At 38.6% G+C, this 72089-nt stretch overlaps 1 protein-coding gene across 2 annotated transcripts; it reads right to left on the bottom strand.

The window, feature by feature from the left end:
* Positions 1-40658: 40658 nt before the first annotated feature.
* HS3ST1 (heparan sulfate-glucosamine 3-sulfotransferase 1) lies at positions 40659-51937 on the bottom strand. 2 transcript variants are annotated; one of them, XM_059845157.1, is made up of 2 exons: positions 51818-51937; positions 40659-43353 (listed from the first exon to the last, which is right to left on the bottom strand). In XM_059845157.1, exon 2 carries the CDS (start codon positions 43223-43225, stop codon positions 42263-42265), a length of 963 nt encoding a protein of 320 aa, XP_059701140.1. In that variant the 5' UTR covers positions 43226-43353; positions 51818-51937; the 3' UTR covers positions 40659-42262. The 2 variants fall into 2 exon arrangements, with proteins under 2 accessions (XP_059701140.1, XP_059701141.1); XM_059845158.1 differs by lacking the exon at positions 51818-51937 and adding an exon at positions 51066-51086.
* Between the last annotated feature and the right edge of the window lie 20152 nt (positions 51938-72089).

The raw sequence follows: 72089 nt of genomic DNA, 5'->3' as shown, positions 1-72089 counted from the left end.
ACAGCCCTTCATTCAGTAGTGTCACAGTCCACTTCCCTTCTTCAGGTTAATTATTCCTGGCACTCTTCTTTCTCTTCCTACTTTTGTACCTAGCACAATTTCTGCAGGTGGAGTGAACTGTATCAGATGATGATCAGTTATAACCTTTTTCCTCAGTTATTCCTAACCTGGCCAATTCTCTGACTCACTGCTCAGCTGCACAGATACTGGTATGACTGAGTGGGCAGTGCTGAGATAAGGTATGAGCATGTCATCAGCAGGGGAAAAGGTGAAGCTATTGAAGCAGAGATACTGTTACAGAAAAAAATCTGGTTAAATTACAGCCTGAAAATGTGGTTCAATGGCAGTTTAAAGCAATCTGAAGCAGAGCTTGCTTGGTTCTAATGTTTTTTTAAACAGAGAAGTGTAGCTCAGCTTGTGGCATGAGTTTATTCTGGTGGCTCATGGTGCAGTCATGCAAGGGGGGAGGAGGAATGCTCTGCTGTGGAACAGATATTATCAGGATAAACTCCTGCGGAACCCTGCCTTTTGTCATAAAAATCATCAGGAGGATTTACCAGCTGGTGAAGTACTGGATATATCACTATTCCCATCCAAAGGGTTGATACAGTCCTTACTTAAAAGGGGGACATTAAAAATTATCTACTGTTTAAGTCTGAGGAAGGTGTAGCCTCTGATTAGATAGATTCAGATCAATAAAAGGTATTTCAACTGCTGAACAAACTTCTCATCTCTTCAGCACATTGGTCCAGTTTGTCCTCAGGAGAAATGGAGGTGCATAAGAAATTGTATGTGCAGTTTTAAAAGCTGATATCACTGATGCTAGAAGAGAAGGAAGTATCTTTCAGTGATCATCCATAACCAGTGCAAGAGAGATAGAAAATCTGATTATGCACGTAAATAAAACAAGGTACACATCCCAAAAAACTTCTGGCACTTATTTAGGTCCAGCTGGAAACTAATAGCCTGAAAAAATGAAAAGTCTCATTTCCTTTGAGGAAATAAGACTGAGCTATCTCATTTGTTATCAGTGAGCAGGAAGTTTTGACTGAATTTGAGGCTACAGTTCATTTCACCTCTAAAAAAATAAGAATGCTTGAAGTGGTGGTATTAGGAGCCCATAGGTTCTGATTCTGCAGCAGCCAGCAAACAACCTCACAGGGAAAATCAGATTTTTTTGAAAGATTTGACAGACCAGATGCATTAATACAGTTGCTTGGTTTCAGCAAATTAGCATTCTCCGAAGGAAAACCATTGATTCAGAACATTGCTAGCCACCACTAATTAATGTCTTCAAAGTTAATATTTGCACCTTTAAAGGGAGGTTATCATACCTGAAACAGTTCAGGAAAAAGCTACACAAATTAGTCAAAGTCTGAAGTATTCTGCTTATCACAACAGATTTAAACTCAGTTTGATTTGGGAACCAGGGGTTCAAGAGAAGTTTTGCTATAAAATACATGCATAAAGAAGAAGTCTGAAGCAGATACTTTTTTAAATTTATCAGACAAAGCAAGTTATTGGACTCTGAAGTGAGATAAATTCAAACTATGAACACAATGTGACTTTTTTCTTTAACGGGCTCAGTAATAAATCACTGAGCAGCTTAATTTTCTCCATCATTTATGTCCTATTAAGACTGGATCTGTTCTTGACAGATGTTCTTGCACATCCATGAATGCACTAGAAATACCTCAAAATGAAGGAAGAGGCCCCCTTTACCCCACTCCCTGTCCCCAAATCCAGCACTGTTCCTAGAATGGGCTGTTTGCTGTGACAGGATATTTTTTGTTGGGCCTGCTCATATCACAGCTGAGAGCTCTGGGTTGAGAACTGAGCACAAATGCTGCTGCTTTGCTGGCACAAGAGGCTGGGCTTGCTCCTCTGCAGTGCTGGGCTGGCTGTGGTAATGTGCTGTGTAGCCTGTGCTGAGTACCAGAACAGAACTCTTTGTGTGTTCATTCACTTTCTAGGATAAAAATCAAAGGAAGAGCATGACTTCTTATCCCAAATGGTATCATTGTGTGCTACAGCTCAGCCTTGAAAGCTGGTAGAGAGGGAGAGTATTAAGACAGAGGTGAAATACAGAATAGAGTCTGTCTTGACTTCTTGCATCACAAATGATATTTTGGTGTATACAAAATTACTAGATGTTGGAAATCTGTAACCTAAGTAAATTTTGCTGACTTACCATAGATGAGGAATTGTCCTTTTTATTTGTGTGTGTTTGCTTCTGTGATGTGCAGTCTCACTAGAAAAAAATTTGGAAAAGCAACATGCATGAAAAGTACATTTACAGCTGTGTATCAAATTAGGTGAAAAGATTGAATGGCTGAGATATGAGAGACCAATGGAAGGAAACTAGTCTTATTTAAACCTCTATTAATATTTTCAGAACTTGCAGCCTCTTAATGAAACATCCAGGGAATAAATTAAAATCAATAAGAGAAAGACCACAAAGTAGCAGTACTCTTTCTAGAATAATGTTCATCCAGGACACTGTTGCCTGAAACTTGCAGGAACACATGGGAATATATTTAGTCAGTGAAAGTGTATTGAAAAACAATAAAGATCCTCAACTGACTTGAAAATGGAATGGCTTGCCAATTAGATTCTACTTTTCAAGTGGCTTGTAGAATCATGGTGTTATTTAAGTCAAAAGGGACCTTTAAGACGATTGAGTCTACTGATTAACCCAGCCCTGTCCAGCCCACCACTTAACTATGTTCCAAAGCATCACATCTACACACTTTTTGAACACTTAAAGGGATGGTGATTTCACCTCTTCTATGCAGCCTGTTCCAATGCCTGACAACCCTTTATGTGAAGACATTTTTCCTAATATTCAATCTAAACCTCCCCTGCTACCTTCTCTCATCCAGTTACTTGCTACCTGGGAGAAGATACCCACCCCCACCTCACTGCAAGTTTCAGGTAGGGACAGGGTCTCCCCTGAGCCTACTTTTTTCCTGGCTGACTACCCCCCGCTCCCTCAGCTGCTCCTCACAGGACTTGTGCTCCAGACCCTCCACCAGCTCTGTTCCCTTCTCTGGGGAGGGAATGCTCCAGCACCCTCGAGCACCTCAGTGTCCTTCCTGAATTGAGTGGCCCAGAACTGGACACAGGATTCAAGGTGTGGCCTCACCATTGCCAAGTACAGGGGGACAATCACTGCCCTGGTCCTGCTGGGCACACTATTCCTGATATAAACCAGGTTGCCATTGGCCTTCTTGGTCACCTAGACACACTCTGGCTCAGGTTCAGTCACTGTCAAACAGCACCCCCAGGTCCTTTTCCACTGGGCAGCTTTCCAGCCACTCTGCCCCAGTCTGTAGCACTGCCTGGGGTTGTTGTGAGCCAAGGGCAGGGCTCAGCATTTGGACTGTTTGAACCTCATTAACTGGGCCTTGGCCCATCAATCCAGCCTGCCCAGATCACTTTGCAGAGTCTTTCCACTCTTCAGCAGATCATCACTTCTTCCCAACTTGGTGTCATCCGCAAATTGACAGATGGTGCACTCAATCTGCTTGTCCAGGCTGTCAATATTAAACAGGCCTGGCCTCAACACTTGGGGTGCCCTGGGGAGCACCACTGGTGACCAGCCACCAGCAGGATGCAACTCCATCCACCACCATTCTCTGGGCTTGGCCATCCAGCCAATTTAGTTTAGTGTGGCTGTCCAAGTCCTAACTAGCCTGTTACTCCATGAGAATGTTGAGGAAGACTAAGTCAAAGACTTTCCAGGTAGACACATTCACACCCTTTCCCTCATCCACTAAGTGGGTCACCTGGTCAAAAAAGGAGATCAAGTTGGTCAGGAAGGACATGCCTTTCATAAACCAATGATGGCTGGGCCTGATCTCCTCTTTTGCCCTGTTATGGAACTCAAGCTGATCTCTTCCTGGCCCTTGCCTGGCACTGAGGTCAGGATGACAGGGCTGTAATTCCTCAGATCCTCCTTCTGCTCTTGTCACTTTTACAGACCTCCAGTCACCTTGGACCATCACAGTTAACCAGGAGTGCTGGTAAATGGTGCAAAGTGTCTTGGTGAGCACTTCAGCCACTGCATGAGGAACTCGTGGGTGTTTGCTTTCCAGCCCCATGGAAGGCCCTAAATGGCAAAGCAGGTCACTGACCATTTCCCCTTGGATTATGGGGATTTCATTCTGCTCCCTGTCCCTGTCTTCCAGCTCAGAGGTCTGGATACAGTAGAACAAATGGCCTTGCTATTAAGGACCAAGGCAAAGAAAGAATTGGGTACCTCACCATTTTTCTCATTCTTTGTCATTATATTTCCACTTGCATCCAGTAAAGGATGGAGATTGTCCTTAGCCCTCCTTTTGTTGCCAATATTTTTATAAGAACCTTTGTATTATCTTTTACAGCAGCTGCTGGATTTAGTTTTGTTTGGGCTTTGGTCCTGGTAATATTTTCCCTGTATTACCTCACAACATCCCTGTAGTTCTCCTGAATTTTCTGTCCCTTTTTCCAAAGTTCATACACTATTTTTTTCTCTGAGTTCCAGCCAAAGCTCTATTCAACCAGAGCTTCTTCAGATTCAGAAGATTAACCAGATCTTCTTCCAGCCAATCTTGTTTCCCAAAGCACATCTTTTGGCACAAGGGGATGGGCTGATCCTGCAACTTTAATATTTCCTTCTTGAAGACTGTCCAGAATTCCTGGACCCCTTCAACTCACAGGACTCCCTCCTGATAGAGCCTCTCTACCAGTCAACAGGCCAAAATCTGCTCTCTGGAAGTCCAAGGTGGCAGTTCTGCTGACCCCCCTCCTTAGCTCTCCAATGATCAAAAAATTCTAATTTCAAGATTGCCATAGGGTTTAGTTTTTTTTTTTTTTTTCTCTCAGATTGTCAGATTGAATTTTTTTTTTTTTATAATTCTGATAATGATTTTTTTCTAGCTTCTCTCTCCATTCTTTTTTTGACACAGATGAGACACTTTTCAGAACCTTAAATTTCAGGCAGATTTTTCATTGGCCATTATGTCTTTCATTTTGTTCTTTCTATATTTTCAGGAAGGTATATCTATGTTTGCAATGTCACATGTGTTATTTTGTTTGCTGAGGGCAATCATTCTCATGATGAATTTGTATGTGTGAGATGAAAATATGCACATCAGCTTCATCAAGTATTCCATTAAAATGGGATACAGAGCTCAGTGACACACAGCTAGATGCAGTGGTGAATTTATGTTGAATTGCACAAATATTTGGATTTAGATGCTTGTTGGCAAGCAATCAATTGATTTTATAACTGAAAACCTCTCTGTACTGAAGAAATAAGAAAGGGTCTACCCTCTCAATATAATGGGGGAAAACTTATACAGTGAACTTGCTAAAGTGAAAATGGTTTTTCAACTAGTCCAATGAATTTGAGAAGTGGTTGGGGAATAGCAATGTTGTTTTATAGAAGTTTCTTGGATTTCAAAATTTATTTTTATTCCATGTTAGAATTAAAAAGATTTTTTATTTTTTTGAGAAGGAAATGGTTCTTAAAATGGCATAAATGGCATTATAGCATTTAATGCTTTTTATAGAGTAATACAGGCCAGGTTTTGTTCCCTCAGAACTTGAATCACAGAAACTTACAGCTCACAACTTTGTTGAAACAGATTTGTCAGCTTTCCATATTCCTAAAATATTCTAGCAGCTCTACTATGTAGGTGTTTAGTTAAATGTACCTTTTCTACATGGATATTCCAAAGAGACTTAAAGAATTCACTTTAAAGGAGGGGCCTCTCTTCTGTTGTGTGTTTTTCAGAGATCATCAGATTGAAAAAAAGCAACAACTAGATTTACACAGAGAAATAGAATGGAAATAAGATGCAGTGATCACCTAAGGCATCAAAATGAAAATTGATTATTCATTCATAAAGATAAATATCTTTTCCATTTTGTGTTTGGAAGTTATTTGTTCATCTAGAGTTGACAGAAAAGGTAACTGGACTGTAATATGCAGAACTGTGCTTATTTACAGTGACTGAAGTTCACTACACTTCTATGTCCTCTCTGGTTTTGCCTCTCCTTTTTTTCTCTGGACTCCAATTTTCTTCTTGCTTCGTTTCTTCCTCTGCATAACCCAGCTTTTAAGTTGCCTTTGGCCATCTGTATTTTCTTGCATTCCCAAATGTGGCATTCTCCCTGGAAATACTGTATGTTCTGCTTTGACTGCTGGCAGCAAAGAAGACTTTACTCAAATTCTGCTCGCTGTAGCACCAGCTCCACATGGCCATCGGGATGTGAGTAAATTTCACTTTGCTGCCAGCACTCAGAGCAAAAAGCTGCATCGAGAGAAAACAACAGAACCTGCAAGTTCTAAAAGGATTTACTGAAAAGAATTAGTTCATTTATGTGATGTACCTTACATAATATCAAAAGAAACAGTATAGCTTCTGGGCTATTTGGTTCATGATTCTTCTTATTCTTCACCAGCATTGTAGATGTTCCTGCCCTCACTAACTCATGCCATTTTAGTGGCATGAAACAATTCAGTTTATAAGACTAGAGCTTTAAAACCTTTTTCTATTAAGGTCTGTCTGTGATACTACATAAGTTAATTAGTGACTTTTCTTTATTTTTCCCCATGTAAATGAACATACATAATTTTAAACATTGAAACTATTCAAAATATGTTTAAAGGTTTTGCTGTGCTTGGGAACATGACAGCAGCTTGTATGGATGTGTCAGAAGTGGAACAACCAGCTCTGTTGGCAGCAAAGATCTGTGGTGACAGCATAGGTGGCATATTTGGAGCCCTGGGAAATATTTGGTGGTGGAAATCAACCTAACATAGCTACAGGGCTGTCAGTCTAGGACTGAGTTATGAAGCTGACCTACCTGAGTTACAAACAAAATGTGGAGCTTACATATCCCTTATACTTCAATGACAAGTGTAATGTCCAATTCTGCCTTATAAATCAGGGGCCTTTATTTGGATTAGTCATGTCATGCAGATGATATTTTTTTTGTCCTGTAACTGAAAAATTCCAGCTATTTCTAGTACAAATATGGCACCTTTTTGGCTTGGCAGGAAATTTGCTGCCCTCACACACCCAAGAGCTTTCTTCAACTTAGTCTCCATACAGAATTTGCATAAATTGCAACTGGAAAGTGAATCATAGCCAAAAGAAATTATTTTCCCAAACGGGATGAAAATTAATGTAAATATTTTTATGATGTTTGCTAGTCCCTGTCATGCTAGTGACTCCCTAATGGAGGATACAGTCTGCAATAGGACACTTTGGGAACTTAAGTCCCACAGACAGGATAAAAAAGTAATGGCAGAAGGATTCTCAGCAGACTTAGGCACAACTTTGGCAGAAGCTGCTTCAATTTTCAGCTCCCTTTCTCATTTATTGTTTCAAAGCAACAAAAGAAATAAACTCTACTCTTGTGTACTTTCAGTGATATAATTCTGCCATGGTGATGGAAGAGAAGAAAAATCAGAGTAGTCTAACCTAGAAAATGCAATTCCTGAATTACTTAATAACTGAGTTTGTGGGATCTACAGTGTCTTTAAATGCATTTTTTTTTAACATTGTAATCCACAAAACCAAATTTCTAGAGTTTTGAAACTGAGTCTTTTCAGAATCAGTAGCAAACAAATGCATTCCTGTATGTGAAGATGATGAGCCTTAAGAACTAGGTGATTATGTAAATTATTGTTACTATTCCTAGTACAATGGCTCTTAGAAGACCCTTGCTCTGTTCTCCAGTAGGATATCACTCAATAAGTCACTCCAGTGAAGGAAAAAACCTTCTAGAAAAATCTAAAATAAATAAGTTTTGAACGAAGAAAAATGACTGTCCTTATTTATTTGCAGGGATAAGAGGCACACGTTCTGTTGAACAGTTTAAGAAAAATTGCCTAAAACCTCTTCCTTCCCTGTACATAACCCACTGCAGGCATTCAAACATCTGATGATGTTTCACTACTGTTTCACAGTGTCTTGGCTGAGTGAAGTATCAGAGTGCCCATGCAACATCTAAAAAGCTTTGGATTTATAAGGAGGATGGATCCTAACCTGTGTTCATCAGTTACTAAGAACATTAGGAGTTCAAAAGGAACAAAATGAGTCTTTTGAATAATCATGTTTTGTGAATTTGCCTCAAAATCAGGGAACCTGAACTGGCACTCCAAACAATCCTCCAAGCGGCAAGCTTTGTTGAGGTTAGAGAGGAAGGTCAGGAGAAGCTCAGCTCAGCTCTGAGGTGCTGAGGAAGTGAAGTACACTTAAGAAAGGTACACTTAATACCATACTGTGTGACTGACATACAGTATTGTTCTTGGCATGTTTGGGCTCATAAATCTGTCTTTGGCCCTAGCCAAGAAAATAATCTTTTGCACAAAGGATGTTGAAATACATTCACTTGCACAAGGATTTGTTTGAAGAATCTGTAGCATTAACTGAAATGGTGAAAGAAAACAAAAAACCCCAAACAAAACAAAAGAGGACTGAGAGGTAATAAAACTTCCCATCCATTCCCAGGCTGTCTTGAATGAGACAAGGAAATAGAGCTGTTCCTAGACATGCATCCTCTTCTGGGTCTTTCCCAGTGCAGCAGGGGCCCCCCACAGTGCTTTCCCCATAGTGATGGTGCAGCTGTCATTAAACACGTAGACTCCCTTTCAGCAGTGCCTGCTCCAACAAGGGTGCCTGCTGCACCCTGCTTAACAGCCCAGGGCTGTGCAGGCGCTGGAATGTGAACCAAAAGCTATAACAAAATGGTAGGAAAAGTGTGAGGGAGAAGAGGAGGATCTCAGCCATTGATCCAGGCCCAGGGAATCTAAGGTTTCAGAGCTGGTGTCCAGCTTGCTGGCTGCACTGACCCCAGACGCCTGCCGGGCTCTGTAGTACAAAATTTGTCTCAAAGAGTCACTGGAACATAGACAAAGCTGCCATTTAGGAGAATCTAAAGGAATCAGGGTCTTTTGGCCTTGTTAAATTAACTAACTCCATGCATGCCACGCAAGGCCTCTTTTCAGAAATAGTGCTGAAACCTTTCCACATGAGCCTAAATAAGCAGTGGGTGAACAAGGTACATGCAAACATTTAGCCTCATGAATGCAAAGAAAGGCACCCATAAATGTACACAAAATAGTGATAAATTAGGCAGGAACTATTTATTTTCTTTATAAATTAATTGTGAAAGTAATGCTTTCAATAGTCCTGATGACATTAACCTTCTACTTAAATTTCTCTTGAGACAGATCCCTTCTCTTCTCAGAACCAAATTTGATTAGAACGTTTTGGTCCCTGATGTTTTAAGCTTTAAATTTGTTCAACTAGTGGGGAATAAAATCCTCACTACCGTAAAAGCCTCAAAAAATGTGGATAGGGAATCAGAGAAAAATATAATATTGAATTATTAAACAGGGCAAGTAGTTTATATCACCTATTAGAGGAAGTGGAAAACACTGAAAACCAAAGAATTTTATTCCATACAAAATGGTATCTGTGTTTTTAGTCTAAGCATTCAAAGGTACTGTTTTTAGAATGTTAAATGGAGTGTGAAAACTTCATTTTTAAAGGGATATAATTTTTGGAAAGAGTTATTAAACCATGTCTAATATATCTTGTCAAATGTCTAATCCTTAGCATCTCATCTTTTACTCAATATCATAAATTGGAACACTTTCACCTATGTAGTTGATTAGTGAATCTTAAAGGGAGACAGTTTTTTTTTTCTTGAGACTCGAGCTAAACTTTCTTTTTACTGTTTCCTCTCTTTTCATGTCCCAAAGCCCATTACTTTACATATTTCCTGTGTTATTATGCTAAATAATTCCTGTTCATCCTCATTACATACTTTTCATATTGAAATGCTTTCCTAAACTACACTGAAAATGGTGATTGTGTCATTAAAAATTATAATAATGCTATTCTGCCTCCCCCAAAGTCTACTTAACACAACACCAAGAGGGATCAAAAGCACTAACCAATGGGTAAAGGAGGAGAGCCCTTCCAAAAGGCCAGCCCAATGTCTGATATGAACAATTGACAGGAAAGAGGTGTTTTGGAGCCTGCTCTTTCCTCTCAGAGACACTTATCAGCCCCATGCCAGCTGCTGCTTTATTCTGTGAGCTTCTCCCAACCCTTACCTTGACCCTAATCCTTACCCTAGTGCCACGAGGACCCTGAGACTAAGATTTTCAGCCACACAGAGGAAGAAATTCTCAGTTAAGAATTGTTTTTATAGTACAGTGCTTCTTTCAGTTTTTCTCTGCTCCAGCTGCAGTTGTGCTCCTTTTCCCTTTCCCAGCTTTAGCCCTACACATCAACACTATACCTAGGACACTGTTTTATTTTGAGCCCATGTCACAAAACCCTATATCATTCCAGCTGCACCCCTAGGTTCTGTCTCTATTGCACCTCCTGAGATGAAGTTAAGGTAACTTGTGTATTTATTGCTGAGTGAAGGAAAAAGCCTAGACCTGTGACTTGAATGGGGCTGGGAAGTCTTGCCATACATTGTGTCTTGAGCTAAGGCCAAGCCTCAGCCCCTGCACTAGCTTTAGGTTTAGGATTCATGCTAAAGTTAGGGTTTGGATTAGGAATGGCATTTGGAGGGAAGGAAAGCTCAGAGCAACATCAAATGACAGGATGAAGGAACTTCCAGAGAATAAGCACATGGAGGGAGTCAGAAACGGTATAAAAACACGGAGATGAAAGCTTTATTGAAATCTTTATAGTTATTTGTACCCCAGGCATTTGAGCTTGCTTTTGGGTTTAGCAAGACCTTTTGTGTAAGTGAACATGCATAATATTTTTTGACTGAAAAATGCATCTTAAATTAAGAGGCATTCCTGCTTAAGTTGTTTTTAACTGGTAGATACTCCTGTCTGACTAGGAGTCTCATAATGAAAGAAACAGGGTATATATCAATACATATGCTCCTGAAAGGAAGTAGTTTATATCCCAGAAGAGGTCTTTCTGTCTGGGAAATTCTAGAGCACGGCAGTAGACATTTTTTATCTTTGCAGAAGCTTTGAAATATTTCTTGTTGCAGTTGTCTTTTTTTACCCCTGCATGTTTTTCCTTTATAATCATCTCTCCTATTGAATGTACATCTAACCAGGAAGAGGTTTTGCAATAGAATGAGCTGCAGCGCCACCAATAATTAATGCCATTCAACTTCACAGCCATGATTTTCTATTTTCTTTCATCTTTGGTAGCTATTTACCTCTGTGCAAAGTGAGTACAACACTAACAAATCAGATTGCTTCCCAATTTACATATATACAATGTCATTGCTTAGGAAAACAGTACTTACATGAGTAAATGAACAGTTAAACAGCTGACTTACCATTTGCATCTGCAATCATAATAATGGCTTGCATAGACTAACTGTGCAATTGTGCATCTCTTTGTGTGCATGCACCTGCCTTATAGTTCTCTTCACCTCTGGTGCACATATATTTATGAAAATTTAGCAACCAATGTGTTTTAGTCCCCATTTCTGTTTTTTATTTAAAAGCTGGCACCTCAATCAACATCAATTTTGCAATTATCTTGGGTCATTTATTCAATCAATATATAGTCTGAAGTAAAGATACCAGATAACAGTTTATCACATCTTTTCTCACTATATTTAAAAAATAATAAAAGGAAAAAGAAAATGAAAGAATTTGTTTAAATTTCTCTCAGCCAGTTACTGAAAAAGATCAATGTATGACCACAGAGTAAAACATAACTAACTGGCAAAATTATGCAGTATTAATGGCAAAAGCTTACTCATGAATGATTTTAAACAGCCAAGATCTTAAACATGCACATTGTTTACCATTCAAAGTACTTACATAGCTGGTGAAATGTTGTTTCTTTATTTGGACTTAACCAACAGTGTCAGTGGAAGAAGTCGACCCTTTAAGGGGTCTTTGATGCCTCATCTGGGTGTGTTATGCATTGCAAAGCCATCGTCAGGGTGAGTGCTCTCTGCTTACCCTGACTCTAAGCGTGCATGATAAATCAATTCAAAGAGAAAAATTATTTTTTCCAAAAGCAGTATCCTTGCTTTTGCCTTCCTGTCTGAAAAGCAACTGAAATAACACAGCTTTCTGGACTTATGTGGGGATTTTACTGTACATTAACTTTGTTCTTATCCTCTGCAGCAGGGTGAATTTAATCCTTTTGGGGTGCATACAGGGGATGCTATTTGATCTACTGGATGTTGATTCATTATTGCTGCTAATAATAATGCTATCTACAGTAGGTAGGTACTAGTTTTACGTCTTCTGCATCTTGTCTCTCTTTTCCCGTAGAAAAGAAAGTTGAAGATGAGTCTCAGATATTTTGATTCCCACAAAAATCTACCAAATTCATCATATTCTGGTATTATAGTGATTCCAGCCATGCAAGGCACTTTATTAATTAAGTTTACTTTTTAATAGATCTGGATTTGAAGCACAATTCTACAAACAGAAGTAAAATGTAACACCTGCCAGTCTCCTCTGTTTTGCACTTTATTCTTCTGGTAACTTCAGTCAGTGTTGTTGTCATCAGTCAATAGCAAGACATAAAAGACCACTGAGCTGAATCACAAAACTTCTTTCATACAATAGTGTCCCTTTAAAATACATCTAATTATTTTAACTGTGGTAACAAGATATTATATTTTCAAAAAGACAGATTTCAAAACTGAGTGCTAATACAATGCATTTCCTTTTTGCAGATGATACTGAATCTGAATCCTACTTCAATGGCATCATGTACTGCATTCACATTCTGAATAGAGAAACTAATTCCATATGGAGTACACTTACTGCAGATGCCTTCCCATTGAAACTGAAATACTCTGCATTTACAGTTTTGTGAAATGTTCTAGTTTCAAATTAATTATAAAGGGGAACAAAGAAGTACAACTACAGGAAAAGTAGCCCATTGTTGTGAAGACTCTCTCCAATATAGCAGCAGCTCCATTTGAACAAGTAATCACTGATTCCTTTAGGGATACAGCAGCTCTTGCCAAGATATGTAGCAGGACTGAAGGAAGCTGACAGGACAAACTGAAATGCAGTGGCTGCTTATATAAATAGAAAAGGATTATATAAACTCTAGTGGACATCAAATAGAGTCATGATCAGCCAATTTGCCTGCACCTTAGAACAGAAACGGACCACACTTGTTGGGGTTTTTTGCCCCAAGTGAAAAAACCCATAAGGCTCATTAGTTTACATACAAAATCTATGAAGATTGGAACTGGCATGCTTGGAGCATACTGCCAGGCATCAATGCTAATTAGTGGCTTGGTCAGTGGACTGCTTTTCAGAGAATCCAGGTCAAAGTCCAAGATAAATTGGTGTCTTGAAGAGTATTTTAGCATCATTGTCTCAGTTTCTTTTGTTACAAAGAGGAAAATAATACTGTTTATCTTGTACAGTACTTAAAGTACTCTGGACCCATGTGAGAAAGCAGGCTGTGCATGAGGCTTGGTATTTTTATTGAATCTTTGCATGCATTTTAAAGTATTTTTAAATTTTTTTTTAATCAAGCCCAACATGGTAAAATACTCACTCAGTAATAAGGATTGGGGGATTTCATTCTCCCCAAGATCCCAGCAATACAAATTGGTTATTAACATTAGACCAAGGCTGCTCTTATTTGGCATCTGATTTTCCAAATCTCAATTTGAGTAGCTTTCAGAAGGGAAATTCTTCCCTCCTAGGACAAGCATATTGCTTCAAAGTGGGGCTTTGCAACTTCTCCACTTTTGAATCTTATGTCTTTATTGGTCCAGTTGATAATTGAAAATTGATGCACTTCAGCAATCATTAATCACTTGTAGCTTAAAACCTCTCATCTCCACATAAATATTTTTTCATGATAAAGCATAATGTGCATCTCTCAGCATGAAAATGAGAATTCTAGAAGAATATAGTAACAATGCTAGTAAAAATACTTTTTGTATTCAAAAGCAATTCAGAATTTTAGAGACTTTTTTTTGGCCCTGCTACAACAGTCTGAGAATACAAGATTCTCACTGAGGTAGAAAGTGTTTCTTGACTCTTTGCACACCTTTGCAAAGGGATTGTTTCTCCACCTTCTCTAAATCCTTGCATTAGGCAGTAGCTGTGCACAGCAAGGAGATGTCCCCTAAGCTTTCTCTCTCTAATGCTGAACAAACACAGCTCTTTCAGCTTCTCATAAATCACAAGTTCCAACTCCCTGTCTATTTTAGTGTCTTACCTCCTCTACTAGTTGCAGCATAACAACATCTTTCCTATCTCAAGTAACCCAAAACTCGATTGCAGTACTACAGATGCAGTCTCACAAGTGTCAGCTCAACGAGAATTGTTGATTCCCAGGACCTGTTGTCTGCACTCTTGATAACACAATCTGGTAATTGAGCGTCTTCTCTGCAAGGGCAAATTTTTGTTCCATTTTTGTGTTCACGTTGTATGTTACAGAACTGAAGTTTAATGAGCCATGCTCACATGAATTGCAGATTTATTTCAGCATTAAAAAAACCAACAAAGCCAACTCCATGACAAAAAAAAAAAAAAAAACAACAACCCTACACAATAATCTTTGATAAGCTCTAGACGGCAGGGTGACTACTGTATAGGGATTATGTGTTATCTTGCTATTTGCAGACCTTTTGAGATGAATGGGAAGTAGATGCTGTGTTTTAAAAACAACAGATGAAATTTGAAGTAACTGAAAGGTTGTGTTTCACGATTCATGTATTGGTAATCTCAAGATAAAATGTCATCTGTTTGTTCATGTCAGCTACTCAAGAATAACTGAATCAGAGTCTCTGGGTTAGTCAGTCCAACATGTTATTCTATTCCTGACCACAGCACTAACAAGTTCAATCCTGAGATGCAAACTGAAACAGAAAACCTGAGATGCAACAACACCACACAAATATTTTTAGCCCTGGATTTTACAGAACTGCTCAAGCATTTATGGCATGAAAATGTCAATTTTTAAGTCAAGCCTGAAGCTGAGAGTTGGTCTTGACATAACTCAAAAAATTTGGCAACCAGCAATAAATTCAGCAATAAATACCAAACTGTGCTTAATATATTTAAATTCAGTATTTTAACAACCTTAGAATTTATTGCTCAACTTCTAGTTCAAGTAACATTTAGCATAACTCACAAGCTTTTTTATCACAGAGGCCTGATTCACATGGCAACTCTAGTTTACTCTTTAATATCTCTCTGACTATATTCTTGCCCTCTTTTTGCTTATTATTTAAAATTTGTGCAAGAGACAGAACAACTCTTTAATTTCCCCTGTTCTTGTTTGGCAACTTCCCATTCATTTTCCCCATAACAATGTGTTAGGTTTTTCTTGGCTGGGCTCCAGTTGTTCACCAAAGCACCCCTCTGTCACTGCCTTCATCAGCAGGACAGAGGAGAGAAAATGCAACAAAAAACCTCTCAGGTCAAGAAAAAGACAGAGAGATTTACCTGTCATGGGCAAAATAGGCTTGACTTAGGGAGAAAAATGATTTAATTTTTTTCTAATCAAATCAGAATGGAATAGTTCTAATTCCTTCCTTCTTTCCTGGGCTCAGCTGTGCTCCTGAATTCTCTGCCTCATCTCCTCAGTGGTGCGTGTGGATGGGAAATAGGGGCTGTGGTCATTTCATCATGTGGTGTCTTCTCCTTCCTCCACAGGGACATGACTTCTCACACTCTTCCCCTTCTCCACCGTGGGGTCCTTTCCACAGGAGACAGTCCACCATGGACTTTTCCAACACCAGTCCTTTCCATGGGCTACAGTTCTTGAGGAACTGCTGCAGCATGGGTCAGTTCCATGGGGTGCAGTCCTTGGAACAGGCTGCTCCGGGGGTTCCCCAACGTGGTCACAATTCCAGCCACAAAACCTGCACCAGCACGGGCTCCTCTTTCCATGTGGCCACAGGTCATGTCAGGAGCTTCCTCCAGCACAGGCTTCCCATGGGGTCACAGCTTCCTTCAGGCACCCCCTGCTCCAGTGTGGGCTCCAGGGGCTGCAGGGCCTCACCGTGGTCTTCATCATGGGCTGCAGGAACACCTCTGCCCCAGCCAGAGCTCAGAGCATCTCCTGCCCCTCCCTCTTCACTGACCAGGATGTCAGCGGGCTGTTCCTGTCACATATTTTCACTCCTCTAGAGGTTCAGCTGTGCAGCTTTTCTCCCTTCTTAACTATGCTACTCCAGGGCTGCTGCCAACATCTCCAACGGGCTCAGCCTTGGCCACTGCTGGGTCCATCCCAGAGCCAGCTGGCTCTGACAGACACAGGGGAAACTTCTGTCAGCTCCTCACAGAAGTCCCTCCTGCTACCAAAACCTAACCATACAAACACAACAAACTCCAAAATGTTATGAAATTTATTTGAGTAAGAAACTTCAAACTTTCCCAAAATATTTCTATATTTTTTATATTAGCAGTGTATCCACTGGAACGTATTCATAAAACCAGACCAGAAGTCCATTTCATAAAGTATATTTTCTCTGCTTAACTACATATTGCACTGAGAGGCATAAAAATAAATTATATAGAATATTGTTCTTGTCAAATATTAATCCTAAATCAGGGAATGTAGCTAAGAGAAAGTTTTTACAGTATCATAGATTATATAAATGCCATCAAATTTTGAGGTAATTTGTCTCTACATCCTAATTGCCTTTTTGTGCATCGAAATTTTCTTCAGTTATAACTTGTCTAAATCCAATTAATGCAAATTTTTGTCTTCTGCAAATTTTGTTATTTATTCCTTTTTAACATTATTTTGAAATAAACTGTATCATTGAATCTTTCCCAAACTGTTAACACTTACTGTGCTAAAAACTAAACATTTCTGCATATAATTTGTCATTAAAATCCCATGGGAAAAATGATTCCATCATTTAATTTTCTGAGTATCTTCTCCTAAGGTTTTAAAATATTCACATAGATTTTTTTTCCATTCCTTTTTGTACTTTCAACTGATAATTCTTCAAAACTTCTAAATAATTAAGAGAGACATGAGTTTCCACTAGCAAAGCCATCTGACTTCAGGAGAAGTTATCTTATTCTACCTTATCTATCTATATTTAATGTGGCATCTTATAACTTGTCTGGGCTTGTCTTAGCCTGATCTGATTTTAGCTTGTTTTTGAAGTGTGTAGATGTATTTGGTAACAAACACCACCCTTTTCTATTAATTGGTAAAAAGAAATAAAATTTATTTCAAGCTCCATTGAATAAGGCTCTCATATTGCCCCTCTTCTTAGAGAAGAGGAGAGGACTCTAGTCCTCTCAGTTTGGCCTTAGGACCTAGAGGAGCATGATAAAAGTGCAAGTAACATTAGAGAAAAAGGGTAGGTACTAGGAAGACAGTTTCTAATTTCCACTAGTGTTATCCTGTAATATGTATAACTGAATGCAGTATTTTAATTAAGCACTAAAATATAATTGGATGAATAATAAATTCATACCTGTGTATAAAACCTGATTTCTGATATCACTATTTTAGTATAAAACTTGAACAAGCTTGTCAAAATCTCACTATGTATGTGCTAAACTTTGAAGCTTTAAACATTTTCATTGATGTTAAAAGGGACAATCCATGTTCAGTTACACAGGTGCTGAAGTTTGGGTTTTATTTACTGACCCTTAAAGGATGCATCTTCATTCTTGATGCTAACTCCTAATGAGAAATACACTTTAATTTGTTGCCAATGCAAATGTTATTTTTCAGAATGCTGGACTAGCCCTAATGAATATTATCTGAGCTTAATCACTTGACAAAATGCAAGTGCTATTTTTCTATTAATGTCCTAATAATTCTGTCAGTGTTGTTGCCTCTTTATTCTTTTGTCTTTTTTTCATGTATTTAGTCAATTATTTGCACTCCCTGCCCTGATATTCTTTGATGTATGATCATTAAAAATCGTGGGCAGTTTTGTAAAGTTCTGAAGTTCTTTTTCCATTATACTACAGTTAATATCTCATTACAAATATTATGTCAGATCCCTTGTATTGGCAAAGGATGGTTTCATTCAAAGCTGTGGAAATGGTAGGAACAGAAGGGACTTTTCATCATCAGCCAGAAGGAGTGAGCTGAGATTGCATCATGGTACTGAATAAGTAAGCAGAACCTGCCTTGCTGTTGTTATTACTGTTATATTTATTTTGTTATGGTTACTGAATCCTAGTTGAGGATTAGCTAGGATCAATAGTTACCTGAAGCACCACACCAGATTACAGCAGATGTTTAGAAAGATTATATGATGCTCAGCAAAGTATGTGGAATTTTCCTCTGAATTTGTGGGGAAGGAGAAGTTGCAAACACCACTTCTCCATTTTTTCTTCTTTAAGGGACATCTTTTGCTACAGAGAGGAATTCCATCAGTGAGTATTTTTTGTCCTAAGGATGTTAAATGTTTTATATATGCCCAGTTTCTTCCTTGCTCATGGATTTTTTTGCAGCGAGGTTATTTGCCAGGCTGATGTAAACATTCAAAAGAGACAAGCAGGAAATATAGTGATGAAATTGAGGTTAAGTTACAAAGGCACTGAGTACGTGCACATTGAATTTAGAATTATTGCAGAGTGAGAATGCTGTGGTTGTTTTGGAGCCTTCTAATTCAAATGTTGCTGTTGTAAGGGAATCCAGTGATGCTGCTGAATATAATGCCCTCTTTTATCAGGATTATGTGCATGTTATATTTACACCATGCACAGAGATCATATTGAATTTAAACACAGGAAATATGGCAGCATGCAGAGCATTGGATCCAGAAGACTTCTGAATGCTTTTATCTAATTAACCAGGAACAGCCACTTGTTTTACTGAACTTTTTTTCTTCATCTGTTTTAGAAAACTTCTATCAGACTGAAGACTGTCTTCCTTTCGTGGCCAAGGCTGTCTCATGACTTCATAGTTCCTGAGCAAAATATTCATAAATTCTTCATAATTTGAATGAAACAGTTATTGTTTTAGTACTTTGCATTGTCAAAATGTAACGAGAAATGGGTTTTTACCTTCAAACTTCCAACCAAATCCAAACCCTCCATGCAACATCATTATCAGAGGCAATCCATGCATGCTGTTCCACATGGATGTTAAATCTCATTTCATCTTCTTACTGTGGTGAAGATTTCTCATCTTGTTTGGTGTTTTTGGGTTGTCTCAGCTTGCCTAGTTGTTGGTACTTTTGCTATGCTCAGAGTCTTTTACTGTCATGTAGTTTATTTGGTACCTTCTCCTTTGACAGAGTTTCTGGATTCTAAAAGCCTGTGGTCTGCAGCATGCCTTTTTTTCTTTTAATTTTTGACAGAAGACAACAAATGAGGTAAAATTTCTTTTAAATTGTCACTGATGCATTCACCAAACACACTCTAGGAACTGTAATTTTAGATTTGCACCAACTAGGCCCCCAGGGGAATTCTATAACAGAAAGTAAGCTGTGAGGCGTAAGCACCTCCTAAATATTTAATTTTATATATTGGAAATCATTAGTGAATCAATTTTTTGGCCAATTTAGGTAATGGCTGAGCTTGAGTATGTGCTTGTTGGGCTGGCTAGTTGTATCTGTTTCAGAGTTGAAAATAAAGTCTAAAAGAAAATCAGTGAGGGAGATTGTATGTCTGCTCCCCAGGACCTTTCTCTTTTTTAATGTTCTTCCTAACTTGAGCAGAAAATAAGAAATATGAGATTTCCTGTATAGTGGAAGTATTTGAAATGCTGTACCTTAGGAAACTCCCACATGGAGCTCTTAAAACATTTATGAGCACTCCCTGTCAGCCTCATTGTGGGTTTCTCTGTAGCACGGCCGGCGTGTGCGGGCAGCTCCCACTGGAAGCACGGGAAGCATTGCAGGGAAGCCTGGCAGCACAGTTAAGGGTAAAACAATAGTTAAGGAGAGCTCTGGTTTTTTGGTGGGTTGCCAAAGGAATAGGGAAGTAACATTACAACAGTGCAAATTCCTGAGCTGTCTGCTAGCTGGAGTGATATGAGATGGAGTTCTTAGTAGTGGGATGACTTGAACATCTGCAGCAAGCTTCTTCTCTAAGAAACTGACAATTTACTTGAAAGAACTCCACTTCTTGAAGGAAGTGTACAGTCTTCAGCAACTTCCTTCCTTCCCCCTCTCCATTCCCCAGAAATATTTTTATTCTCCAAGATAAAATTATGTATTAAAAAGTCATGTATGTTCTCTTCTATACTCTCAGGTGTGCAACCTACATGCTGATTTATTTAGTCCAATGTACAATAAATATTCAATTATTTTTATAAAGTGGAAGACCTTCATGTGGAGGTAAAAAGAAATAGCACCTCTTGAAATTCCAGTTCCCAGAGAGCTGGAAGGAGACAGAAGTTCCATGTATGACAGGAGGAAGATCCTGTCATAAGCAGATCATAGATTTGGAACAAAATATTTTCTGCTCTTGGCTTTAATGGTGCAATTCTAAAAAACTCTTGTTCAATTTCATAAGTTTATTATATTCTGAAGTTTGGGATTTGTCTCCTTTTTTTCTAGATTTTTTTTTCCAGGGCTTGCTGTTCCTAGCTAACTACAGACTGCAAGACACACAGATGTTAAAAAGAAAAGTTGACGTGCCTCATGTGCAGTCCCAACACCTTGATCCAGTCCTAGAATTTTGTATTTGTTGTACAAAATTTCCTGTTGAAAAAGCAAAGTTGAAAATATGTATTAAATTCTATAGGTTAATAATTTTCCTGCTTGAACTTTCCATTTTCTACAGACCTTTCTCCAATAAAAGGTTAATTTTCTGAAGCCACTTCCAGACCCAAACTAGCAAAGACATTGAAGCTTCACAGATTCTCAGGATATTTAATGTTATGGTTGGGTGCCCACGTACTGAGGCCCATTGCAATATGTAATTACCTTCGGTAGGAGACACAAGATTTTTAAAATCTTTCTCATTTGAATAAATGAAACTCATTTCTCCTAGAAAGAAATGTATTGAACTCTTGTTTTTTAATGAAACAAAACCACAAAGAATATAGATTTCTCAAAAGCAAAATATTGTTGAACATCCTTAAGCTCTCTGGACACCACAGTAGTGGTAGTTTACAAATTCCTGGGCACATCCAGCCAGCACAGCCATCTTGGCTTCACTCAATTTCCATGGCCAAAACATTTCCAACTCCATTGCAGGGAGCTGTAAAGAGCTGCTGCTTGTGGCTTCTTCAGTTGTTACTCTGCAGTTGCCAGAATTGTGCCTATGTTTAGCTTTTCTGACACACTGCTGAGAAACTGGGTGACCTGCCAGCAAATGTGCTCTCTGTAGGAAACCTACCTGCTTCTGTCCACACCCTGTCCTTTTAGAATGCTTGTGCACTGATGTAACAGTCCAGTGACAAGCTTCCTAACTCTACCAGCAATAGGAAGATCCCTAAAAGCTGTTTTGTCAATTTGGGCTTCAGCACAGCTCACTCTTCCAGCAATTTGCAGGGAAAGACGTTAAGTCAGGGTTCCTCACTTTTTGCCAAACCTGAAGCAAAGAAGTAAATCTTCTGGACAGGAGGGTCATCCATCCCCTTTCAGGTTTAAACAGAGTTTAAACCTCTCACATCTGGAGTTTCAAGGTACCAGTACACACAACATCAGTCACCATGAGTTCAGCCAGTAGGAGTTAGAGACTGGAGAAATTTATGTAATTGTTGTGTTAAGTCTTAAAGAAAATTTTGTCCTTCCTGAATATGTTTGTGTTCCTCAGATTTGCAGACAGGACTGGTCCTTTCAGTGTATTTATACTCACTGAACACATGTGAAAATTCTAGTGAGATTATTAGCACTGCTGTTGCTTTTATAAGGAGAATGAAGAGCTGTTTCTAATAAAAAGGAACTTTCTTCAACTGCTCTTGTTTCACTTACACTTTTTGAGCTGCAGCAGTCAGAGCTATTTTAAGCTTGCCACAAATCAGCAGAGAATTTTGTAACCCCTTGTTAGTAGGGGAACTAATGGGTCAGGCCAGGTTCAGCACTGATGTTAATTGCCCCATCTCTATTTGAAGTCAATGGCACTGAATTATTTCCTGATAACAGAGGATTTGACCTTTCATTTTTCTTTTGACACACAAGCATTGGTTTTGCTGAGTGAAAATCTCATTTGTGAAGTTTTACAGACCTGGGCTGAGACACTTTGTATGTTAACACTAGACATCTTGTCTCGTATTTTTTTCTGTGGCTTTCAATGCAAAGCATAACCTCCTATTTCTATTATAGCCACACACAGTTTTTTGAAGAAAAATCAACAAGTATTGTAGAAAGGAGAGGGCGTCTCTTTCCCTCATCTTTTGTCCCCATCCTTCAGATGTAGTTTTCCTCATCACACCTCTATTTCTAGTGTGCAATCTTTTGTACTCCTATTAGAATTTTCCATCTTCTTTATTTTCCTCTTTGATTCTGTTTCTAGACTCTTAACAGCAACCACATTCTCTGCTTTGCTGCTCAATGATTAGAGTTTTATTTCTAGTTATTATCTTGCTATGTGAATTTTCTGAAAATATCTGTCATCTGGAATTGCATCTAGTAATTTAAAATATTTCCATTTATGTGCTTTCCCTTCTACCCTCTCTCTGTCCATCTTTGTCATAAAGATTAAGAAATATTTGTTGACAAGAACTGAATTTTTCTTGTACTTTTACACACTCAGTTATTTGCTTTATATACAACAAGAATTTCACTGATAACTGATTATTGAAGTTATACTTTTCACTTATTATGTGGCAATAAATTAATGAAGAATGTATTATTCTGTTTGGCATTTACATGTGGAATTTTTCTGCCTTTATAACTGAGGTTAAGTTGAAATTCAATTTTTTTTCTGCTAAATTCTTGTAAGTTCTTTGAATCTTCTTTGAAGATTAATAATTGTCTAATTATAATAATGGCCTTAATACAAGCAGCTTTCTGAAGCAGGATTTCTGTAAGAGTTTGGTTAGGACAGTCTTATCAATCTATTGATGAAAATATTCTGGGTTTAAAACACCCAGATATTCAATAGAAATAGAAAAAATTATAGGAAAAATGTTTCTAAGGGGACATTAAAAATTAGATTATTTTAATGATCCAATTCATAGAAATGGCCTGCAACATACGTATTGGCATAACATACTATGTTAGGATAAAGGAGAAGGTCCCTGAAGGGACAGTAGACTTCAGTGCAGAGGTAGGGACAAGAGGCTTAAGTGGCACAGGGCAGCATAGGCATGGAAATTCCTTAAGTTCACTTTATTTTCAACACAAAAAAATAAACACATCTTGAATGTGTAAATCTACTCCCAGCATGTCTGTACCCTCTAGAGCATGTGGTGCTTGGTGTGCTTAAGCACTCTGGGTAGCCTGGGATACCATCATGCATATCCAGACTGCATGGCAGCAGTGAGGGCCAGCAGTCACACACACAGCTTTTCAGTTCTGTTTGGTGCTTAAGCCTCAGCTGTTGTGTGATATCCACCTTTGATGACGTGTTCACCATTGAATGAGGAAAAAGACAACCAAGTGCTTATGGTCTTCCAATACCTTCCTGTAAAGGACACTCAGAGACACAGCTCACTGCAAGAGTTATGGAGGAGTTCAAGCTATAAAACTGCAAGAAAATTTAAATTATGGGCTTGTATATGCTGATGCTTCCATGATTATGATCACATAAACTTGAGCAACATCAGTGAAATAAATTTCATTTATAGTGGCTTCTTGCATTTTAACAATGTCTAAATAACAGCTGACCCAGATGAACTAAACATTAAGAAATTATCACTACCTAGAAATGAAACCCTAAAAATTATCTGTTCCTAATAACTAGCATTTTTTCAAAGGAAGTAATAGTCCATAATCTTATTTATTTGTATGTCTCTTAAATTGTACAAAGGATTTGGAAAGCATGTAGGCGAATGCAAACATACTTTGGAAGCAAATGTGAGGGAATTGTCTGTGGTACTTGACAGCCATAGTTACATGAAGAGGTCAAAATGTGACAGCTCCTAGTGAAGAAATAGCACAGTTTATGGAGGAGAGGTAGCCCAGTCCCAGTAATGACAGCCTCATCCTCAGATAAGCATGACCTCTTGTTTATTTCCAAGTAATTTTCACCCAGATTCCTGCTTCAAGCATTACCTTGTCACTTATATTCTAATTTTAGAGGGAAACTGATATTTTACCAGTGAATGGAGATTAATTATTTTTCCAGCTTTTATTTTTTCATAGGTTTTGATTCAGGAAAGCTGCACATCAATAGAATTGGTCCTCGTTCCCCAGCTGGAGGAGAGGTGAACACCTCCCATTTTATAATCCTAGAAAGGAGATGGACTAGCAAGTAGAGCAGTGAGTTTCTAGAAAGTGAGTTCTATCTGCTGTACAATGTTGAGAAGGGCACAGTCTTTCAGTAGTAGAAAAAATAATTTATTTTTTAAAAAGTAATACTTCTCCTTCATTTAAATCCCCTCTTTTTTTTTTTCTTGATTTCATGTGTCTTTTTGTATCTAATTGGTGGCTAGACTTCTTTTCTCCTTTCTTTACTATTTTTATTGTTCACTCTTTGATTTCCTTTTATTTCCCTCTATGAATTTCAGTAAAATTAGAGTCGTAGTAAGGGAAATAGATTCTAATGAAGTGAATTTGGTCAATGACTGTGGTATGTCATACACTGTTTAATACAGAAGTAATAGAAGGTGACCAATGTGATATTAAACTTTCTGAAGAAACAAAAAGGATCTGAAGAAACCAAGGGTCAATTAATCTATTTTTTTTTTTCTAGACAGAAGTGTAGATTCATGCAGACTTTTTGTTGAATTAGCTTAATAGCCATCTAAATGAAAATATCCTTTTGCATATTAAATATATGTTAAGGATTCTCTCAGAGAAAATGTAGAAATATGAAATCATCACTTAACCAGGCAAACACACTTGATGGTGAGTGATGAGTATCCTGTGTGCTGGAGTTAATGGAGAAGTGGTGAGAGGTTATCTGAGGGAAGAGTTGCTCCATAGGGGAACTCCTAATCCACACATCTGCTAGGGGTCTTCTGAAGTCAACAGCATATCAGTAGGGATGATAAAACTAATATTGCTGGAGAAATGAATCTGTCACAGGAAATAAAGAAAAGTCCCCTTATAGGTCAGCAACTGTTAAAAAGGTATGAAATAGAAGATAGAGTATATTGTCACTTGGTTGTGACAATAGAAAACAGAACTGAGATCCAAGTGCTATGTAGTATAATTTAAAAAATCTGGAACAATTATTAATAGAGAAATAAGAGAGTTTGTATATGAATTTTATGATATCATATTTAAACCAGAAATATTTAGGGTGGCTGTCAAAAGTTACAGAAAATTCTCATGCTAACTAAATGCTACAGTGGCAAAAATGCAGTGACATTAACTGTCAGAGATGCAAAGCAATGTAAATGAATAATAATAGTCACTGGTAGTATCCAAGTAACTATGGCTAAAGCTATTATGAATGAAAAGAAAGAGGAAAGTTCTTCATATTTTTAAAAAAGCTAAGAAGAGGGATGAAGTGAAGCACAGATGTCTCATTAAAACTTTCAATGCTTACGAGTATCTCAAGTGAAACTTAAATTTTGACTGCATTTTTTTGGCTAATCCAGTTACTCTTCACTTGTATGGTCATAAAGCTGTAGAGAAGTTTTCTCTTTAACAAGAGTTCAACTCCAAGGACAGACAAGAAGCTTTTCAAAGCTGCATAAGCAGAAGCTGGACTCCAAATTCACTGACTTCCAGCAGAGATGAAGTGCCATATAAACACATGTGTCTTTATTTATCTCCTCCCTGTAACCACCTACACACAAACTAGCCTAGTTTCTTATCCACACCCTGTGGGCAGAGGATGGGAAAATAGCTCCTGGGAGATGCTCCTGCTCTGTCCTTGCAAGAAAGAGGGAAGTCTAGGTTGTTCCTAAGGTGCTCTGACTGCAGCTGCTCAGTAACAAACCAAGACTCTGCCCTGGCAGCAGAATTACACATCCCACTCCTGCCTCAAGTGAAAACCTGGGTCAAATGTCTGGGTGCCACCACAGCCACAAATATCAGCCTCTCCTGACAAGACCTGTTATCCTTACTTAGCTAATGCATATAGCTGAGGTTTAGCACTTTCTCTTCCCTCTTTACCCCACACCCAGACTGTCAGACTTTAGGTGGCTGAATTAGCATCCCCAAGTTAAGAAACTCACAATTTTGAGTTAAGAATTATCAAAATCGTCCTCAAAGATATTCCCTTGCTTTCCATAACAGGAAAACATGGTTTTCTTCATCAAATATATTTATATCTATCCAAAGATGTATCACAATTTCCTTTGGTTATCTAGAGTCCATGGAAAATAAACATTTCATTTAGCATAAAACAATTGTATTGAACAGCAAATTCTTTATCCTTATTTCAAGTGTTTTTTAAATGAGGAAACAGTAGCAACAGGATCAAAGGATGTTACGATACAAAAACATGAAAATCAGTGGTTTCATTTTGAAATTATTTTGCAGTTTTTTTCCAGATATTTTTGGAGCGTAAAATTTGAATGACTACTCAATGTTATCAAATATTTTGCTCAGGAAAAGAAAGCAGTGGTTGTAAAAAACTCACTATATTTCAAACAGCCTCTCATCCTTAGAATCTACCATTAATAATAATTTTAAGAAGATGAGATTTTAGTCCAAGTTTCCACCTTGGGGGAGTTTTCTTTTTATCTTGGCATTGCAAACCTTTGAAAAGAAGCATTTCGAATGGAAGGCATGACAGATCTTTTAAATGGAATATGCAGCTACTGAGCTCCACACTATAATTACTGTCATACTGAAGAAGGTTAAATATTTATGAAGAATGTGCTTTTTATCAGTCAGTCTAATTTTTAAACCTGAATTCTGTAATTGCATTGAAATGCCAAAAATCAAAGGGGGGTTCTTTCTTGGCAGGCACAAGATTTTCACCAGCCTCATTTATTTGTGAAGTGTGGCCAATATAAACAAATTCTGTGTAGTTTTTTTCATTTTGGATCAAAATTAAATTGAAACCAATTATGCCAGATAACATCTTAGGCAATTCCTGACTGCTTTTTGGTTTGTTTCTTTTTCTTTTTTCCTCCAGCGATCAAAAATTGGACTTAATGTATATTGAGGCTTTTTTTGGTCACCAAATTTGGTTAGGCTAAATAGCAAATTAATCTTAGAGTCTTAGTAGCATATTTTGCTGTATTGAAATCATGCAGTAAATTTCTGAATATTTTCCTGCCAAAACCTACTTCATGACCCGAATTTCCCTGACGCTTGCACTTTGATAAGTTTGTTGAAAATGTGTTCCAAATTCTAGTTTTACCAAGGTTATTACAGGTAACTTTTACCTCATATTGAAAGCCTATAATAAAAATACTAATGAAACAAAGAGGTGAAAATATTTCTTTAATCATTTGATTGATTCACATCAAGCCCCACTATTTTCATGTGACTGTTTTGTGTGACTTAATGTAGAACACTGGTCAGAAGAGACATACTAGAAAAAATTCCCTAAAGGATGTACAGACCGTGATTTTATAGTTAATCTGGCTCTTAAAACTTTTGATGGGTTCTTTCTCCATCTGGAGAAGGAATGCCTGGTGCTGAACCCACTCAGTCTAGAGAGGGTCCTCATGAAGTGCCCAGGTTACTGGGAGGAGGTGAGGGGTGCCTGCTTTTGAGGTGGAAACTACCTCAACTACCTAAGCAGCACCTTCAGGATGAGATCAATAGAATAACAATAAATGTCCACAGAATGTCAGCCAACCCTCCAATGTTTTCCCCTCTTCTGAAGAAAACTCCATGTTTTCTTCTTTCTATGAACTGGAAAGGAACAGACCCAGCCATTTGAAGTTGTACGAAAAGAATGCCACCCCCATGTATTCACAGGAATCCTGACACAGCACAGCTGTTTTCTGAAAGAAAACAAGTCCTCCTCAGCTGTGTGAAAGGCATGCTCTTGTCCTTGGGAGGAGGAGCTGGACCCTGCTTCCAGGAGAGCTGCAAGGACCATCCCCAGAGTAATAGAAATGGGCACTCTGTAGTGCAATGTTTTCTGATGGGTACTCAGAGCAACTTTCTATTAGCAGTGCAGGGGGCCCTTCTGTGGGACAAATCTCATTGGGCACCAGGACAGGGAAGGTAAGGGACAAAATTCTGGTGCGAGTTCCAGCTAGTAAAGCATTTTTCATCCTAAGAAGGCTTGGTTTTTCACAACTTCTGGAAAATATTGTAAGGGCTAAAAGTGTCAGTAAAGCTGAGTCATGAAGCATCTTGTACTTAAAATAAATTTGCTCTCTTTAATTGGCATCTACAGAATTCATTTTCTTCTATTCAAGCTACAAAGCTTGGAGTATATACTTTAAAAATTTGTTATGAATTTAGTATTGGCTCTTTCTGGCTCTTTCAGAGTTCAGTTTTGTTTGGTTGCCAATCTGAATGAAGAGTTAAATCCTGGGAAATGGCAACAATGTTGTTAAAGGAGTGCCTTAGAAGGTAGAACAATGACAGAGATAAGGCAGCCTAAGGTATATAACTTCAAAGAATTTTAGATATGAGTGGTTTCTGGGCTGTTGGGATACAAACTGGCTCTGTGTAGGCTACAATGGGGTACTCTTCCTAGGGCTATGCCTGGGTTCTGCAGAGATCTGAAACTTCAAAGACTTTAAGGAAGGGGGAGGGGGCATTAATAGATTAGGAAAGGCTATGAGGGATGAATCAATGGAAAGCTGACAGTCAGATTGCAAGAGACATGGGAAAATATCAAGTGTGGTGAGCTAAATGGGATGTTGGGGTATTTTGCTTTGCTTAATTTTGTTTTACTTCTGGAAATGAGGTTAGTTCAGCTCATGAGAAAATAAAAGTTTCACACAGTTCTGTGTATGTTTCAGAATTGGTGTTTCAGTTCTTGTTTCCCAGGTGCAATCATATAGCTGTGACTCTGTACATATGTTTAAGAGTAGTTATGTCCAATGTTTTATTGTTACTTAGAAAAATCCTGGGAGATGTTAAACTGCAAATCCCACTGAAAAGAGACGGAATAAAGATCTGGAATCTCTGATTTACGTTCTTGAAGATCCAAAAGAAAGAGATTCTCATATATCTATCAGCTGCCACTGATGTTCATAATTGTTTCTCCAACATGACATTAAAAGAATTGTGTAAATCTGATTCTTCCCCTCAATAAAGGCAGACTGAGGACACTCAAGATCATCACAGACCAGCAAGATTGTGTCTGTTTTGTCCAGAGTGACCTTGTACACAAGTTTTCTGTGTTGGTAACACAGAAAATGAAAACATTACATCATTTATTCTTTGTTATCTACTCTCTGTTAATTTTATTTTTTTAATCTATTCTCTGTTAAGTAAAAATGTTTCTTACAAAACTATTCTTCTGCATCATTTGCTGCTTTATATTCACAGATGCATAAGGGATTAACATTTAAATCCTTTTATAGTGTGTTAATAGAATTGCATTATATATATTGCTGATCAACTTCTATCAGGTGCAAATGCCTTTAGGTGTTTTCTTGTGGATTTCTTTCATTCCTGAAGTTTTTATTTGAAGATGATTTAAAGGGGCAATAAATGTTAAACCAGGTTATTACATTCAGGGCAGTATAGTCAGAGTAGAAGGGTCTGGAAGGAAAGCTCTGTGAGGAGAAGCTGAGGTCCCTTGTTCTGTTTAGCCTGGGGAAGAGGAGACTGAGGGGAGACCTCACTGCAGTTAAAACTTCCTAATGAGGGGAGGAGGAGGGGCAGGTACAGATCTCTCCAATTTCGTGACCAGTGACAGGACTGGAGGAAATGGCCTGAAGCTGTGTCAGGAGACCTTTAGGGTTGGATAACAGGAAAATATTTTCACCAAAGGGTGGTTGGGCACTGGAACGGGCTCCTCAGGGAAGTGGTCACAGCAGCAAGCTTGTCCGAGTTCCAGAAGCATTTGGACAATGCTCTCAGGCCCATGGTGTGATTTTTGGGGTGTCCTGTGCAGGTCCAGGAGCTGGACTCAATGGTCTTGGTGGATCCCTTCCAACTCAGTATATTCTAGTGATTCTAGGATTCCATTATATTAAATCCAATAAGACAATATTGGTTTTGCTTAAAATGTGTTAGCCTGATCTCTTTGTTCTTCAAAACTATTTTAGTGTCCTTGAAAATATAGGGATTTTATGAAAACTTTATAATATCTGAGGAATTCTGAATAAATAAATCATTAAATAGAAGTTTTAGCATTCGAGTGGAGTCTCTGTTATACCTCTAGCAAGTAGCTCATCTGAAGTCTTTAACTTCAGTTACATTCCTTCAAGTATCAGTGATTTGAAAGGCAGTGGGAGTCAGGGGCAAATTGCAGTAATGATAAACATTAGAATTACGTTATTTAGGGGGTATAATTTACAAGATCTGAAGAAAAGTTGTTTGTTTCCAAAAATATCACCATAGGAATCCTTAGGGGAAATTCTATTGTTCTCTTCCCAGAATCACAATCTTATTTTATACCTAAGTACTCAAACAATTTTAAAGGATGATGATGAAGTACTTGTAGGTTTTTAAATTCTGTTTTGGAATTTTGCCTGACAAAATTCATGCAAGGATGTTCTAAATTAGCAGAAAAAAATCAGCTTTATGTGACTGATTTTGCAAGTGGAGCTGTAAAGGTTTCTCTTGTACATCATCTGGATATCTGAGGTAATGTTGTCACAAACATTCAGATGTTGTTTAAATCCTGTTCATGATTTCTACAGCCAAGCAGGCAGAACAATAATAGAACATAATTTTTGCCAACAGCACTGTAAATGGTATAACACATTGCATTTCATCCTTTTTGAAAGAAGACATGAGGTACATCTTACTACCAGGTGTACAAATATTTAAACAATTTGCTGCCAGTTTATTTAGGTGAAAAATTAACTTCCATTCTGATATTCACCTACAAAAGTCAATCAGAAAAAGGCTTTGCTTATTTTACAGGACTTTACATAAAAAATGGCAATTTACATTTCCTGTATTAGTCTTCAGAACAGCAGCCTACAGCCAGATATATCCAATCACTCTCAATGATTTAAGGAAACATTGTTGCCTCCTGCAAATGAAATACCTATATGGGCACTTCAAAAATATTGAAAAGCTTGATTCTATTGGCAGTTTATTTTATTTAACAAATATTTTAAAATTTGTTTTGTTTTATGTATTTTTTGACTTCTTTGTTATGTTTATTAGAAAAGAATGTAGTCCTATATTTAGCTTAACTTAGGTAAGTCTATAAATCTAGTAGTCATTGACCTCATTGCTGCAGCACCTTTTTCTTCTTGCCTAGTATTTTCTTCTCCTTTTCATAATTTCTACAGAAGTAGGGCAATATAGCCCTTTTCCAGTGACACCATAGTTCACCTAAACCTACACTTTCTTTCATGAATCTTGTTTTTTTCCAAGATGACAATCAGGACAAGTGACCTCAGCATACACTCAGTACAAACAGCACCACTATTTCTCAATAAGTCCGTATTCTAATGATTTTGAGGCAAAACATCTCTTGAGGTATGCAGTCAATAAAGTCATCTCAAGAAAGGAATTAATTAAAATGTCACTTTGTTGTGGGAGAGCTACTAATGACCAATTCTGAAGCTCGTGCTTTCACCTTTTCCCCCGAAGCTAACCTCCATTTGATGGTAACATCATGTGCTCTTTTGAGGCCACCTCTTGATCCAGACCAAATTGAGACAAAATATTTGAAGATGCTGCAGTATTCCTCTGGGTGTGTTGCAGGCAGAGCTGTTGTCTTTCTCCTGTGAACATGTACATGAATTACATAATTTAAAAAAAGGAAGAAAAATGCTTAGCAACTTCGCATTTCTCTGACCTACTATGTAAATTACAGCTGACATCTGAGCACAGTCATGACCCTGCTTTGCAGTTTATTAAAGTCTTCACCATGGCCATTGTGCAAGAGACCTCTCTTACCAGATCAGCACCATCCTGCAGATGTTTCATGCAATGAAATGAATGAAAGTGGTTGTGGTTGTGGTTGTGGCAGTAGTGGGGGCTTCTTCTGCTTTTCAAACTATCATTTTAGCCTGCAAACTCAGATTGCAGGCTTGATTGTCTCTGGAGGCTAATAAATTGTTAGGAGATGAATAATGATTAACAATTTCAAGGGAATGATGACTGTCTCTATGGTTCACATCTAACAAACCAATCTGCACTTGCCTGCTTTATCTTGCCTGCTTATCTTGCCGGCATGAGCAAGTTGGAATCTGCCTTGGTAATCACTTCTGCATAGTCTTTTTGTTTTATTTTGAAGTATTTTATGGAGAGAAGGAAACTGGCATTTCCTTTTCCTGAGGCATTCACTAAATGTACTAGAAAATGCAAAGAAGCCTGGTAACTTCTTTACTGCTATACAAGCTCCAAGAAAGCCAGGAGAAAAATCTGTTTTCATTCTCTCCCTTATACTTGAATTACAGGTGTCAAAATATGGGTAATTTAGTAGAATTTTCTAGGGATATAAAAGAAAAATAGCTTGATCCACCACAAGACTTTAGTTTGAGCTGCAGAATACACTATCAATGAACCATAACTGCTGGGACTGTCTGCATCCTTCTGCTGCATTTAACTTAATTGTCTGTTTTAAGATAAATTGTAAAGCAACATATCAAGTTAGCAGCTTATTGACTGTCCTGCTGGAAAATATGTAGAGTAGGCATGTTTTTAAATTAACGCTGTAAAAGAGTGAACAAGTCTGTCTGTACAAGACAAGCAAGCATATGTCTGTATAGAGCAAGCATTGCTCTGCCTACTGATAGGCAGTAACTCAAAAATGAATTGAACTTATTTGGGTGGAGGGGATTTTATTAGACTTGGGTTGTTTCCATGAACACTTTGATTTTAGATAATTTCTACATGATTTCTTGTTCTTTGAAAGATATCTGGCTCTATACAACTCTGCTTGTAATTTCAAAGATACCTTTTTCTCCTCATGTGTTTGGCTAGTTTAAGAAGGATAGCTATATAATCTTGGTATTCTTTTCTGGGACCTGAGAGGGAGGAATTTAGTTTCATTTTATTAAAGTCCTTTATACCATTTCAGAAATGAAGAGGCACTATGGAACCACTACAGAAAATTTTTCTTAACATCTTTTCCAATGGTAAAAATGTTATGATATCAAAGTGCAGGGTTTAATGAAGCTGTGTTAATTTAAACAATATGAAAGCTTGGCTCACCATCTGTAAAATTCTAGTGCATGTCTAATGTTTAGGTATTTTATTTGATTATTTGGATTTCTTCCATTATTTAACTGGCTATAATGCTAAATTCCTGTGATACATTTACAAGTGTTCCATAGAAAGCAGAGCTGAGGTAGGTCTCCCTTGCCTTCTGGTTGGTTCTTTTTAACTTTTGCCTATGGAGAAAGCAAAACTTCAGGAAAGGTTAGCTAAGTTAAAGGGGGTTTATCACTGGAGATAGCATAAACAGAAAAATGAAACTAACTAACTGAGATGGTTTTCAGTGTTTTTAAAGATGAGATTTTATTTTCATCGCTTCAGTTTGTAGACATTTAAAATGTAGTGTTTTTTCTTCAGTTGTGGACTCTTTGTACTGGGTTTTGTTTTGTGTATGTGTGGTTTTGGCTTGGTGGGGTTTTTTAGAAGGTGGAGGCTATTTCCTTGTGACAATATTCACAAAGCCTTCAGGAGGCTATCAGAGCCACCATAAAAGAATCCAGTACTTCTGGAAATTGCTTTTCAAAATGCCAAAGGTTACCTTTCTGCATTTTCTGAATAAACTGTAGTAAATGTCTATGGAGCTACGTCGCCCTTTCCACAGATGATTGTACGGAGGACAGCACATTTAATCAGTGCATCTGAGAGCAGAGCAAGATAACAATCCTGCTGATTAGAATAAAGGTTTTCTCAATTACTGATATTTTGTTTAAAATTGATCAATAATTTTATATTCTTTTAGAAAAGGAAAGACTTTTTCTTGTCACTATTTTTCTGGTTTGTTGCATCCATCAATTATTCAGTTATAAATATACAAAATTGTGGCACAATTCCCTTGTGAAATTGGCTAAGGGTGGTACTAAAAGTGTCTCTTTCAGAAACAGGAATTATCTTAGACCCTCTATCCTTTGTTGGCAGACAGACAAAATGTTAGGGATTGAATGGAAAGGCAAAAATTGAATGGAAAACACAACCCATTCAAAGATGAACATTTTGAGAGGTGGGGGGAATTCTGCACTTCCACAGTTGCAGTGTCCTCACAGACAGGTTTGGGGCTCATTTACCACAACCTCTTCTTTACCCAGAGTGTTTGAACACTATTACGTCTAACATCTGTCAAGCAGAATAAATGAGCCCTGGGCATTCACTCAGTTTAAATGTTTTTATCAAAAGCATTTGTCAGTTCATGGGTTGGTCTGAACTAGAGCAGTCAGTGGGTGCAGATAGGTCATGCTGAAATGTACACTACACACAAAGGCTGTGGTGTCACACCACAGAGTGTCCCATGGAACACTAATTCATACCAACCTCCACAATGGCCACTGTGTGCCACTTCTCTAGTCCTCTTTGCATGACCAGCGCTTAAACGCAAATTTATAAAAAGACACATCAGTTCCCTGATCCAATTCAGAGCATAACTGCTCACAAAGTTCTACCAGTAAAAATAGAGGGCAGGAATAGCTCAAGGTACTGCAATACCTGAAGACTTTTGTAGTTTAATGGGTTAGTTTTTGTTGGCAGTGTTGGAATGAAAGGCTGTCTGACATTCAGGTCTGCTCAGGGATGCCTCTGTTTGCAGAAATGTGATAACCTGAACCAGAGACCTGATGCAGCTGAAAAAACAAGTTTTGTTTGGGTTCCTTTTCAGCTGAATTCACTCCTGTTCTGGCACAGCTCTGAATAGCTTTGGCCAGAATAAGCAATATCTCTGAGTGTTCAACCGTGGCTTGTATCTGCTGAAATCACATTCTGAATTACTGGTTTGGGGAATAGGAAATTCAGGGGCATCATTCCCAGCAAGTATTTATTACTAGACAATCAAACACAAGGCATAATGGCCTGTGTGCCAAAGAAATGGATGCAATTTTAAAGGCTGAGGTCCTTCACTTTGTAGGGACAACAACAGAGCTGTCTCCTGAATAAGGCAATGAAGAGTTTAGCAGCAATACCAGTGAAATGTATTCCTTCTGTCTGCACTGGGCACATTGTCCTCCCAGCTGGTTCAGCTAACTGTTTATAAGGCAAGCAGTTATGTGGGTGGAGTAGAGAGCTGCTTCTCCTAAGCCACTTTCTCATTTATGTTTACACTGTTATTTCCAGTATACTCACAGCTAAACAGACCCACTTGTGGCTGGTAATCTGGAGCACAGGAGAAGAAAAGGAATCTTTTTGAGGTGACAGATGAGAGGCAGTAAAACTCTCATGCTTGTGCTAAGGTGGAGGAAACACACCAGAACTCTTCAAGTCCCCACAGAGGCTCTGACACCATTTTACTCTTGCTCTGAGAACAAGAAAGGATTTCCTTTTCATTTTCACGAGCTGTCAATCTTTGTACAATGACATGAACAGTTAATTCGCTTGCTAAAATCCATTTTTCATGCATTGCCATCTTTTTAAGGGAGAGTAAATCCTTTCCTTTACTTACCATGCTTGAAATTTAACTTTCTTTGCATAAGGCTGTAGAAAAAAAGTTTTTCTGTGAGTCACAAAAAGGAGCTCTAGAGACAGTTCAACTTTTACTTTTTTTCTCCAGTTTATGAATGTCTGAGAATTAAATAATGCAAGTTTATCATCAAAAAACGGCACTAGGATTTTAATGTCATTTGATGTTAAATAATTAAGTTAGAAAACGAATGCCAACATCACAAACCATCATATGCATGATATTCAACATATAGTTACATTCAATAATAAATATCTTATGGAATTCATACAACTGAAGCCCACACAAGAATAAGGAAGCTGCCAAAATAGTATCATATCCAGTTGGCTTAGTCAGCAAGAAACCAACTGGTCCACAGATGCTCTTTTTTCTAAGAGAAGATATCCTCTTTTGCAAGTCTCTTTTCTGCAAAATGTTTCATATGAACTCTTCTCCTCCTGCAGGCTTTAAATAATTTATTCATCAAACCTTTTTATTTGTAGCAGATGGAAAACTCAGTACAAATTTAAAAACAAAAAAGGGGAAGATTAGAAACTGAGGTGAATAACTCTAATTGCATTATAGTGGGCTAACTTGTAAAAAATGCCTTAAGGCATGGGAATCAATGGACACCCAGATGGATTTGGATGCCTTTTCTCTGGCACAGACATGAATTGGAAAAGAAGTTGTTTTGAGAATTGAGTTGAGAGTGCTTTTCATCATATGTAAGGATATGAGCAGAAGTAATGAGGTTATGACAAGATGTTCACCTGTACCCAATGTTCCCTTTCTATCTGCTTCCAGTGTCCTTTACTCATGCAGCTGCCTAGCTGCAGGTCCAGCCAGTGTCACTGTGAAACAGAGTAGGTGCTCTGTTTCTGTAGCATGTGTCCTTTTTTTCTCTCTATTATTCCCTTAGCAAGTGAACACATATATTTTGGCAAGAAAATTATAAGACATTAAAACAAAAAACACCTGGTATGGTTCCAATTCCTTTTCTTTCAGAACATGCACACTTTGGATACCTTTGGTTTAGCAAAACTTCACCAACTGTTGTTAATTGACTATAGAACATAATTCTTATTCCTGCACTTTGTATTTTACGTAAGGTGACAGAGAGAACAGCGACCTTATTTCTGCATGTATTGAGAGAATGGTTCTCAAAATGCTTTTGTCACTCCCAAAGAAACAGTGATACCATTTTTATTATGGGGGAAAGTATCATAATATGGCAAATGACATAGTTGCTACCGTAGCAACAAGAAAGTTTTGTTACTTTGATTATACATTTCTATTTATAACATATCATTTACCATTAGATAACTATGTAGATGTGATAATGGTGTGACAATAGCTCATCTTGCAATGCAATGACACACACCAAATAAGCTGAATTTTATTCAAATAAAGTTTAAAACATATCAGAGCAAACACATATAAAGAATTTTTGAGCTCCATAATGCTGTGATTTCACATTCATTTGAATAATATTCTATAAAAACTCCATTAGATAATGAATCTATTTCTGATAGGGTGATAATATAATAGTTAATAGCACAGATGTGACAGGACAGTAGCATACAGGGGAGGAAAGAAGAATTACACAAATCACACAAATAGGACATACCTGGAAAAGTGTTTGGTTAAGAATTTCTGCAAGAACTCTTTCTTTTGGGAGTTATCTGGACTGAACTGTGTTGGATCCTGGAAGCTGGCCTGATGTTTATTGATGAAATACTGCTTGATGAAATACTACTGATTGACTGTAAACCAAGGAGGGGATGGCATGGTAGTTATTCTGTTTTCTGTACAAATGTTCCTGTTTCTGTAATCTTCATCCAAATTAAGAAAAGAAGAATTTTGCCATCAGTTTCAGAATACTCCTTTGTGTAAGGCAATGTGCCTTTGTAATTGAAGCCATGTGTCAGAGTTGTGTTATAATTTTTTTTCTTATACTAAGGGATGCACCTGCTATCACGGGTTTGGCTCTTAAAATACATTTTGGCAGAGAATAATATAAATAATGAGTATAAAGGTGATGTAATTATGATAGGATTATTGACTTGGAAGTTAAAGGAAGACATTGCTTTCATAGACAACATAAAGTTATCTCCAAGCCAAAAATTTCATGTTCCTTACCATTAAAACAAAAAAGTTTTCTCAGACCAATGAGATCAGATGTTCCTAGGCATCCAGCTGCTCCCCACCCTGACTTGCATATTTTATACTTCCCAGAAGGCATTTAAAATCTGCAGCATCACTGTTGAGTTTATTGCACTATTAACTTAAAAACTGCATCAACTGTTGTGTGGTATTTAAGTAGAAAATTTACAGTGGATGGGTTATTGTTGCAGGAAAAGAGTACTGTTCTCTGCTAAAATTCTAGAAGACATAAATGAAATCTCATTTATTTTTTGTAAGGAAATTATTAATGAATTTTTTTTTCCATTTACATGATATTTGCATGGCTTCCACCCATAACTGGCCTCTCCAATCAATTGAAAAATGAAGGAATTAATATTGAAAATACAATACTTGGAGCATAACTGGGCATTAGACAGAGTCATATAAATAAAAGTTTCTGGGATAAGAATGAGAAAATATTGTTACAGCTGTAGAGGCACATACTTGCAACTATTTCAGCAGGTATATACCTAGTACCAAGTTTAACACATTTTGTTGACTTAGTTTACTTTAATTTAATGCTTTTACTTTATTTTAGTTTTATTACTTTGTTACATCTAATAATATACTCCTGAAAAAATTCGTTCACAATGTGGTCTTAATTAGGACTTTCAAGTCACAGACTTCAGTAAAAAGAATGGAGAAGGAATATTCCTACGAGAAATAGTTTTGATGTACAGTCTCTTACCTATAGAGTACATCTGTGATATTTTTTAAATACATGGTCAGCCATGCTAGATAAAACAGAAGATACATGGAAATATGCCATATGCCATATTCCATAACCCATATTTCTCGTTGGCATATGAAATCTGTTTGAATGACAACAAGGAATGAAATCCTGGCTTTCAGACTCTGAAAATGGCAGTAGACAAGGAAACACAAAATTATCAGCTTTGAGAACCAAACTAAAAAAGTTTTCATCTAAAATATTCTATAGTATTAAGTTTCAAACACTTATCAATTAATGCAGCAAGATTTAAAAATTGATAGATTTCTTTCTGATATGTTCCAAAGAAATGTTGATTTATTCAAGCACAGTAGATGTTTTTCCACCTGTAACAGCAGGAAAAATATACAAGGAAGAGTAAAGCACATGTAACAAGATCATGCAGCATCAGCAGCACATGTAGAAATACTCTTGATGAAATAACAGCTTTGGTGTTCTTTTCCCTTTCCATAATCTTCCAGCAGTGTTCCTGGGATAATCATTATAGTCTAATCTTTGTCCTCTGCAGGTACAATATCTGGCTTTCAAAGTCTCACACTAATCTATGTTGTGACGCAAAGGGCAAGACAGTCCTGCAGTGCCACCCTGAATAATTATTTGGTTGGCATTTCTTTTTGTACTCAAGGGGAGTGCCCGGCTTTGAATTCTCATAAAGTTTTGTATTTATTTTAGTTTTCATGAGTGATCAGAGGCTTGGCTAGGTGCCCTGAGAAAACAGGTCTCTGGAGCAACACCCAAGTGGTTGTACTTTAAACCTGAGCTAGTAGAGCTTTACAGAAATAAATACCTGCCTTGCATAACACTGGAAAGATATTTCAGGGATTTTTTTTTCTTTTATGAAGAGATATGACATGCCTTCAAAGGTCATTATTAATTTTTCTAGAGTCCCAAGCGGAATGTGCTTCAGCCTTCTTCTTTAATTTTCTCTTCACTTTCTGATGGCTTTTGTTATTGTCTAACACTTTTTGAGAAACAGCTTAGTAAATACATTTAATTACAGTAACTAGTGTGGAAAATAATGTTGCTCTGATTAAACAGAACATTCACACTCAGTTTTCAGAATTGGTACTCTTGAACCTATGGCAGGTAAACATTACTGTTATTATTCGTGCGGGTGTGATTTATTGTTCATCACCATCACAGCTAACAGAAAGCTACCTTCAGGATAAGGTATTTTACAATCCTGCCATCCCTGCACAAAGTGTAAGCTTTGGGTATGATATACTTTCTGTGAGACCCTCTGAACTTGGCATCAAGGATGTGAGTCACGGGATATTCTGCTTCAGAATGCCCCCTGAAGTGGTCACTTCACCTCTGGATCCTGCAGACAATGCTGTGTGAGGTCCTAGCACTATAACAGTAATAGTGACCTTATGCTTCACGCTGCACTTCTTTCTATAGAGACAAGCTATATTGTGTGGAGGGAAATGTGTGCATGTGACCTGCTTAGAGACAGGCAAAATACTGGTATCAAGCAGTACTAGGTACTAAAAGTATCCTCAGTACCACCATCAGCTGTCAGTATTGCTCAGGCATTTCCAATTCAACACTGATGCCCTTTGCTGACCTGTTCAACCTGCTGCAGGTGGACTTGTCACAGCCCTGCCTTCATGTACTCCTCCAATTCCTGCTAGTATTTTTCCTTTCTCAGCAATATGTTGGTGAATTTGGTGAGCTTAAGCTGAGACTGCAGGAAGGCACTAATGGAAGCCTTTTGTCTGGGCCAAAATCACTTTGGTCCAGCTGGCTCCTGCAGAGATAACGTTACCAAGGTAATGGGGTAAGCGTAGGAAAAAATACTGCCCCACCTTACACAAAATCCCCTGAATTTCTCTCTTCTAAAACTTTAATAGAAACATGATGGTACTATGATTTTTTTTTTATTTTTGGCATCTACCTCATGTAAAATTTGACATTATTGGCACCAGAAACTTTCCCTCCTTTTTGTATATTCTGGGTCAGCAGTGGGCCATTCAGGCACAACCCAGCAGCAAACAACTTTCATATCAATAGCAACAGGCTGCTGCTAAGCTCTTAAGTAACACTTAGCTGAAATCTAAACTGGAGTTGAATCCTAAATTCTGCTCTTCCAAACTAGAAACTGAAGAAAAAAAAAACAGAAAGGAAAAATGCAATTCAGAAAATATTTTATTGAGTACAATACCATTTCATTGTAGGCTTTATAAAACACCACCAACCTCTCTGAGGTTGAATACAGCTTGGGCAGGTGCACAAGGAGTGGGAGAGAGGGACAGCATCTGCAAATTTTCATGCAAAAGGCATAATATGGGATATTTGCATCCAGATGATACCTTGTCATAGTGCCCAAGTTTGCACTAGCTCACCAGAAAAAAAAAAAAAAAAGAATGAATCTACATTTAAATTTCATAAAGTATTGTAACAATCAGCTACAAGTTCAAATTTACTGGGTGTTGCCATTGCACATTAAACAACTAAACTCAAGATCATGAAATAAAAATCGGTAGCTTGGATTGAAAGTATTGTGAGAAGCCTTGTGTGGAAACTGGATTAACTCTAACTCCAGAAACTGATGGTTAAAAAGACATCATAATCACTGCAAATAAGGACAACTGCAGTTTTTACCAATGTACTAACATCTAACTTCTATTTTTAGCAGATGGAAAACAAGGCAAGTTCCTGGAATTTGGGTTAATCCCACAACACACATCTAACCAAGACCTGGCATCATGGTCCTTGGAAGAAGATTAAACAGATAGTAGTCCATAGGCAATTTTCAGTTGCATGAAGAAACTAAAAACTCATAGAAAGCAGCCTTAAGTAGGGGACAAATGTGGTAATATTTATTCGAAAGAAGTTGCTACTTACTGGAATGTAGACCAACTAATTTTTCTGGTGTGTTTATTTTCGGTGATGGTAAAGCATAAATGTGCTATGAAATGTAGGAACAGTCAAATGCAGCCTTGAAAAAGTCTCTATATTGCTTAAATTCTCTCAACCATACCTCTTTATGAAGTATGCATCCATTCAGAGACTGGAAGTTTTCAGGTTGACCATATTTCTACAGCTAACTGTATTTTATGAGCTGGTCCCCACAGAATCTTTAAAAATCTGCCATGAAACCTGCACTGTACTGCCAAAGAATTGAGGAACACTTGTTATAACAGTGAATATGAACGTTAAGTATAGCAGTTAATATATCAAATTACACAGAGACTTCCATTGTCCTTTGGGTGTGCATTTCCCAACATGTGTAAGTACCACCATTTTGACAGGTAATAATTTCATAAAGCAGGATTGAACAGTTTGTTAACTACAACAGTATTTTCAAATGGAAAAGAAATTATTAATCCACACTTTAAACTAAGAAAAATGGAAAGATAAAATTTAGCATATTCATTAGCAATTAGAGAAAATAGTCCAGGAAGGCCAAAGTATTCAAATAATTCAGAAATGTTCTGTCAAAATGAATTTCTTATTTATTAAAAAGACAACACATTCTCAAGAGAGCACCTTCAGCAACGAAATAATTTAGTTTCTTCATATAGACACATCATACACAATGTTAACAACCATGAAAAACAATACAAAATGCTTTCAAATTTAACAAGTAGAAAAATATAACTAGTATATATGGCAATTGTGAATCTAATACTGTACAGAAGTATTTATGGATTTTACAAATAAATAATAGCTTAAATGCCCTTTTTAAATCTTCTAACTGTACACTGGAACATAGGTTCTGAAGCTTACCACTAACTTGCCACAAATGTGTGCCAGTCGAATGTTCTGCCCACAAGCTCAAAGAACTTCTTGTTGGGTTCATGGAAATATTCCTGCAGTTTCTCAAGTAACCGGGTGTCTACTTGTGGGTGCGCTCGTCCTTTGGACTCGTGTAAACAGCGCTCTCTACCACTGTCCCTCAGGCAGTAGAACCCCTTAGTTTTATTGAAATAAAAGTTTGAAGCATTTATCTGTGGTGATAGCTTCAGAAATCTCTCTACCTTTTCTATTTCTGGAAAGGGATCCTTGATTAGTTTATCCCCATCTACAATGTGGATATGATCAAGAGGAAAATACTTCAGCCAGTTCTGCATGTGAATGTAGTATAAGCTTCTGTTTATTGCCTTGTAGTCCACATTGAGTTCACCATTTTTTATCAGGAATTGCTCAATGGATGGGTACGGCTTGTGCTTCTGCATGTGGTTGTAGAACACTTGGGTATAATCTGACAGTACTCTCTCGCTTGGGTCTCTTAAAATAAGGAGTAGTCTCATGGATTGGTTCATGTTATAAACTCTTTCAGGCACTTTAGGTGATGTGAAATATGCTGGAGTTTTTTCCACGGTGATCTGATGGGGATATGAGAATGGCATTTGATTAATATACCATTGCAATCCATTCCTGTAATGATCTTCCCAGTCAAAGAAGTGAACTTCACTTTCTGCTGCTGCAATATCTGGATGGAGACTCAACATCTCTAACAAAGCTCTTGTTCCACCTTTTCTCACTCCAATAATAATAGTCTGTGGCAGCTGCTGACATGATCCATTAGAATGAATGTTTTCCTTGAAGTCATTTTTCTGAGATGTTTTCTTTAAAAGCTCTCTCTGAACAGACTGAGAAGAAGTCTCAGCATTTGAATTTAGAGCTGGTCTGGAAGGCACTATCTGAGGTTGAACAATAAGCAACACAGCTCCCAGCAGAAAAGCTGCCATGACAGAAGTTCTTAGTCTGGTTTCACTCAAGCGGGTGATAGGGCATAGAGTGATTTCCACCAAGAACAACCCTTAAAAGTGGTTTTTGTTTTGCTGAGCAAATGTGTATTTCTCAAGCAAAAACTTCGCTGAAAGAGGGAAAAGAAAAAGCACATTATTTTATATCCAGCCACACTGCAAATATTATTTTCTTTTTAAAGCTGAACAAACTTTAGTTTTCCCAACTCCACGCTCATAGATAATTTAGTGTAATTAATTGTTTTAAAAGATAGGCATATGCAACAATGCCATAAGAAAATTATTTCCAGTCATCAGGATACACAAATATTATGAATCCTTCATTTACACACAGGGTATTACTATTTTTTAAAAATCTGATTTCCTTGGAGTTGAGCCACAACCACAAAAGAATTGTTTTTTTCAGTCTACAAGAATAGGTTTGCCGTGGAAACAAAACATAAAAAGGAAAAGGTGTGGAGGGGACCAAAAGAGCATGCCTAAAAGCTGAGGGTCTTGTAGGATGTCTGGGAATTACAGCCTCTCAAAGAACCATGTAACAGCAACCTTAGAAATCAAACCTCCTTGGAAAAAGGCTCATGCAATGTAGATAGAGCTGTCCAGCATGAGAAGGCAACACTCTCCTAGGCAGGAATTAGGAAGAGCTCTAGGTAAATAGCACACCAAGGAAAAGCTGAATTTTGTGTCATTTTTAAGTGAAGTTAACTTTTCCTTTGTGCTTACTTGTCTCTAAGGATAAAACAGATGGCTTGCACACTGGCCCTGCAAAGAGGTAAGATAATGAAACCATAGACTATGGTATGACTGAATCAAGAAAACACGAGAAGACCTGTGGTTCCTGACTCCATACTCAGGAAAGAAAATACACAATGGGTACTTCTGAAGGTCATTTCAAGAGTTAGCCAGCAATCTGCTGGCTTTAAGTTTAGGCTTTATCAAAAGACTACTAAATACCACCACTGAACACCCTTTAACAGTCAGGGTATTTTTAATGCAATGTTTGAAGTGAAATTGTAAAGATTTCACACATAGTAGAGCTATTAGGTTGTTGCAGTATGAGCAGGCTGTGTACACAAGCTCCCTGAATTACAATGTCTTCCAAAGACTTTATATACCCTCAGTGAAGGGCTGGTGTAAACTTCAGTATTGTCTAACTCCACTTAGAAGTAGAAGCCATGACAGCTGAGTACCTGACTGCTTTGCCTTAGTAGGCTACTGTAATTATGAATTTAAGCCTGGAACAGCACATACTGTGCCAGCTAACAAGGGCTGAAATATTAAATTACATATGAATAACCTGAGGAAATGCAAGGGCTAGGTTTTGGAAATTCTCCAGAGAATGTGAAAAGAAACTAATGACTTTTCTACAATAACCTAAGTCCCAGTGCAGCAAGGACTAATGATGTGTTTTTAAGTAATCTAAAGTTCTGTTTGATAGCTTTGCATTTACAGAGGTCATGACTTCATCCTGAACGGAACAGGTCTGCTTCCTGATGTTTTCTACTGATTATCACTTCGTTGCTTTCCCTTTTCCCATTTTTAACAGGCTACAAGCCAGCAATATTGTAAGGAAGCAGAAAGCGAGGCTGCGAAGAAAGAGAAGCAAAGGATCATGATAGATGTGAAGTTAAGAGAGGGCCTCCTTGTATGCCCACAGGCTTGGAGCTTGTGGGCATACCTTGTCTCAGGTATTCTGCAGAGGAATTTGGTTTTTTTTCCATTTTTGGCCACTGTTAAGTTTTCTCTGCCTGGAAGAGTTCCATTTCATCTGTCATCATTAGTCTTCTGCTCTCTTTCCCTGTCCCAACCATTCCTCCTAATCATTCTCAGCTTAATCTATATCACTTTTAACAAGAAATAGTATTAATAGCCCCACAGTGTGGCTGTTGATGGGGAAAGACACTGGGTGACAGAAAATTCGATATAGGTAAATTTACTGAGCTATGCTGCCACAATATTCAGGAGCAATGGGAGCACAGGATACAGCACCAGCCAGATTGGATCAGTGACTGATGGGCAGCTCAGCAGATAAGAACAACAAAACATCAACTCTGTTGAATTTTAAGGTCACAGATTAAAGGAATAGCCACTTACTTCACAGTATATTTTAAGTCACTGGCTCCATAAATAGTAAGCTGGAGCAGTTGTCTTAACACCTTATTGGAAAAGCATAATAGGATTCTAGCAAGGAACAGGTTGAACTGTGTGGAAAGAAGTGAATTTAAAGTTTTCTGGTAGGAACACTTATTTCTTAATAGTCAGGTTGAAATATGCTGTGCTAACAGCCAAGTTTTGTAATAGACTATCTCTGGAAAAATTAAATTTTAGCAGCTGGTCTCATAGTGACAACACACCACTGGATTGGAGGAGGGGGGGGATGTTGATTGTTGTTTTTTTTCCTGCTGTTGTTGGGAGATTTTTAGGGTGTTTTGTTTTCTCTTTGAGAAAGAAAATTAATGCTATATATTAATTCATTGGGATTCTTAATTTGTAACTCATAGTTTGCATACTAGTCTGTTGCCAACTTTTTTATTCAAGCCTTCCTGTGGCTGAATATACCATAGGAACTTTTGAGAAAAAGACATAGCAAGGTGTCTCTTCATTCTAGCTCTACTCTTCTCTTAGCCAGTATGTTTGAAATCAGAATATGTGGGATATTACAGGTGTGGTACCAGGGGCCCCACCTCAGGCAGGTTTTTGAGCCTCAGTGGAGCTCTGCCTCAATGTCTTCCCATAGTTAGACTTCTGTGGGGCACAGCTTTTTCTAAATACACAAAAGCAACAGTTTCCTGTTCCAATATGAAATCTCATTGTAACATAGGAATATCTTTTGTTTCAGACATACAGAATTTCCTTGTTCCTCCTCAGCTATTTGTTCAGGTGCACATTCTCCACTGCAGAACACCTCCACCGTATTGGCAGCATTTATTTTATGCACTTCCAAAAAACCATATCAGTAACTATGTCATTCAGAGTACCTATATGCTATTGTTGTTTTGTTTGTATGCAATAAAGCTTTGTCTGCCTTTTCTTTCCATTCTATTTTGTTTCTTCCAAACTGTATAGGCCTGATATCTGGATCAATTATTCTGTTTTGTTAGACTAATGCAACACAATGGACACAATGACTGTGCCTCTAAATTCAGCAAAAAATACACGATGTGTGAGGAGTGGTCATCAGGAATAAAGCAGTATGTAAATTGGTTGTCATTCAGCTCTTATGTCTGTCCTACATTCTCTTCAATGCTTTAGGTCAATCTGTAGTTTGGTGTCTAGAATTACAGTGATTTACATAAAGTTATGTAGACATGTATTCCATAGCTTTATAATTTGTGGGTCTGAAAAACACTTTCAGACCCACAAAGAGGCATGCACTGAGGAGTTTAAAGCAGGCACTTTGTCAAGTTACTTTAAGTATTCTCCTTCACTGCATCCACAAGTCATGCAGAGAATACATGACTTCACTTGATGACTCTGTATTCCAGATTAGTTCAAAAAATTTAACTGACAGCCATTACTTTTGTATTTGCTACAAGTAAATGAGCAAGTTGTAAAAGAAACACAGTTTATGTTAAATGGTGCTTTGAAGATTATACCAAGACTTTTCAAAAACTCTGATTGCTTTTGCTTAATCTTTTCGTCAGCTTTCTCCAATTAATTAGTGAAATGTGCCATCCTATTTATTTAACCAGATTCAATGTGGATTTTATTATTAAAACCTCTTCAACAATAATAGTAACTTGGAAATAAATAGAAAATTTATTCAAGTAAATGCAGAATGGCGGCCAGAGGCTGTCATATGCCACTGACTTTTAAGCATGTTTCAGTACTCTTTGAAACATGTATCATTATTTTGTAATTTCTTATATTTCTTACTATTATAAAAAGGTATTTTAATGCCTCTGTATGTGTGTCATCACTGACATTGCCTAAACCATCTAGATTATATAGACTTCTTATTTTAATATGCATTAGCAAAATAAAGTAGTTTCTTCCTGGACTGATAACTTCATTTTTGCTGGGAATTGGATAGGATTAAATTTAGCTCTGAACTTTCCCAAGAACCTCTGAGTTAGCTGCCCAAGTGGTAGGAAGAAGCATAAGGAGTGTCTGTAGGGCAGTCAGTAAGCATCAGGCAGAGTCTTACCCCACAAAAAAAGCCCACAGCAAGCAACACACTGAGAGGTTCAGCAGAGCTAATGGGACCCAGTTACTACCAGGACAGTCACTAGGAGAGGTAAAACAATATCCTTTGCATAAGCATGCAAGTGACTTCACCTCCATTAAAGAGAAGTTTTTTTCCTGGTTCTCTAGGGACTGTGGACAAACAGGTTAAGTTTCAGATGGCCGCACTTTATTTCCTTGCAGAACTGAATCCCTTCACTGGAGAGATCTCTGCACAGCCATCTAAAAATTGACAGTCTGGACTGAATGAGAACTATACTTCACTTGCTGAAGTCTGTCTGCAGAGGGAGATTAGAGCCAAAAATCTGAGTGAGACACTCTGTTCTTATAAAGAATACTTAGTTTTGCTGATGTGATAGAACCTCAGGACAGTTTGTGGACTGTATTTTTCCTTGCACATATTTGGGCACACAGTACTGCAAAATGTAAGACTAACATTGCTGGTTAAACCAAGCTGTGCAGTGCAACCCACACATCTGCTAGGCTGGCTTCTTCTCTTGGTAAAAAAAAATTCCCTAGCTGAGATAACCAACTTCCTAAACTGATAAAGACTCAGTGTTCTGAACATTTGTATTCAGTGATGTGCTTTAAAAAAAAACCAAACCAGAGCAACTGCAGTGTACTTGAAATCCTTCAAGAACTCATTGATATGAACAGTATATTCCTATCCTCTAATAGTAGACTCTGTCCCCCATAAGATATATTGCTTAGTTGTTTATATTAGCTCAAGTGCCACTTTGTACCCTGATAACATAAAAATTCCCAGTACAGCTATCACTTAAAGCTCAGCCAAGAGCAGGAAAGGCAAGGGAGCAGGTTTGTTTTTTTTTTAATTTAATTCAATTTATGAAATGAGTTTTTTCTTGAAAATATATTCTGCATTTTTTTTATTTTTATCTATTAAACTGTATCACAATGCCCTCTCCATGAAGATATTCTTCCTATGCTTCCCACTGCATACACTTGTGGTTTTTAATCCCATTTTAACAAAAGTTTTAAACAACATTTGCCAATGAAATGCTTGAATTCTAGTTTCCAGTAATTAACTACAAATACTTTCCTACATTAGTGAGTGGTACAGAGATAGGTGGAAGGAAAGAGATAAGTAAAGGAAATAGAACTACATACTATTGAAGGTCTCTAAAACCATAAACTATTGATCACACCATGATATATCAAAAAAGTCATTTGCACATTAAGAAGGGACATGAAACTACATGCCACAGTATAAACCTGTCTTACAGTGCCTAGATGATCTGTACATTTCCCAAATTACATTAAAACTGCTGTGCAACCAGCTAAGAGTAAACCATGACTTTAACTTTTATAGTCAGATGTTAAGAAATCTAATAATAATTTCAATGCTGTTAAGATGAATTACTGTCTATCAGCACTAAAACTTCAGAAATACACTTTAAAAGGTTGTTAAATTTTGGGAAGGGGAACTTCACAAAATGAGAAGGGCTGACCTGGTAGGAAGTATTTTTGGCTGAAATCTGCTGCATTTCTGCACCTGCTGTGATAAATACAGTTTATGCAAATTAGATAGGCCACCAGTTCATGACTTCTAAAGGAGTTCAGCTCCAGTGTGAGCAGTAAGGTAGCAAATTTACAATAGAATATGGTTATATATAACATGCTCTCTTTCTTAAGGCCAGAAGGGATCATTCCAGTCTTTCATGGCAAGAGATCATAAAAATTGTTAGAAGAGAAAATACCCTAGATTTCAGAGAACCTCATGCAGGTAAAAAAAAATGGGACATTACACCAGAATAAAAATAACTTGAAAAGCTCAGGATGCACAAAATTTTTTGCACTGAATAGTAATATGGAATCCCCTTAACCCCTTCTAGCAATTTTTTTAAATACCTGTCAGGATTCAAATTTATTTGTAAAGAGGGTACACTGTACCATTGCCTCCTCTCCCCCCCTCCAAAAACCCAAATGTTCAATTCAAAATCCAGAAATTACTCCCCACCTCACTTTCCAAGCAAAATGGGTCACATTCTAATTAGGAAGCAGAAATCTATTGCACAGTTAATAGAGTTGCTTCCTAATTCATCAAAGCTGTCCCCAAGAAAAGAGCATGTGCGAAAAGATGGCTCTGTCCTGTCTTGCCCCCTCAGTACAAAGGATCACCTTAACTGGATGTATTAAAATAGGGAACACAGGAGACTAAGCAATCCCATTCTCATTTCCTCTGCCAAGCAATTTCTTGCCTCTTACACAGGAATATGAGCCCTGTTTCAAATACCAGAAATTTAAAACAAACAAACAAAAAGATCTCCACACCTCAAAATAGTCATTTAGTTCATATTCCAAGTAGACTTCTGTGTCTTCCACTCTCCTTCCTTCAGAATAACATTGAAACAGGGTGAATACTGGTGAGGTCATCACTGTATTAGACTTAGCTAAACCAATCAATTTACTAAGCAAAGCACTACACAGTGACCTGGAGGGAACCCTCATGTTCTGGAGTGACAAATGAGATGACCAGCAGGATCTCCCATCTTGGTCTGCCTTAGCATACTGCAGTTTTGTTTTCCTCATTATCAAAAGTTTTCGTGGAAATTCATCAGCTCTGACATATTATTGGGCTCTGATACCTCATGCATTGTGAGTGGCATTTCTAGATGAGGGGAGAGATCCCAGGCTAGTGAGACTAATAAAAACATTTTTCAATTTCCTCTAATGAAAAGCAGAAGAGTTGTATTTATCTGTACATACATGCATGTATTGGAAAGTGTTTTCCACCCACTCTGTTTTTCTGCCTGTGTAAGCATATGGCTAGTTCAGGATAACCAAGGTAATATCCTGACAAGGGGAGGGACACAGACGGGAACCCGGCAATCCTCAGGCTGGAATTTGCTCTGTCGAATTAGGGTCTCTCCACTGAAACAAGCTGGCCTTGCTTCAGATGCATAACCTTCCTGCTGACCTACCAGAGGTAATTTCGGTTATGCAGTATCAAAACCCACTGCATTTTTGAAAGAGGAGAAAAAAAGAGGGTGGGTCCTGAAAGGGTGGATGCGCAAGAGAGCTGAAGTTGATGCCAGTGACTGTGCTCTTACTGAGAGGTGCTTGTTTCTGAGCAATGTGAGAAATTCACTTATTCGAGAGTGTAACAAATGCTGGCAGATGTAAATTGCAACAGTTATTATATTTATACTTACAAATTAAGCTTGATAGCCAGAGAATATATAGGCATTCACCAAACTGAATGTGTTCTACTATACATACTGCAGAGGCTCTCTCTCAGTGGGAGTGGGCACTGCATGGATCTCTCATGCCAGAAAGATGCTCCCTGCAGACATTCTATCCCCATGCCATTCAATCATGATATTCCTAGAACTTTACAGGTATTTTTTTCTTTCCACACCAAAATCCAAAGAGGAACAGTCTTGAAACTGGGAAAGCTCTTAACCCACTGCACTGACAGAGAACGGAAGGAGAATAATGCACTTTAATTCCCAGTCACCTGAGGTGATTGAACTGCCTGTACTCAGCTGTGTGCCCCCTCCTGATCTCTTGAATGTCTGGCTGGAAGATGAGACCAAACCCAAACTCTTCCATCTGAAGGCTACCACCCCTCCCTCTCAGCATCCTTTTGCCCCCAAAAGATTTGAACTGCACACACCTTTATCCTAGGAAAGCACACGGAGAACTGCAGTACCCAAGCCTTTGCTGTACTACTCTAGGGTGCCAGTCCTTCAAAAGAGAAACGAGCTCGAATTAAGGCTTTGTGCCCTCCTGCCAAGCCCCAAGGACCACTGTGCCGCCAGCCCTACGCAGCTCCAGCTGAGCACGCTGCATCCCGCCGGCTCCAGCATTATGAGAGGGAGCGAGCGGATCGAAGATGCTCAGCAGAGCTTTTGCAAATGTTCTCCCGTCAGGCAGGCGCCCCGCTTCCAGAGCCCTACCACTCTGCCCTGACTTGTGCTTCTCATTTTGCCACAAGAGAAAGAAGATGAAGAAAGTGCCGAGAAGCCGCACCTGGCCAGGTGCTGCCGAACACTTTGCTCCCCCCGCCGCTTTCCCTTCTGCCCCCACCGCCAGCGCTCCCTCCCAGAGCCTTCCTTACTCCGCGAGTCCGGAGGGCTGAGGCAATGCCGCGCGTCTCTGCCGAGCCTGGGGACCGCTCTCCGGTACCGCCCGGCCGGGCAGACGCTCCATAGCCCCACAGGGGCGCTCGCCTGCCGCGGCCGCGGGGCTCCCACCTGCCGGCAGCAGGTGCCGGGCGGCCGGCGGCACCGGGCGGCCGCGGCAGCGCTCCCCGGGGGCGGCAGAACCCATCCACGACCGCCGGCACCCTCGCCCACCCCGAACTTCCCACACGGCCAGGGCAGCGCCCGGCGCGGCGCTCCCCTCCGCGGCGCCCGCCTCACTCACCGCCAGGGCGCGGGGCCGGGGGGCAGCGCTCGCCCCGCTCTTCCATGGGCGCCCGCGGGTGGCGGCGGCGTCCGGGGCAGCGCGCCCGGCGGCGGCGTGCGGGGGCTGCGGGGGGCTGCGGGGGGCTGCGAGCGCCCGCTGTCGCCCGCCTCGCCCGGCCGGCAGCGCCGCAGCCCGAGCCTGGCGCCGGCTCGTTTGTAGGGCCCCGCCCGGCCCGCGTCACGGACAGGCCCCGCCCGGCCCACGGGCTGCGAGCGCAGCGCCGGGAGCGGGCGGCGAGGCGGCGGCCCCTCCGTCCAGGGTTGGGTGCCCGCGAACACAGGGCCGTCTTTAAACGGGGTTCGCCCAAATAACGCCACAGGTCCGGGGAAACGAATGGCTGTGCGCAGCAAACGCACCTGCTCCCGCCTCCATAAATCCTAGAATATCCTGAATTGGAAGGGACGCGCAAGGGTCTGGGAGTCCAGAAGGGACGCGCGAGGATCAAGGAGTCCAAGTCCTTCGATTGCCTCCTTCCTGTACTTATAAAAATACCACCCATGCGACGTTGCATGAATAACAGACTTATAGAACTTGTAAACAAGAAGTAGAAGAAGTAAATACTTTCTTGGGACTTTAGAAAATGGCTTTGATTTTTTTCTTTTTTCCTGAAATGCTTTCTGTTCAGCCAGATGAATTTGAAGCAGTATGGATGTCTGGAATGACTGAAATACTGTTCCTTAAGGGCAGTGGACAAAAGACCTTCTGGGGATTTAAGTCCTAGGGTTAATTTATTGAATTATATCTTTATTTACCATAAACTGAACTGTGTTTTTTTTTAAGAGAAAATGAGTTTAAACTGGCATTAACATACTGCATCCATTATTTCAACAGCCAAACTCTTGAAATTTACTGGGAGCAAAATACAGGCCCAAATAAATTTAAAAAAAATTAAATTCTGAGTTGATTTTGATCAATTCCTTGTAGTTTAACAGATCTGACACAGGTAGGGTATTCCCAAAGAAAGTCTATTAGTGCTGGTTGTACACAGGTCTTAGGTTTTTTGCCTGAAGTGATGTAGTTCAGACAATTCTGTCAGGACTCTGGGATATATCTAATCAAGTTCCACAAAGTTGTGTATGCTCAGGTTCTTCAAGGGGTGACAAATGTGATCTGTACTTACAGTGGGAGGTGCTTTGTTCCCCCAGTCCCCATCCTGTTGTCCATCCATGACAGAAGTGTGGGAAGAGTGGTTGCCATTGAAGGCTGTGGCAAAAAAGTGGTTTGGTACCTCAATCTCCTCATCCATTGAGCGGGGTTGCTTACCAGGTGGTTACACCTTCCTGACCCTCTCAGCAGGATTGTATCTTCTCCAACCGTGGGCTGTGGCCTGCTCACACCTCATTTACTCCCTGGGGTGCTGGGCTGTGGGAATGTTGGGTCACACATACTCCTGCACCAAAACCCAACCTAGTGCCCTAGTGTTCTGCACAAATATTCATGTTGTAAATTTTCTTATACCCTTTACCTTCAGCCTTGACCTGCACTGATAATATAACAGGAGGCAAAGCTACCAATTATGGAACTCTGTTTTCTAAGCATGACTTCTCTTGGGGGAAGGAGAACACCAGCAATTTCAAGTGGATTAGAGGAAGTAGCTGTGTTTGTGGAGTTATTTTGTTTACAACCATTTACCTTGAAATATGTAACAGAACATCTGAGGAGTGAAGAGTACTCAATTATGTTTTAAAAAGAGTATCTCCAAGTGGAATTTTGTTAAAGGTTTTCAAAAAACAAATGTAAGTTATTAAAGAAAAATGGGGTGGTATAACTATAAATGTATTTATTTTATAGTTTTGCATATTTAATATTTAAGTTGTTTTTTGTATTTAAGTGTACTATATTATTGCAGTGTAGTTGCTTTAGCACCAATAGATATGTACAAATATGTTAATTTTAATTTTTTAAGATAGAACATTTCACAAGAGTGTTTACTGAAAAACCCAAAACAATAATACTGTATTTTTACTTTGTATTTTTATATCTTTCTGTATGTTTTGTTATAAATCTGAGAGTGTAGTAGAGAAATACATTCATTTGTGATTAGCCTTGCCGTTTAACCCTGATATTTATGTCATGACTGTGGGTTTTGATTGTCTTGGAAACAGGTTAAAACCAAAAAATTTAAATGTTGTTCAGCTATAAACCTGTATAGTCCAGTCATTAGGAATCACTGTTTCTTCCATGTGATCTATAGATCAGATATCATAATAGTAATTTCATGTTTAATACCCAGTCTTGATATGAAAGAATCAAAAGATGAAAAATTCATAATTTCTTTATTGTTCCAATCATGAACTATCTTTGGTGTCAGAAGAATAACAGAAAGGATCTGTGTACCTTTTTATCTGGAGGTATCTAAGTGTAACTTCAAGCCACTGCTTTATATTATCACCTTCCCAGGTAGATTAAAGCTATATTTTGCCCAAAAACATACTTTCTTATTCTAATTAGGTCATTTCTCAGTATTCTTTTTCCTTTTTAATAAGCTAAACAAAGTGATCTCTTGCAGCGTCTCACAGAAAGGCTCAAGAAAGTTTAGATTTAGTTACTTTTCTTCACTTTTCACAAGATCTCATCAGTGAGTACAATACTGATGCTTAATATTGACAATAGAAGCATTTTCACAATGCTTTGATAATGAATCCCAATTGCCAATAAGGTTTCAAGATTTACTGGTTGTGCAGCTCTTAAGCTATTTCAAGTACCTTTCATTGTTATGTAATCCTTACGTTTTAAATTCCAATGTTCCAAGCTACTAAATCTGATGCCTTATGAGAGTATTTTGCCTTCACACTTCTCTTTATCAAGCAAATTTGTAATTTCCTCAAAGGAGATTTATTTGATATGTGGTGGTAGTTTTTCTTCAGCTGCAGGTAAAGTGGTAAGAAAGAGTGATATTGAGTCAACACTGCCATATTTTTATTTTGCTAATTGAGTAATGACTAATTTAGCAAAAAGGAAATGAGGCTTCTTAAAGCCAAAAGATTTAGAAAAGAAATGAAAATTATCAATACAACATTGCCAATACTTATTTATGCTTCCCTCAATAGTCTAAAAATGAAGATGTGGAAAAGGGGTTACCAAAGTTATAGCATCTCCTGAATGACTGACATGTGCCATACAGGCAAAAGGAAGGCTGTTCTGCCCAAAGATTAAATTAAATGGGAGCTTGCTTAGAGGAAAAAAACTCTGCTGGAGGAGATGGCAAATGATTCAGAGCCAAGATCAAATAATTTGGGGCTTGAGCTGAGGACAGGACCCATGTTAGAGACAGGAGGACAGCAGAGGTGGGATGGCTGCACTGCAGGGAAGGAGAAGGTGGTGACTAACTGGAAGCAATGTGGCTCCCAGGACAGACCCCAGTGCTTCTCAGCCAGCACTGGAGGTGGCTTTACTGCTGGCTCAGCTCTGGTGCTGGCTGAAGCAGCTCCCAGCACAGCCTGGGGAGCACTGGATTCATGCTGTCATAAGCATCAGAGGGATTTGAAAACTTTATTTCAAACTGTGTGCTTCTCACATTAGGTATTTTGGAGATGCAGGGGTGGAAAGTAGCTGAAAGAGCAAAGACATAAAAATTTTTTAATTGAAAATAGTTAGAGCTTTCTGTGTACAGTCTATGTTGGAGCTGCCTGTTACTCTACAAAATTTACATTTGTCAGGTTGAACTAATGCAGATATGACTTAAGAATTCAGACTCACAGGTTTCTATTTTGTCACCAGGGAATACTCTAGGGAAATCAGGGAGGAATTAGTGGTGTTATCCAGTCAGCTAATGGAATTCAGGTGTAGAATTTTAAAATACAATTAAATAGATATACATTGTAATGTTATTTTAAATTCAGGAAATAAAAGGTTACTTCAGAATATATGTGTAACTTAGGACAAGAGTATAAAGACATGAGTAAGGCACCATTTTGACTAGAAAAGCAAAGGAAGTGAAGAGGGTAGGGTAGTATGGAAAGAGGTTTGTGGTTAGGAGTGTGAGGTTATAAGCCAGCCTTTGCACAGGCGAAGTACCTCTGAAGAGAAGAGCTGTCCGTGATGTGGAAAAAGCAGGTTGGTTGCTGAAAGTAGAAGGCACAACTGAAATAGGGATACAAACTGTGGGAATGAGACTAATTTTGAATGGGTAGCGGATCTGAACAAAAATACAAAAGGCTAATCTGTAAACTTTTTGACAGCTGAGTTTGCTTGTCAGGTGTCCAGTGCTTTTGATAGCCAGCTCTGCTTCTCAGAAGCAGTGATGGTGCATTTAGTAATGGTAATATTGAGGAGATGTAATATTGTGGTCCAGGCTGAGAGCCACCACTACCATATGTCCTCTCTATGGTCCAGCATATTTTAAATTAAGTTCACACCTTAGATTAAGCAATAAAATGCAAGGAAAAGAATGAAAATGTAGCAGATGGAAAGGAGCTATGTGAGAAGGACCAGACTAGTCTAGGTACAATACTGAAGGAGGTGCAAGGAAAATCTAAAAAGCCTAATCTCCTAAAAATATTTTCAGGGATGATTTAACTACAGAGAATGAGTGAGAGCTTGCAGTATAGATGAGCTTATGAAAGCAAGGTGGAAGTGAAGCATGCAGGGAGGAACCTTACAGTGAAAAGAGAGGATAAATGATAATTAAGTGATAATATTGAACATTTCCAGAGAAATAAATAAAGGCTTAGTCTGAAGATTCCTCACAGCTGTGCCTCATATCTCAGTTCAGACTTTTATTTAAAATGATCTCTGTGAAGCATGCAGTGGTGCCATGGCCTTCTAATTCATTTTCTTTAGTCAAACATTCTCAGGTTGGTACTTTAAGCTCCAGGAGTTGAATATTGAGCATGGAGGTTTATAATGCTGTAAGAAAGAGGCCTGTCAAAATTCTGTAGTTAAGCATAAACTTTAAGACTTTTCCTTTCCCTAACTGTAGTGTTGTTTGCAATAAGAAATAGATTATCATTTGGTGACTCAAGACTCTGAATCATGGCTTTTATATGATCTGAAGAATGCTGGTTTTAACAAAGTAAAGGAAGAAAAAGATTAGTGGTTAGTTGAAAATGGATAAGATTTAAATTCCAGTTCCATGTCAGACTTGTCATAGCTTTGCAAGCAATCAAGACTCTTTCTCTGAGAATGTAGGGTACCCCATTTCTAGGTATTGCTATATAAAGAGAAGGGAATAGGTACAAAATGATATTTTTTGCCATGTCATCTTCCCAAACAAGTGTGTGAGTCCAGCAGAGTTGCAGCTGCACAGGATTTCCCACCTTTCTGTTCTGGGTGACATCCTAAATCTAGCAGAGCCTTGCAAAGGCAGCAGAGATTGCAGGTGCTGAAAAGGCAGGTACATGACTTTCCTCATCCTCACCTTGCTGCTGCTGGACTCAGTTAGGCAGCTGAGCTTGCTAAAGCAGGAGAAAACCACCAGCAAAGAGAATCTTTTCTTGATGGTTTGTGCAGGCTACCCTGGGAAGACTCCCTTGTGGCTGGGAGCTGGTGAGAAAAGGTTAGGATCCATATTTTCAGTGGTACTTAGCCACTTGAAATCATTAGGGAAAAGTCAAATGCTGTTATATCCATTGGAAATTGCTAGCAGCACACAGACCCTTTTGCTCAGAGCAGGTGACAGCAATCCATGCATCTGTGTCCTGCTGTGCAGTTTCAAATCCAGAAAAAATGCTAAAGATGGTGGAAGGAGGCAGTGTAAACAACAAGTTGCCTTCCCATTCAAGCACGATTATGCTTCCAGACTTGCAATTTCAGACATCTCTCAATGTCAAAAAGCCTCTTGTATTATTTGGGTTTATTATACCTTCAGCCTAAGAGCTGGTTTTTTTTTTTTTTCCTACTCACAGCCTTGTGCAAATGTAAAGAAATTGCCAGATCTCTGTAAGAAAAGTTAGTCCATTGACTAGTCTTCAGGCTACTCTAAATTAGGAATGATTGGCCTCAGGTTATTTTAAGAGAAAGATATTAATGGTAGATATTTGTGATCTTCAGAATGGCTGTTTCCCTCTCGGTTTTAGAGGGCATTGCTGTGATGGAAAGAACCGTTCTGCACTTGTTCTTCCCCTCTTTGTTTTTCTGTGCCTGCTACCTGATGGAATATATTATACCAGATGGATTTTTTGGTTTTCTTAGTTTGATTGGGTTTTTTGTTTGGTTTGTGTTGGGTTTGATACCTTGTGTGTGTGTATATATCTGTTGCTTTCTTCAGAAGCAAATCCCTGTTGTGCCAAAGTTACATGGTTTGTGAGAACTTAATAGTAATAGGCCAGAACTGATCTGCATGCTCAATTTGAATTGTACTCTACTGACATTTTTGCTTAGGTGAAGAAACAACTTTCTGTTGAATTTATACTCTGTAACTCAAATGAAAACCTGCATGAGGTAGTAAATACAAACATATTTTTTCTAGTAGTGCAGTGTATTGCTGAGAGTTAGCCTTTAGTGTGTGACATGGGCAGGGAATCAGGAATCAGAATGTGTGCTATACACAGCTCACTCCTAGACAGAGCCTGATAGCACTGCAGCTCTCTGGGATGTCTGATGGCTTTAAAGGGATTCAAGAGAGGCAAGGCCATGGCCCACTTTTCTTTCACACAGTCAGCAGGAGGTGAATCATACCATGTGTTTTCAGGAGCAGTAGGAAGTGATGGGACACTTTGAAGCCATCCTTCCCATGGACAGTGTGAAGTGTTTACCTGCTCAGGGCCAAGACTGAGACCTACTGTGTGGTTGTTTGTCCCCTTGGTTTTATGCTGCAGGAAAAATGCCTTTTGACTTTCTTATTTCAAATAGAATGTAACATCACTAAATGAACTAGAAGCCTAAAAAAAGCTGTCATTGCTCTTAACACCAAAAAATGTTCAAGTTACTTGTGATAGCTCTAGTAGGGGTATGATTACCTTAGATGAAAAGAACATACCCAGACACACAGATGCTTTGTAGCCTTTATTAGACAGAGTTCAAGGTTGAATGCTTTCACCTACAGATGATATCCAGTATGACTGTGTTCCTTGATTGCCACAACACCACTGTTGCTTTTAAAAGAATTTGTTTGTGGGTTTTTTTTTTTTTTTTTTTTTTTTTTTTTTTTTTTTTTTTTCTGTTGTGGACTCTAAACCTGAACACTCAGCTGTGGCACTGTGATTCAAAGTGCTGCTTACGCTTGCAAGTGATTCAGTGGAAATCAACTGACCTTGCAGAGCAATGTACATTTAACAGAGAAAAAGAAAGCATGATACAGGCTTTCATCAAAGGCCACTCATGTAATGTGGGCTGGTTTGTGTTGGCCTTTGTTGCATGTAGCTTCCAGTAACACCATCAGGATTTCCAGGCACAGACGAACTGGGTTGTGAAACCTGAAATGCAGAGTGAAGTCCGAGGAAATTAGATGACCCATGTTGCAGACAGAATACAAGTTCAGTGTAAAATATTTATTGCTCCAAATTATAGTTGTAAGAGTAATAAAATGAAGCCGTATTTGTAGGCTTCACAGTGATATATTTTTATGAGCTTAGAGCTGCTGCTTGTGTAAATTCAATAGAGAAGCTGTTTGGACTTGTTTCAGATTTCTGTAGCTACGGGGTAAGAACATTTATTCCCTATTTCACTTGTTAGAAACAATGAAAAGCAAATCTTTTATCTGTTTACTAGAAAATACAGCTTTAATGAAACTCTCTACCTTTCTGAGTCTGGTTCTTTGACTTCTCCAGAGATGGATCCAGGTTACCTAGACACTGAGGGATAGGGCTGACACCAATTCTTTATGGGCCTTTTTGGAACGTACAGATGAAAACTTTTTAGGTAGATTCAGCTGAAGTACTGCCCCAAACCATGTAGTCAAATTAGAGTACATCAACTGGTTTTGCTGGAGATTGAAGGAAACAGTTATTTGTGAAATTCTGCCTAGAATTTCTTCCTGGTTTCTTGGATTGATTTTTTCTCCAGGTCTTGGATTGATTTTTTCCCCAGGTCCTCAGCATCCTGGGGCCTGGCTGCACTGGTGGGGTCCCTAAATTATCCTGGCTCCCTGGTTGCAAGAATCTTCATTAGGCAGGAATTGTAAATATTGAATGGTGGTTGGTGGAAGCTTTGTTTGGAAGTATCAAAATCATCACAAAGATAGAGTGACCCTTGCCTGCCTAAGCCTGGAGCAGTGTGCCTTTCATGGGGCTATCCTGACTGAAAGGCAGTCCCACTGGATGGGTGAAAGAGCTTTTATTATATGCTCAGGGTTAGTGCCATTCAGACCTCCTTTATAGTGTGGGAAAGGAACACAAACCCACAACTGCTTCATGCTCAGTTGCTTAGGGTAACACTTGATTTTTCTGGTTTAATTCAGGTATTGATCTGATTCTGATTGGGACCAATTCTAATATGGTAAAGGTTGTTGGGGGTGGTAGAGCCCTTGGGTTGTGCACTGTTGCATAAGAAAGCTGTTCCTGGGATCCTCGTTGGGGGTGCCCCTGCATTTGTAGAGTAGCCTTATTGTATGAGCCAGTTCAGTTCTATCAGTGACAGAAAAGAAGGTTGATCCCAACTTCATAATTAAAAGGAAAATCTAACATGATTGAATAGAAAAAAAAAAAAAAAAAAAAGCATTTAATACAAGAATAACCTGCAGCTTTTCCTTAAAAGTCTTTTCCCTCTTTGCCATTGTTGTTCTTGCCTCTCTGGTGCTTATGTCTCAGTTTAATAATTAGTATAGAAAAAGAGGGAAAATGCATTTTAATTCAAGTAATTCAGTGGGGTTTTTGGACAAAAAATTTCCAAAGAAAAAAAAAAAAATTTTTATCTCCCTCTGTATTTTCTTCCTTCCAGGTTCTCTCCCTCAGTGCAAGAGGAGTAAGATATATTGCACTGATTGTAAGATAGGTTTTTCAAATAGCTGTTTGTTTATGAATAGTAACCAGTTTGCTCAAAGACAGTATTTGATAAGATATGGCAGTTTTAAAATTCAGCTGCCTTTTTAGGCTCTTGTGTCTGTGTAAACACCTGAAACCTCTCATTCCACCTACTATTCTTCAATACAGACAAGATAGAAGCATCTCAACTCACACAGTTCAGGAAAAGAAGTGACCAGTGGCACAGGCTCATAATGAGCCTTCCTCAGCAACTACCAGCAAATAAAAGTGTCCATGTCTGGCTAATTTATATCTCTTAACACATTTATAGACCTACAGTTTTAAAAGTTCTGTGCTAGAATAATTGTTTCCTATGACTTTTACTCCAGTTTTGCAATTCAAAGAAACAAATTTTGTCCTTACATCGCAGCACAGCCATAGTAAATGAAGGGTGACAAATAAGGTAAACACACCCAGATGCTGTGAATTGCTACTTGTGATATCATTTCCTTGAAGAGTAGGGGCTGAATTTCAGAGCTGTGGAATGAGCAGGAGACAGCATAACTCAGAGATGCTGGAAGGAGAAAGCACAAGAAGAGTGTGCATCAGGGGTGGTGAGGGATCAATACTTTTAGTAGAGGTAGGCCTTGAGTTATCCAAATCTTACTATGATCCAAATTGTGCTTTGGAGAATACAAGGTTCCACCTCTTCATAATTCATCCTACTAATCACCAAATAGATTGATGAAGGGCACTATGTAATAAAAACAATTACAACTTTATTTTTAAGTCATCTTTCTACAAGTACGATGGGTTTGGGGCACCATCATTAACATGAATTCTCATCTAGATCAATAGTAGCTCAGGTTCAGAGGAATCTTGTGTAATCTAGTGCAGCCTGCCCAAAGTCAGAACTTGGTCAACTACCACGTTCTTCTACTAATTCTTGTGATTTTAGTTGTTTGCATACAAGCTATTTATTCAGTGCAAATCTCTTGGGCAGACGATGCTATGTCTACCTTAACTTGTTTGTCAGTCTATCCCCTTCCTGATTTCTGTGGTTTTCTTTCCATTGACATTTTTCAGGTACAGTCACTTCTCAGCTTGGCCTATTGCTTTACTGTAGGATCCTCCTTTCCTATCTTCCTTTATTGTAGGAAGAATTTCTGTCACATTAGTCTGCCATATTTTATTCTTAAACCCCTGCTTAGATTTTTTTTCAGCAGAAAAGTATTCTATACTTAAAATATTCATTATTAAGGTTGGTTTATTACCCACAGAGCTAAAACCTATTTTAATTTCTCACTCAAAGTCTGAGATGTTTTTAAAAAATGGATCTAATTACATATTTCTGATTTCTGCTAAGAATATTTTCTAGGTTGCTTTTTCTGTCCATGGGTCCTGGTGTGTACTGTAGCATTTTTCATTACTAAAGTTTGCCTAGCTAATATATCCATATGTAAATAATTGTACATATAAATATTTATATTTTATTTGAATTCCTGCATAATGAAAATGTTATTAGAAAGCCATGGGTTTTTTTTAATATAAAATCAATTTTGTTTGTATATTTGTTTAAAAAGTTGCAAGAAAAGAAACTTCCTGATTTGTGAGCAGATCTTTTTTCTAAATCAAATTAAGAGAAGAGTAAGCAGAAATTACCTGGAGTTAATTAAAGTGTACCTTTAAGCAGTCTCACTACAAAAGCTAAAAATACCTATTAATTGCACCTATTAAGTTGCACCTATCAATGAGGTGCAGCTTGGTTGGAAAGTTGCTTTAAACCCTTTGCCTGTTTTCAGTTTTCTGGGAGAACAGCAGAAAGAATTGTTGAGTCCCATTGTGTAGAACTCATTAATAAAAGAGTGCTAATGCACATTTGCTACCCTGGTAAGCTGTGTCTTATATAAGTCTGATTCAATGAGACAAATGACCTGCTTTTAAAAGGAGATGGAAACATTTGCAGTAAAACTGTGCTGTCAGATGTGCAGGGGGTATATAGCTCCTACAGAAAAGACGTTTATTCAAATTCTTTAGACACAGAAGGTCAAACAAGCCTAGTTAAAAGTCGAGAAAATGAAATCAGCATTTGGGACTGAATCCTTGTCCCGGTGCATAGGTTAAATACCCCACCTGTCCTCTTGGGATGTCAGTGGTCTCTGGGCTGCTTTGCTCAATCAGTCCTGGAGTGATGCAGAAGTAATCTGTGGTGACTACACAGCTGCTGTGCAGAAAAGGTTGATCTTTTAGCTCAGGTGTGTGCCATTCCTAGTTCTAATGGAATTCAGCTCCTTAGGATAGAAATAGGTGCCTTTGTTGTGAAATAACATAGGAGATAAACAGCACCAGGGAAGAATAAAAAGAGATAAAGAGCACCAGAGAATGTTCTGTATTTTTCTTGGTGGGGTGAGTAGTGTTCCAGAACACATCTTTCAACACTGCCATTAATACTAGAGGAAGAAACCAATTTAATGCATTAGTGATAACTGTAGACTTTAAAACATGCAAATTTCTTGCAAATAGCATTGATCATTTATTCAAGCAATTGCTTTACAATTTTTTTTAAACTTGGCTACCAGTCTAATACAATGGAACAGCAACATTCAGCCTGGTTCTGATCTTTTTTTCCCAGGTAGTTCATTGACTGCAGGGAAATTATTTCTAAATTGCTCCACCAAGCCAAGATTTTCAAGTGTAGGTTTAGGAAATAGATTTCCTTCATATTTGTCACAGAATCATAGAATGCTTAAATTTGGAAGGAACCTCTCTAGGTAATCTGGTCCACATCCCCTGCTCAAGCAGAGCCAGCTACAGACAGTTGCCCAGGACCATATCCAGACAGCTTTTGAGTATCTGCAAGGCTGGGGACTCCACAAGCTCTTTGGGCAATCTGTTCAGTGCTCAGTCACCCTCACAGTAAAAAAGAGTTTCCTGATGTTCAGAGGGAACCTCCTGTGTATTAATTTATCCTGTCACTGGGCACCACTAGAAAGAACCTGGTTCTGTCTTCTTTTCACCCTCCCTTTAGGTATAATACTTTGACCTGCTGGCAGCCCATAATAGGGACCTTGTAAACACTTCCTTGCTTACTTTTGGAAAGAGGCATAGAAAAATATTTTCAGTCCTTTTGTGGTCAGTTTATGTTCTGCATCTATTGTTTTCCTCATGCTGGCATGTTCCTTCTGTACCACATCTTTGAACAATTGTGAAGATAGCAGAGTTTCAGGTTTTGTTGAGTCATCCCACATCTAAGGAAAAGCAAAGGGAGCATTTTCTTATAACTTTCTGAAAAATGGAAGACTGACACAGTAAAATAATGAAATCCCTTTCTTCAAATACCTGCCAATGTGCCCATTTTCCATATTACACCCACACTGCATGAGGAGAGACCTAATCTGTGATCTTCACATTTGTGTGGTTCTCCTTCAACTCCAGGCTTCCATGCAATTATTCAAGTTCATGACTATATGAAATAAAACAATTTCATATACTTTATTAGAATACCTTCAGGAATTGTGCTTAGGTAGCCTGAATCCTAACAGAAGTCACTTTTTTTCCACTCTTATGATTTCTTACTTTGGACAAGTTGAGCTGATTTCATGTCAGAGGATGAAGAGTGCTCCACCCACTTGTGGCTTTAGGCAGGCCATGCAAAAAATTGCAAAGTAGGTTTTACCTATACCCAAAGTGAAATTCTCAGCTGCCTACAAGATCCAGGCAATACAGCTTTGGACACGTGGTGCAAGAGGAAAAGGAATTGTTCAGCTCTAGTGCCCAAAGCAGAGAAAAACTGCTGTGAAATATGAAACACATTTCAATGATCTGAATATTTGTCTGTAACTCCTTAGTTACAATCAAGGAATCATGATGACCAGATAACATTTATGTTTGTGTTTCTGAGCTATGATTTTTCAATGAAGATACATAGGTCTGTCTTTTTCAACTGTCTGTACTTGACTCTGTATTTGACTTAGAGCCCTCCATGCCTATTTCCCCAGTTCTGTAGATTACTTCCACCAGAATACTACTGGAAAAACATTCTGTCATTTCTGCTAATAGCTGAACGAATGTGTGCTACTGTTGAGTGATTATGAATTTGACTCAAAGGCAAGTGTCATGTGGCTTTTTAGGAATGCAGCATAAAATGCAACTATGTGAAGAACTACAGTAGGCAGTACAATTTACTGAGAGGAGATGCCACAAAACGTTATGAAATACTCCTAGCTTAGTTTAATATTTCTTCTGTGTTCTCCCACACAGTGTTCAGAGCAAGTTAAGTGACATGAAGAATGTTACACATTTTTTAAAACAGATGGAGGACATCACTTTTATGGATTTGAACAATTCATTAAAAGTTAGTTTCTGTTAAGAGTCACCATGCTGTGATTTTTCTTACATCTTTTCTGCCTAGTCCAGGCTCATCCTAATCCAAGTAGGGGACTGAGGGAGTCCTCTCACTGGTCCACCAGTTGATGTCTGAGCCGCCCTCTCTTCAGCAGACAAATAAGAGGACTTTGCAGAAGGAACATAAGTTGTGTTCCCACTGTGCCCAGTGCTGCTGTTGGTGGAGGAGTCATGATGAAGTTGCATGAGGGAGCAGATAGGCCATTCAGATGTTGTAGAAAGGTGTTTTAATCCTGAACATTCCTCACATTAATGGGAGATTTGAGAATAATGGGTTAGTGCACATGTATTCTAGACAATGAGAACTGTCTCTGGAAGGACTCAGCAAAGCCCATTCAGGGTTAGGAAGGACTGTTGAGTGTATAACAGCAGGATGGGGCACCACAGGCTATATGTGCCAGTCTGGGCAGTTTGTTTCTGCCTGGCCTCTTCCATCCAATCCTTTCCCTCCAGAGATTTGTCATCTTTCCCTGTGTAACCAGTCCTTTCCACTATATGCCCTTGTGTATCCATAACATGGCCAGAATGTTATGCTGTGTCCTTGACAGGGCATTCTCCTGCACATTCAGACATGTAAGGCTGGGTGCCCCGAGGCCATCTGCATGCTCTGTTACATGAATAGGGGCAGGTCTGTCTCATGAGAGTGGAAACCCTGCTTTTGTAGAAAATGAGAGGTGCACAAAAGTTTACACTGTTCATCTGACTTTGCACATGCCTGGATGGGAATGATGGCAGGCACCTGCAGTTTGATTTACAGGGTGGGTGCACATAGGGATGCACAGGGATGAGCTGTAGTGTGCAGGAGTCCCACACCTTCATGAGAGCTTTTTTAACATGAAAAGTTGGATACCTGTGTTCTAGGTCACTCATGACATATCCATATCAGGATAACAATCCTTTCCCTGAAGTGTTGTCTGAGACTATAGATAAAATTGATGAAGAAGTATTGTGATTTAGCCCAAAATGACTGTTCAGAAACTAAATGGATTGGATGCCAAAAGACTTTTATCACAGATGTAAGTAATTTTACAAATTATGTGACTTGCCTGTTCCATGGGAAAGTTAATGCAATGGAGGAGCCAGAACAGAGTCAAAGTAGTGGTTCTAGCTATGGGTACATGGTCGTGGAGCAGGGCTGTGAGGTCCCTTTCCATTCTTGAGTAGCTTTGGACCTCAAAAGTTGTAGCAATCAGTAGAGGAAGCTTTGGTCAACCTTCCTTAGCACCCAACAAGTCGCTGGTGCTCACAATCAGCTCGTCTCAAAGGCTTTCCACAAAGACACAGTCACAATATTGGCATGTATTTTATACTCAGTGTACTCATCTATTTCTGGGACTAAGTTACTCCCTTATCCTATAGGATTAACTAAAGTTCATATGCCAACAGTTCTTGTCAACAAAGCACCCTACTCCAACAGACAGAAGGAGCAACTTTTAAGGCTTGAATTATTTTATGCTGAGGTTGGTGAGTTGCTTCCATGTCAGATCCAAATAAACAGTGCCAAAATCTAATGCCCTTTAATACTTGCACTGAAATTCAACTGTGGTATGTCTGCAAATTTTTTGCAGTTTTTTATTTTTCTAATATATGAGCTTATGCATGCAACACACATGTTTGTAGTGCTATAAAGAAATACTGCTGGACAACTTGATTCAATTTTCACACTGATTTTATTTTCTTTGGACTTCAGTGGCATTTTGTTGTGTCTCTGCTGATCAGCTTGATGTTTAGCTCCATGCAGTGTTATGTTTTATCTTGGCTCCAAATATGTTCTCAAATTAACATGATGGTACAGATGGATTCTTGTCTCAGAGCCATATGATTGATTTCATCTCTGATATTCTGCTCCATCAACATGCAAGGAATTAGTCCTGACATCAAAGGGCAATCTGTTTACATTCAAAGTGCAAAATATTGCGCTAAGCAATGCAAAACAGATTAAAAAAGAGAATGGCACTGCCACTGCTGTTTTGAAACAAAACACAAACTTATTAGGAAAGCCATATACTCTCTTCTCTAAAGCAATTATCTTAAATACTGAGAACATAAGAACATCTGTAATGAGTCAAACTGAAGGCCTCTTTGGACTGCTGTGCATGTACGCTGGTGGCCAATTTAGGATGCTAGAGAAATGAATGGGACAAGCAAATGGTGATATACTTTCCCTCTTGAAGTCTTTCCAAAACAAAAATTCTAGAGGATTTCCAGGAAGTGGACCAGCAATAATCATGGTAAATTTACATGGGTTTTAATTTATCAGCCACTCAGAATAGATTTAAAAATATTTCAGCATTAACAAAAATTGCACTAGAGCTTGTAAATTAATACAGATTTCAGATATATTTTTTCAAATCAGAGAAATTCTTGCAGAAAGAATTTTTATCTCCCATCTTGTTTTGGAACATAAATAGTGTTGCATTAATTTTGCTTCAGAAGGTTGTCTTTTGTACTTGTCAGTGTAAAGGATGAAAATAAATACCTAAGCAAAAAGTAATTTTGACCTTGACACTTGCACTCAAAAAGGGTTTGTTTCACGTTTGAGGCAGAAAAGATTTATTTGATGACATAAATTACTTACTCTCTTACACTCCTCTTTTTAATATAGTTTCCTTTGATTGATGTAAAATAATTATAATAATAGCATCCCTTGAAAAAATCCCCAAGACTAAAATGGTAAATGTGAACTAGATAACAGAGAAAGAATACAGCAATAGGCTGGACAATGCATAATTCCTTTGGATAATATATAGCCCTTTGTCATGCCCATCACTTTTTTTGCTTTGAAGACCTTTCTTTTGTGTTTTACATTCCTCACAAATAATGAATTATCTCTTTTAGTCAGCTCTTGGTACTGAGTTGTTAATGAAAATTCAGTTTCAGAAGTAGAAAATGTTGTAGAGGGAAATATTTGTCTAGTAGAAACCATAGAAGTGTTTTGTCAGGCTGAGAGAGTTGATTCTGTTCAGCCTGGAAAAGAGAAGGTTTTGTGGAGACCTTACAGCACCTTCCAGTATCTCAAAGGGGCCACAAGAGAGCTGGTGAGAAAGATTTTACATGGGCATGTAGTGATAGCACAAGGGGGAATGTCTTTAAACTATAAGAGTAGGTTCAGATTTGTTATTATTGATTATTCTTTACTGTGTGAGGTTGCCCAGAGAAGCTGTGGATGCCTCGTCCTTGGAATGTTCAAGGCCAGATTGGGGGGAGCTCTGAGCAGCCTGGTCTAGTGGAAGGTTGGAAGGTCTTTTCAGAGCAGGGGAGTTGGAACTGGATGACCTTTGAGGTTTCTTCCAGTTCAAAACATTCTGTGATAAACTTTGTTTCTTTGTGTGTACTGGCTCCAGCTTCCTTGAGAAGTTAATTCTGTTTTAGGGGCTTTGGGGAAAGAAGTTAGAGTGTCCAATGGAGCACCATGAGGATGGTGAAGGGCCATGAGGAGCAGCTCAGATCACTTTGTCTGTTCAGCCTGGAGGAGACTGAGGGATGGCCTCATTGTCTTCAAAATCTTCAGCAGTCTTCAACATCCTCCTGTGGGGAGGAAGAGGGGCTGGTACTTTCACTCTCATGACCTGGAAAGGAAATGGCATGAAGCTGAGTTTGGGGTGGTTTAGTTTGGATATCAGGAAAAAGTTTTTCCCCCAGAGGATGGCTGGGCACTGGCAGAGGCTCCCCAGGGAAGTTCTCACAGCACCAAGCCTGACAGAGTTCAAGGACCCTTTGGACAGTACTCTCAGGCACCTGATGTGACTCTTGGTGGTGTCCTTGCAGGGTCAGGAGTTAGACTTGATTATCCTGATGGGTCTCTTCCTACTCAGCATATTCCATAATTCTCTGACATTTAGAAACTAGTATTTAGATTAAAACCAGAAACAAAAACCTGCTAAAACCCAGGTAACATCTATATATATATAGAAATGCAAGTAATATTGCACTTAGGTGGACTCACATTAGTTGCAGATGGTTTCTGCCAGGATGGGTTTCCTCTGAAGAGATTTCAGTTTGCATCTTTGATTTTGAGTGAGGATCTATAAGGCTTTGTCTAAGGAAAGATGGCAATTCTTTCTCAGTAAACCATCACTGCATATACACTGCAGGTGTAGCAAATGCAGGAATGCGCTGCACAGGTGCAGTGCAGTCAGGTACAAGGTTGAAGTGCCCACAAACTTCAGGCACAGCCTGAGGGAGTCTTTGGTCTCCCTCAGTGTCAGGATATGCCTTCTTGTGTTCAGATGTTCTGTGGATTTTTTTTTCCAGTGGTAAATTGAGCTTGAACAGACTGCACACCATGAAATGTCCCCTTCACTTTTCCACGAAATGGCGATTATTTAAGTTAATTCAAAAGACCAAGAAAAACCTCAACTTTCTGTCACACCATCCCAGAAAGCCCAGGGTGAGCTCTGCCCACTTTCTGGGACTGTCCCTTCTTAGACCAGGGTCATGAGCAGAGTTTGCAGGAGAAATTCTGGGAGCTGGTATTGAGAGTGTTTGTGTTTTCCTGAGGCACTTTCGTCTGCCAGAAATGCAGCTGTTTTGCAGCACAGTGGTTCCTTATTTCCAGCAGTGCACACATCTGAACTGTGCCTTTAAAGCCTTTGCATTAAAACAAGACCTCCTACTCAGAGTAGCTAATAGTTCAGGTTATAATATGATCAGTCAAACAAAAGATTTTTAAAAGCTTTCCTGTATAATGTGACCTAGGGAAGTGCATTAGCTGAGTAAATATATTGTTGATTTGTTTTTCCATTAGCAATGAGTGATTTCTCTCTAAGTGACCTATAGTACTGCTTTCTGGGAATAAAGCTGTATTGATAAAGAGAACGGAATGTAAAAGAACTATTTTTTTTCTTTCGAGAAAGCTTGTACACAAAACCAGGGTACACTGGTTTCTCTGGTTTTATATCCTTTAGATATGACATGGCTTTGTTGCTTTTTCTTCCTCTATCTCCAGGTCAAAAGAGTCATGCTGTACATTATAACAGAGGTACTGTTTTCATTTTCTCAGCATCTATACTCAGCCATGCCTTAAAAAAAGACAACTTCATCTTGTGACTGTCTGCTGTGTGACACGTTATATAATTTGATGTATATTTATTTATATCCCTCTATTGCAAGGAATGGCAGTTTTCACCAAAAGAAAACAAGACATTCATTCTCATTTGTTTGGGGATCCAAGATATATCTGAGCAAACAATCTCCCACACTGTTTGCTTCAAGATTGAGAACAGGAAATATAGAATTGGGATGGAGAAAATGAAAAAGCATGTGGCACTGTAAGATAAATCTTTGAAATAGAGTTTGCCTCATGATAGACAGGGCCTGAAATTTTCATGCATTTATGCTTTTCTGATATGTTAAGAAGTAAGTATATATGCACTGCAAATTGAGATTCAACAGATCTGTTAGTATGCACATCTTTGCAAGATAATCAAGAGAGTGCTTAGAAAGTATTGCGATAATAAATTTCTTAGAGCAGATGTTCCTTAGCAAGTTTTATCTGTGTCATTTCAATGATAAATCCTTCTGACTTCTTAACCTTTAACTACAGTTGCACACTTACATTTGATTGTGAGAAATAAAAGAAACTGAAAAGAATTTTATAAAATGAGTGTAATTTATCTGGAGGTCACTGAGTCTATTATAATGAAAAAAAATTGCCCCTAAAACTTACCATTAGGAGGAAAAAAAGGTTAGAAACTGTGCAAAACTGTTAGTGAAATGATTGCGTCTTAAATTTTGAATTATGGAAGTTCTTGCTAAGATTCTTATAAGTAATTAAGCCAAAGATCTAAATCTAACCTTCCTAAGTTAGACTGCCCCCTGTACACTCTTTATTCAGTTTTGGTTTTTGTTTCACAGATGGATTTGGTGTGGGATTCTTATCTAATTTTAACTTTCTAAAATTAAGGTATATATATCAAAATATTCATCAAGGCTGTCTTCATAATTAGGAGAGAAAACTGAAACTAAAGGAAACTTTTATGTACTTTAGAGACCTGTCTTAGCATGGGATTAGACATATCTGGAGTTGCTTAGATATCCCATTTGCTGTGGGTTAGTGCTGGCACAATCATAGGCTTTAATCAGTTTTGGCATTAATCCTAGCTACAGGCTTTGTCCACAGGAAAAAAAATTGTTCCATTTTCTTGGATTCCGAGCTATGGTGAGTTCAAATCCCTTTCTGCCCATGGATGTCCTTGGTGAATAAAGTTAGACCTACCTTGGTCTTTGAAGTAATGAGAATTACTTACCAAAATACTATTGGGAAAATGAGCATTATTGTCCTTGTCCCTTGGCCAAGTGCAAATGATAACAATATTTATTCCCTTCCTCCCACCTTAAAGTGGAGCTCACTAGATTAAGTTGTGAGAGTTACCTAGACACTGTTACTACATACTTGCTAGAAAATTAAACAATGTCAGGGAATATTATTAGCGTTCATGTCAGGTGGTCTGGTCTGGTCATGAACTTAAGGTTAAACTATTTCCCTCTTGGACAGAGTGGCAAATGGCCTGTCCTTGGCTTGTGTTACCCAAACTTTGCTGAGAATTTCTTGAGACTGTAGTTGGACCTGGACAGAACCATGATAGATATGATTCAAATGGCGGAAAAATGGCATTTTTTTTATGTCAGGAACATTATCTGGTGAACTGGATTAGCTCCAAATAGCAACTCAGACTCACAGAGCTGCTCACTCCACCCTGGTGGGATGGGGAAGAGAATTGAAGAATAAAAGTGAAAACCCATGAGTTGAGATAAAGGCAGTGTAATAGGGAAAGCACAAGCTATACGCACAAACAAAGCAAATCAAGGAATCGATTCACCATTTTCCATGGTCAGGTAGATGTTCAGCCATCGCCAGGAAAGCAGGGGCCTATCACATTTAACAGTGACTTGGGAAGACAAACACCGTCACTCTGAATGTTCTCCCCTTCCTCTTCTTCCCTCAGTTTTACATTCTGAGCATGATGCCACGTGGTGTGGGATAT

The sequence above is a fragment of the Haemorhous mexicanus genome, chromosome 4 (genome assembly GCF_027477595.1).
Source record: "Haemorhous mexicanus isolate bHaeMex1 chromosome 4, bHaeMex1.pri, whole genome shotgun sequence".
Lineage (NCBI taxonomy): Eukaryota > Metazoa > Chordata > Aves > Passeriformes > Fringillidae > Haemorhous > Haemorhous mexicanus.
The sequence above is the reverse complement of the archived record's forward strand: the minus strand, read 5'-3'. Positions and strand labels throughout refer to the sequence as shown.

Excerpts from the sequence above, each read along its gene's own strand:
- HS3ST1 (XM_059845157.1), bottom strand. The coding sequence starts at position 43,225 with ATGGCAGCTTTTCTGCTGGGAGCTGTGTTGCTTATTGTTCAACCTCAG.